Source organism: Ciconia boyciana, chromosome 3, assembly GCF_034638445.1.
Source record: "Ciconia boyciana chromosome 3, ASM3463844v1, whole genome shotgun sequence".
NCBI lineage: Eukaryota > Metazoa > Chordata > Aves > Ciconiiformes > Ciconiidae > Ciconia > Ciconia boyciana.
The window spans coordinates 100962201-101034289 of record NC_132936.1 but is presented as its reverse complement, the minus strand read 5'-3'; the positions used below and the strand labels follow the sequence as shown (position 1 = coordinate 101034289).

General features: G+C 38.3%; 1 protein-coding gene across 1 annotated transcript; it reads right to left on the bottom strand.

The window, feature by feature from the left end:
* Positions 1–35172: 35172 nt before the first annotated feature.
* Positions 35173–69892, bottom strand: HAAO (3-hydroxyanthranilate 3,4-dioxygenase). The gene is made up of 10 exons (XM_072858263.1): positions 69813–69892; positions 65464–65542; positions 57587–57670; positions 55824–55930; positions 52867–52956; positions 52134–52177; positions 40313–40458; positions 39100–39168; positions 37835–37917; positions 35173–35251 (listed from the first exon to the last, which is right to left on the bottom strand). The coding sequence occupies exons 1-10, from the start codon at positions 69890–69892 to the stop codon at positions 35173–35175; spliced, it is 861 nt and encodes a 286-aa protein (XP_072714364.1).
* Between the last annotated feature and the right edge of the window lie 2197 nt (positions 69893–72089).

Sequence of the window (72089 nt, the reverse complement as noted above, 5' to 3'; positions counted from 1 at the left end):
GACTTCAAAGCCCTGCTCTTTTTTCTGCCAGTGCTCCATCTGTTCACCTCTGCTCTCACTTTATTATCCTGTTTTCTGCTTCATACCCCAGTGCCTCTTCTGATATATGTCCTGTGCTTGGACCAGCCTTTCGTTTTGTATGTCAAGCATTTAAACTACATTATTGAAAGTGCTTCTCAAAACCTATTTCTTATACCTTGGTTTTCATCTCATACTTCTATTTCATAAATGAAATTCTGACTTAATTGGAGATAACTGCAAAACTCCCATTGGCTTCCTGAGAGACAGGTTTAATTTTCTGCATCTGGATTTGTCAAAGAAAGATTGAAAAGTATTTGGGATAGAGACAATTGGGTAGTTTTCCAGTTCCTACGGTGGTACACTGGAAAGATTTTTTAATTTTGTAGAGTGCTTAGCTCTTCTAAAAAGATTTTTCCACTCCTGTTAAATGATAGCTGAGTCCCTCTGAGACTGGGACTTCAGAGGTAATAACATCTACACACTTATTCACCCTACCTACTATTAGCAATTTAGCTGAGTCTCTGTATCAAGAATTGAGTCATGCTAGATTTCCTCTGTAATCAGTAGGTGGAGAGAAGCAGTCTAAGGAGACAGGTCTACTTCTCTACGATATGTATCACCCTCTGGATGTGCTGCTGTCTCTCCCTAGTGACTACAGTGGTGTTTGTGCTGACTAGACTCCAGGTCTGGGCAACTCAGATTTCATCTGAAATCTTAATGTCCCAGAAAATCAAACAAAGCATTAGCTGAATACATACAAAATTAAGTGAAGCCAATTCAAAACTCTGAGGCCACTTGACTTGGCCAAAGTTTTACCTGCTGGAAAAAGACTATAAATGTTAACCAAGGATTCCCTCATGCTCCTCTTTCTTGAAATGCTGGACCATGATGCCTTATTGTATCCAAATCACACATGTATCCATGATGCTGTATTGCATCCAAAACCCAAAAGCACCCTTTTAATTTAGTAAATAAAAATCAGGAGTAACAGAGGGATGCAAACACAATTCTGAAGTAATTCTTCTGTCATAACATTAATGCTTTGAGAGACTGCAGTCTTTGTTCTAGATTTCTTGCTGAACTCTCATTTTCTTCTGTTACAGGAGTCTCTCTAAATAGGTGTAGCTTTTTTTTCTTTTTTGCATCTGTTTATGAACTCTGGACGTTAAAAGCAATACATACTTGTTCAGGCACATTGTTTAGGTATGTAAAGGCAATTGATGCATGGAGTAAGGTGACTACAATACCAACAGTTTTTGCAATGCTTTCCGCAGTGCCAATCAGAACAAACGGAAGAAAAGGAAAGAAGCAGGCGATATATATAACAATGAACAAAGAACAATGCCTGTTAGCACTTTATAGCTCTTTGGACTGTGTTCCTTTCAGCCAACTGCTTCAGTTTGAAGATAATCCAGAAAATACTGAAGAAAATGCCTAAAAACTAGAAAAGAAATCAAGAACAAATTGAAGTTTTATGCCATACAACTGCTGCTTGTATCTTACTGGTCAGGTATGTAATTTTCACAAGATTTGTCATAATGAAAAGCTTTCATGACAACAACATGGAGGTTCAGCAGCACAGCAGTAATCCAGGCTGTAACTGCTATTTTTATAGCATAAAGTATTGATATTTTGTTCAACTGGTGGTGCAGATGAACCACTTTACATAACCAATCTAATGTGATGATACCAAGAAATACAATACTCCCTGCTCTGTTCAGTGGCAACATGAATAGATTAAAACTGCAGAGAATTTCTTCAGAAATCCAGTATTATCTTTTCAGGTTGTACTGCATGTGAAATGACAGACTAATCACCGGTAAGGAATCAGCAACAATTATGCTGAATAGATATATGGTGCTTGGTCTCCAGCTATTCCTATAAAAGCTCAAAAGATGCTCAAAGCAATTCCACTGCCAAGCACAGGGTCAAGAATTATCAAAACTGTATAATGTCTACTTGTCATTTTAATCATTGCTGCAGTTCTGGAGCTTTTCCTGGCTTCATCATCATTGTTGTTGTTGTTGTTGCTCAAAGCCTACTGCCCACAGTCAGTTGGTAAATTGAGCTGTTTTCTAGCCAAGAGCCTGTGAAGTGTGCTGCAGAGGAAGTACAGTGAAGTTTCAATATGCAGTATATTTATATGCAAATTATGAGTCATAGTGAGTATGATGGACTCTTTCAAACTGTTGAGAGAGGTGACGAGTGAAATATTTGCTCAGATAAAGCATTGCCATAGCATGCAAAACCTGGCTGTACTGTTTTTAGGTCTCCAGCAAAACCTCATGTAGATTAAACCATTAATTTTGTTCTTGCTTTTGTTCTGTCTCATTTAGTGAGAACTGGTCCAACACCAACAAGTTGTTTCCTTTATTCGGGATACTAAATCTGTAGATCAGTGTTCGTTAGTCAACAAGTACAGCATAATCATCGGAGTCACATTTGTCAAAGCATTTAGGCATCCAGCTTCCTTTTCAAGTACATTAATGTCCATTAGTCTTTGTATGACTGTTCAGTACTTTATTTCTAAAAGTGCCATGAACAGCTGTATCCCAAGGAAGGAACTCTGTAGCTAAGCCAGGCAAGAGAGGACTCCTTGTGCTCTCTCATCAGATGTACCGGACTGTTCCCTGAAACAAAATGTTTGATGTTGTAACATCTTTTTAAATTTTAAATTGTCACTAATTAAACTTACTTTTTTTTCCTTTTGTCCATTAAAATATTAGACTCCCAGGGAATCTTTCTAAGCTGTTGACTTTATTCTATTTGTTCTGTTGAGTAGCTGGCACTGTTTGCCTGGATATGGTCTTATCTCCAAATGGTTGAATTTAAGTACAAACTGGGGCATGGAATTCAGGTTTATAGGAAGTCTAGATATAGCTGAAGTTATCTAGCAGAAATGAGTTTTGTAGGCATGTCTGTACCTTGTAAAATAATGTACTCTTATGCATTAATTTCAGGTATGTTGTATTCTGGAATACCTCCTTGTTCTTGAGTTGTCAGAGGAAATAAATAAGAAAAGGATTCTTTATTTTCAAAGTATTTATCACAGTACTTCTTATTCATTTCATCTGTAATGTGAAGTATTACATTTTTTATTATTAATCACAGCTGTCAGAAAACCAGAAGAAATTCTTAAATAGAAACAAATCATTTTGAAATAGAAAAAAAATTTGACATGTTGATTTTTGTCATATAATGTGAATTAAGACCTTTGTTTTGAAGAAGAGAATAAAAAAATTATGATTTGACCTTTACAAAACCCTTCTACAGTTCTCTAGGATGTCTGAAACCCCCAAAGCCTGTTAGTTTGGTAGCTTAACAGCTATGAAAAGCTGGGGACAGAGGTTCCTAGGCTTCTTCATCCCAAGGGAGTACACCATGCTTTACCCTCCCTGCTGCCCATTCTGGATGTCCTGAGGGCCTGTATTGGCAGAGACCCATGAAGCTGCACATGAGATGAACAAGCAACATTCAGGCTATTGGCCAGATGTAAACAGCACTACGTCCATGTCACTTGGCTCTTGACCTCCAGAGCAACCTTCATGTGGGAAAGCAGCCATTAGAAGACAACAATTTGCCTGCCCTTTCTTTCTAGAGCTACATTTTTATTTGTGCTCTGGTCCATTTCATTTTGCATCTTCCACTCCAGTCAACTAATTAAGAATTGTGACATGGTTTTGTGAGGATCTTTCATTGGAACCCTTATAAATTACAGTCTTTTTCCTTTATAAATTACTGTCTTGCCTGTGATGCTTTGGAGGTGGGAATTTGCTCTGTTATCTTTGTTATGCAATGTTATGCATGCAGTCAGGGTCCATGCTGTGCCCCTAAGGTAGCTGGAACTCAGTGCTTCTGTATGGATTTAATTCTTGAGACATTTTTGAGATTCATCAAAAGGAAATTGCTCTGTAAATTTGAGTTAACGGTAGTATATTTGACATAACAGCAACAGAAAGATTAGACTGAATGGTTTCTTAGCATAACCCATGCCTAAAATGTACAGCAGCATTTGTCTTGGCACATTTCAGAACTGTTACAGAAGTTGTTTGCTAATAGAAAAGTTTGCATCACCTGGCAAAGGTTTATCAAGTTTAACAGGATGTTTTCATGTGCGGTGGTTCTGACTTTCTTTGAACTATTGTTATCTTATTATATTTTAGACAAAAAGTGCTATGGTAATTCTTCCACACATGCAAAAAAATTACAGCTTACACAAGATTTCTCAAACATGTAAAAAAAACTTCTTCCACTTACTCACAGCTATCTTTACATAACATCAGGCCAAATGAAGCACAATTACAATTCAGCTGAAACGTGTGATTGGCAAGCCATGATCCTGGATGTAGAAATGCAACCATAACTTCAGAACTAGGGTCAGCATATATTTATTTTTACTGCTCAACCATTTAAAATTAATCTTGGGAAAAGTATAGAAGCAAAATGCCATTCTTATGGGGTTTTTGTCAGTCATTGCAGAGGCATGCACGTGTTTGTTTATAAAATATATTAAAAAAATCTATGGGATGGCACCTAGAACATTTGTGCTCTACTACATTTGTGCCCTACTATATTCCTAATGTTCCTAATGTTCTTTCCAATATTGCTGTCTTGGAAGTAGTTGTGAAGAAATATATTACTCTGGAGTGTTAGGAAGAGCAAGTGTTAAGATGTGTAAAAAGCAGCCAATATTTCTATTCCCCTTCTTCCAGTATTGACAATAAAAGCGTGACCCTAATTAACACAGGAAGTGACAGAAGGGCCTGCATGGCACCAGTCAATAAGATTAATTTTGTGCACATAAATCCCAATGAAAGTTTTTGAATGTCAAATTGTCCTCTTAATTGGAATGTGTTTGGTTGTGAGAGAGAGATGGGGTGACAGTGACCCAAGTGACTTCTGTTGGTTTAAGTTTCATCACATGTGCTGCATGGTCGCAATGCATAAGGAAATTAAATGATAAAAATATAAATATAGAAAGCACATGATAATCGTTGGGTTTGGGCTCCTTCTTAAGCTTTTTTTTCTCCTTCTTCTTAGTACGTGCCTGGATGTGGAGGAGGACAGAGAGACAATCTTTTCTTTCCTGCCCTGGGAATCCTCTGAAGCAGTAAGCACCGTTTGTGGGCTGCAGTAAGGCTGCCTCCCACAGGCCCTAACTAAGCTCTTGTGGCTTCATGGGCTCTGGAAAGGGCGCCAGTGCCGAGCAGTGTGAAATTCACCCTGATGTTCTGGAGACTCTGCCTGCAGAACTGCCAGTGGAGGTGCTGGGAGACTTTGCCTCATGAGCCTGTTTGGCCTCTAAATTAGCAAAATGAGTTTAAGCTCCAATTTGATTGATGTTGTTATTAATCCTATGAGAGATACTGTAACTCTGGTTTTTGAGTTAAGGACCTAGTGAAGAGGGGCAGAAGCCATAGTGAGAAGTAAAAATAATACTCATGTCTTGCACTTCTATGGCATGGCTGATTTCTTGCTGTGTTTTCTGTTGAATGCTTTATTTTGGGCAACACAGAAATTGAGCAATGCCATTCCCAATCGTGTGAGCTTTATGATTTCATCCACTCTTTTAATGACAAGATTGCTTTTTTTCCTTCAATCATACCAACATAAGCCCATGTAAACTTAACTCCAAACCACATTGAGGGCTGTGAACACAAAGAACATTGTCCCTGTTTTGTTTTATTTTCGCATTTTAATTGCTTCTCTGCCTTGAATTAGTTTGTTTAGATGATGAATTGGAAAGATAAAGGCATCTTTTTTTTTTTAGACAACTACACTTTGCAACCAACAGCTAATATTTCTATTTTTGGGAAAAAAAAAATTATGGATAGCTTGAAATCTTCACAGATTTTACTTCTAGAAACCTCTTGCACTGTTCTGAACACCTTCTATGGCTGGGCCATGCAACGTGATAGATGTCTGACATGTCTGCTTGGTTAGCTGGGTTGTGTCTGGTACATTCTTCCTCCTGTGCTAATGCCCTGAGTAAAGTTGGGTTAGGTTTGAATTGATTTGTTTGCATGTATTTTGTGAAGAGAGGGCAAAGAGGAGCTTATGTTTTCCTTGGAGCTTTAGGGAGTGAGGGGTTTTTTTATCCTGAGTTCTTTAGTCTTGTGACATAGTTTCCTCTGGGACGTTTATGCCTCCCCTGATGTCCTATTTCAGAGCTCGCTCTGCAAGAGACCACAAAAGAAGAGGTCATTGCAGGAAGATCTGTCTCAGCTGAGTATGTCTAGAGAAGGAGAGAAATTCAGGAATGTGAATGAATGTGCAGAGGCAATGCCTGCCTCTCCTCTGTTTAGGGCCTGCCAGAAAAGGTTGGGCCCTTGCTGCAGTCTAAGACATCTGTACCTACCTGCTGCCAAAATGCACTGAATGCTTGTGGCAGCTAGATATTGCAAGAGTATAGGACACACAGCAGTGTTCAACTGCATTTCAACCACAATTGCCTCAGAGTGAAAGGTGGCTTTTTGTTCATATGTGTGTCTTTGGACTGCGGGTTTGGAGCCCGTGCTCTCCAAATGCAGTGACCGAGCACTTGCACATCCTGTCTCACTTTGCTACACCCTGAGCCCTCCCTGTCCAAGCAGACGCTGTGAGTACTTTGGGTTTTTTTATTAGGCTTTTGCTTGAGAAAGGAAACAGGATTATTGGACTGTGGCTTGGCTGTACGTAATCACTGTTTAGTTTTTGTTCCATTATTACAACTGTTTACGTTAACTGAATTTTTAATAAAAGCCCAAGCAATTCACACAGCAGGTGTTCTCTGAGGCTAGTCATAGTCTGAGGTCATCACGGCTTTCACAGGCAATTTTGCATTTTTTTTATTTGTTCCCTGCTGTTTTGTTTTGCTTTGTTTTCTATAGGTGCCCAAGAGAGAAATAATTGTGTGTTTTCTTCCTCATTTACTTTGTTTGTGGAGGGATTGTACACTCTTCTGATCATTTCAGTACTTCCTCGGTGAGTCTCTCCTCAGATCACTGTGGTGAAGGTAGTATAATGTGCTATTCTAACTGCTGGCTCGGTGATTGCTTGTTGTAGTCTATTTTCGTTTTCTGCTATTCATTCCACCCATAATTCCACTGATTTTTCTAGCTCCCCTTTCCAAATTAGAGTTTGGCTAATGCAGACTTCTCAAGCCTCTTTTCTTCTGCCCTGTGAGACTCTGAGCACTAATCAGTGTAAAAGACTTGACAGGTTCTTATTTCTTTTAAGTGCTCCTTCCTACCAGAGCATCACACAAAAGCCATTAAACAAAATGCCATATTCCCTTTTTTTCCCAATTTTGGGGGTAGAAACAAGAGTAAGGCATGGCGAGTATCTGAAATTCCCAGAATGCAAAGTGTTCCCTAGGGCACAGGACCCTTGCCAGCATTTGGCTCTGTGGGTTTGCACCCTACTGAGCAATGAGCACTGTGCACATCTCAAGGCTGCGGCTCGGACATTCCCACGTTTGTTTCTCTGCACAGAAACTCTCAGAGGATCTCTGGAAGTTCACCTTGATTCTTCCAAGGCCTTCAGCTGGTCTGGATCTGTCTGTGAGTTTCCCAGCCCTGTATATGACAGCAAACTATAGGGTGTCCCTGAGTTTGCTTTCCCATTATTTATTAGATGGTTAATTTTTAGTTACCCCTACGTCAGTTTCAGAAAGCTCAGTGTTACTACTTCAGTTTCCCTAAATATTTATATATTTAGCTGTGCTATGTTGTCTCTCTAGATACCAGCAGACTCCAAATCACATGCATCAGCATTTAAGCTGCCAAATACTGATAGATGGTGGGCAGGAAGATATTAGAGCACAATCTTGCAACAGTCCTTCTGATACTGACCGTATATAACCACTTACTGAAAATCATTATCTACCTGTAATAGTATCTTCACATATCAGTGAGACCTGAAGATGGCTTTCTTAAAGATGAGGTTGACTTTTAGGACCAAGATCTTCATGCAGGTGCATTTACTTCAATTTATTTTTCTAAAAAAAATTTAAATAACCACTGATGAGACTTCATAAGTACCATATAATGAAGGTTTGGTCTGCACACAGTTTTTCTCCTGGCACAAAAGTTCTTCCCAGTTATGACTTCTTTTAATCTTCTCTTCCAACTCAGTTATTCCTGGCAAAGCATTATCTGAATGAAATTGCACTGGTATAACTTAATTTGCTTCTCATATTGCAATTAGTCTACAATAGTGCTGTGATTGCATCAATACTAACAGATGTGCATAAAGAAATTTTTCTATGCACAGGCAAGCCCTAAAATATATATTTCCCCTACCATTTAATATCATTGAAGATCCTGCTAGTGTTTTGAGAATACACTAGAAGCTAGATTAATTATTTTATCTTAAAAATAGTCCTACTGTCTTTCCTTGTGTGCCATGAAAAAGGCCAGCTAATGTTAATAAAATCCTTCTATCTCAGCTTTTGAAATTACTTTTTTTTTCACTCTAAGTCCTGGCTATGTGAAAAACTTTTACCCCTCCAAAACCAAATTCCAGTTAATTCCACTCTAAAGGAACTGAGCCTCTTCAGTACTATAAAATAAAAAATAATATTATAGGGGTAGAAGTGAGTGAAATAATCTGAATTTTACAAATATACTGCAAACTCCCTATTTTCTGATTTAAAAAATATGTTTTTTAATGTCTTTATTTAGTGGGCTGTGTGCAGACAGAAGGGCTCATTAGAAATACATTTTCTGCACATCAAGGTTATGCCTGGACTACCTTTTCCGCATTTAAAAGCTGAGATTGCCGGTATTGTGACCTTGGTGTAACACTTTGACAACAGCAGTTTTTTAACAGAACTGACCATGAACTTAATTTATTATTGTTTAAAGAATAATTGAGACCTTTGGCTCTTGACTCTTTTTGAACACGCTAATTTGCATTCCTATCTCTACTCCCAGGATTTATGCCTCACAGAGCTCTTGCTTAATAGATACCCAATATTGTCTTCACAGTGTGAAGTGTGAGAACGGTACTCTTTAGTAGCCGACAAGACTGGGTAATGTTTAGCTGGTCACAAGATGTCTGTAGTGAAGATAGGAGAGGAAGTGGGCTCTTCTGATCTCCCTGAACATCATATTCTTGCTCATAAGAACCTTCTTTCCAAGGGACGCTGGCATCTGTGATATGGTTTAGCATGTTTGGATGTTCAATACAATACTAGACATTTGAATATTAGTGTTATGTATAACCATCCTGATAGCAAATCTGTGCAGAGTTTTGAAATAAAAGAAATATATTCTAATATACCACAGAGTAGGCAACTAGATAAGTCTGGTGGAAGGTCCTCATAGTTTCATGCAGATTCTTCCAGATGTGTCCTTATGATGATTTATAATTATATGGGGCCTGTATTTTCTTTGCTGCTAATGTATGCTTGATAGTGGTATGGTTTCAGCTGCTGCTTGAGGCAGCATGTAGATCTGTAGGTCTTACAACCCTAGCTACAGCTTCGCTTTCCATTTCTGTTGAATCAAGCACTTGAAGGGAGCTGTGGTTCAGAAAAACAGCACGTAGCCAAAAAAGAACTGTAGTGTAGGCTGGTCTTTTTTGTTTACTTACTTTTTTTTATCATTTTCAAATGCAGCTTTCAGTCACGTGCCTAATCTGTATCCTGATGTTGCACCTTGTGAGCTGAAAAGTCACCCCTGCACTCTTTCCCCTCCCACATACCTTTGCACTCCAGTTCCTCCATTGCTCCATCTGGCAATATTCCCTGTAATAAAAATTGGTAACTATCTAACATAAATGAGAAGGGAAAAATATCTTTCAGTGGAGATGGGCTATTGAATGTATAATGGTGTCATGAACTTTAAGTCTTTGAAGTTGGATTTTTGTGCCATATGGGAAAAGCAGCACAGCAACATAACTGCTACTCCTAATTATATAATATAAATGTCAAGCTTGTTCAAAATTCAGGGATTACACACTGCCAGAAGACACACACACTGTAGACTGAAGCTTTTTGGCAACAGGGTCTGAGGGAAGAAGCACTTACTGTCTGTGATCTCATCAGCCTATTTCTTAAACAGCAGGGAGATGGACAGAAAAAGGCATTTGTACAATGTCTCTGCCAAGGGACGAGATAATTTCTTGCTTTCAGCTCTGAAAAACTTCCAAGATACAAAAAATTTCAAGTATACACAAATCTTCATATTAAGATTAGAAAAGTTAACAAATATTGACTGGACATTTAAGCATTAACAATGTTATGAAGCACATTCATGGAAAATTCACAGATGGGTATAAACAGCTGACTTTTTGGTTGCAGCAGTGTAAAAAAAGACTTAGAAATTATTAGCTGAGCATTTAGCAAATGATTATAAATTATTGCTGAGAAGATCTAATAGGTATTATTTTTATAATTTTACTATAATTCCTACTGGAAGTAATAAGAAATACTATATAATGCCTATAGTAAAAGGCTATCAGTATCCAAGGACCTTATGAGCGTAAAAGCACGCAAAACAGTATGTTAGAAAGGAAATAGTCTTATCCCTATTGCACAGCAGAGAACTGAAAGTGAGGTTTATGCCAATGTTATAAGGAAAATCTTTGGCAAAGCTGATCACCTGTTAACTGAGGTCTTGGAGAACTTCAGAACTGCTTCTTGTAGAATGGGTCATACATGAAAAGCCAGGTAGGTGTTTGCCTTTATTCATATTGATTCTGAACAGCAGTTAAGTTATTCATAATCAACTTAATAGCTTCCAAAATGATTGTTTTATAAATAGTGACAAATCATCTGGATGTGTTAAGAAACCTGTTTTTTTTAATGAAACTGCAGATCAAAGCAGTGTAAGATAAGTTATTTTAAAAGGCTATTTCATACAGTTATGCATAATAAAATTACCTGCAAAAACACTTTACAGAAAAAAGTGACTTAAATGACATTTTTTCTTTATATATAAATGGTTAAGGAAATTCCTACAGGACCTTTTTATTTATTACTTAATATAGCTTGATTTAAAGCCAGAAAGGCATATAAGTCAAATTTCTGATTTGGCCAAGTGGCAGGGAACACACATATGATGTATTTAGAATTGGCAAAGGCTCATCTTGGTGAAGAGTGCTGTAAATTACTTTTGATTAAAAAAATCAGCAGAGGAAGTGAAAAATCATTACTACCAGAACAAGAACAATAAAACATTAATGCTCTGTGTAAAGATTGATGGGTAGTTGAGAAGTTGATTTGTAAAAGTCACCAGTACCACAGGGCATGAGTTTATTAAGAGTATGAAGGAGGCAGAGTAAAAAATGAGCTCATACTTTAATCAACAGAGATGGAAAATAAACAGCTCAATATCTGTAGGCTTCTTTCAGTGGAATTTTAGTTTGAGGGTAATTGCCTCCACAAAAACCCCCAAAGACTTTGACCACTTGAAAACCAATCTCCCCCAACCCTGATTTGTCCAAGGAACTGAGGACAGATAATAATGGGTGGAGAGACAGATGGGGAAGGTTGACACTTCATCTTCTTTCTGATAATTAAAATATATAAGGAAATACATGGAAAAATCTGTGCTTTTTGTTCTTCTCCTTCTTTTCCTATGTGTTCATACCTTTATGTATATTATATGTAGTACCTTACAGAGGTGGGATGAGCTACGACTCATGCAAACATAAACAGGAGAATTAGGGCCCTAGATTTGGAAGCTGTCGGTGGCTGGGATCATGCCTTCACATCTGTTTCTACACAGGCACCCTATAAATTGTGCTACCTTACTGGGGGTCCTGAGCACTCCTGTGTTATGCAAACTGATAATAGCTTTCTTTGCTCAGGAAAGAAGTAAAAGGCCCAACAACTTCAGTGAAAAGGATTGGCTAAAAGTTAGCGATCAGTTGACCGGACCTTCATGGTCTCAGAAACAGCCATCATATGTTTGACTCTAATTGTATTTGGCAGCCTAGCTGAAAATTCAGAGCAGAAAGTCCGAGGATCTCACCGGCATAAAATATCTTCTATTTTGGAGATGAGTCACTCAGATAGGAAAGTACAGAGATGCTGGTGACTATATGTATTTCTGTGTACTGCTTCCACTGTTGTTCTAGAATAGGAAACTTTCTTGATAAAAGTCCATGTACAAAATTATACTCTTGGAAGCTGCCAAACCAACGGTCTTCATACCACTGGCAGAGGTAACATGTTTCTTATTCTGTCTAGCCAGTATGCCTATATTTAACTCTGATCTAAAAGCACTGAAATACAGTATAAGGAAGATATTTTATCCTCTTGCTCATTTATGGTTTACTGCAAGATGCTGAGCTTTCCTGGGAGCTGGTGGGAGTCTTTAACTCCCACTAGTTTTGCTGAAAATTTGGCGTAAATATTTCACAAGAATGCCTTCCATTTTGTGGAGACAAACTCTGAGTCCTTCACCTGTCCTCTGAGGTTTTATGAAACACTTCACTACAAGCTGATCAAATACTTTGATGTAACTATCAAACAGAGGCTGCCAGGTATCTAATTGTTTAGTTAACTCCCCTCACAGTAAGCTTATTTCTGCGCCTTTGTGTTTGTGTGATTGGATTTCATCTAGAAGTAGGGCTAAATCTAAAAAAGACTTTCAGTGCCTGATAGGGAAAAAAAAAAACCACTTAGCCTTAGAAAAGCCTCAAATTCAGAAGCCAGTTCCCTCTTTGGCCTGAGAACAAGTAGAAATGATCACTCTTTTCTAAGAATGCATGACATGACTGTCTCTGCTGGTCATATATACGATAATTATATATGACTACTTCAGTTCATACTTCAATAACATTTACAGTTCTTATTAGTGGGGTTTTATGTGTTTATATTGAGGAGTATTCATTATTGTAATTTGTCTTCCAAGAGCCTTTATATTCAGTATACATCAGGCTTTTACATCTCGTGGATTATATGCTTCTCTTTCTAAAAAGCTAAGTATTTTAAAAATGTAAATGTGCGGTAAATGTCTCAACTTGAAAATAATGTAACAATCATGTTTATTAGACAGCAAAGCAAATAAAATGACACTTGGGGAGAAGAGGCACAGTGTTTTCCTACATTAGGGGTGCCCTTATGGGCTCTAGACTGTAGAAAGATAAGGAACAGATTAGCAGTAGCAAGGAACAAATTAGTGGTGTAAACTCTCCGGAAATTAGCTTTCTCTGTGTGTAGTAATTGAAACTTTGGTACCGTGGAGAAAACAACTACCACATGAGTATAAAGTTTTAAAACCCTTTAAACATTTGTGAAGATGTATAAGGAGTTAATCTGGTTCAATACAATGTTCTTATAAATATTAATGCACAACACTTTTTTGTTTCTTATAACAGTAGTTGTAAGATATAGTTGCTGTTGTAAATGTGACTGTCTGAAGATCCAGGAGAAACAAAGCTTGAAGGGAAGGGGATCTGTACAGCAGGTGGACAGGCAACAAAAATACATAAGGACCGACACTGCTCTGGTTATACACTGGTATATTGCCAGATTAAATAAAACAATGTGAATTGCATATGGGATTAATAATTTGTTCTTGACAGCTTCGCTCACCAGATTGCCAGCTGCAACACAATGGGGACTCCTGGTAACTTGCTTGATGGTTCCTCGTTCTTCAGCTCCCACCATGCTTGGGTCCAGCCACAATTTTTACTGGGATATTGCTTCCAGTTGACAATATTAATAACATTAAATTGACAGTTTTAAAATGTTCTTCTCATGGAAGGATCTAAGTCAAACTGGTTTCTGTCTACTTTTAACTTTTTTTTCCTAAGAAATCCCACATCTGTAATGCCTTGCTCCTCCTTTGCTGGATTATCACTTGTGCCTTTGTATCCCATCCATAGCAATCAGAGATCTGACTAAATTTGTATGTCTTTTTTCTTGATGTAGCAGGGGTAGATAAGAAAGAAAGAGAGACAATGTAGTACATCATCTGTTCTTTTAAACAAATGGTGTTACCTTGGTGTTACCAACAGCTGTAAATTGCTGTTTCCTTACAGGACCAGTGGATATCCCTGCAAAAATAGACGACGATGGGTATATCTACACTGTCATGTAGCATATCTTCCTGACCTGGTTCCTGGTTCCCTGATTATACAAACTTGTGGATATGTTAGTTCACTCCCCAGCTCTCTTCTGGAGGAAACTAATTAGTTCCCTTGGGCTCTGTCTACATTTGTAATTCAGCACACAGGAGTGGAACAGCAGATCAAAATGGATGGTGCTGAGGATCCTCATCTCTCTCTTATTTGCGTGCTACCAGCATTGTGAAGGATGTCATGGGCTGCTGCCCTCCTGTGATCAGCTACCTGGGATTCCTGATGACATGCAAGTTTGCCTATCTCTCATCTTGCACACCATCTTGTTATGGTGTGCTCTGCCTCTGATGTGCCATTAGAAGCAATGGCATGCCAGCATGGCCTCTACTGTTGCCCCCAATAAAATTATGTTCTAGGGTCACAAGCATATGACATGGGCCCCAGGCAAGAGGTATGCTTGGCACACCTGGTAGTTTATGAGCAAGACTAGTCAGATATAGAGGGAGAGGAATGTGGACTGAAGGAACTGAGAGAAGGACCCTATATGTAGTCTGAGAACAGGAAATCACTACCTTGAGTGGGAGACTTTGAAGAGTAAGCAGAGTTTATCTGTGTTGCTCTAATAAAAGATTTGCTCTCTTCCTATAAACTTTACTTCTCATTAAAAGGAAGGACATCTTTTATGGGATACCGTAAAACTGTCATGTATAGTAGGTAAGTCTGAAGGTTTATTTTTAAAGTCCTATTCTCAAGGTCGCTGGGTTTTTCCGAAATCTGGCTGTTTAAGCAGTCAGTCTTTTGCAAATTTGGGAATCTTATCTGTGGTGTACTCTTATCTCCTCTCAGCTGGTTTTACTCACTTAGGAGGGAACTCTTTCTGCCCACTGAGGAAGTACAGAGTGTCTTTACAGGACAGTATAGGAAATCCACTGCAGCACGTTGCATGCAAGTTAAAGTCCATTGGTAGTAATTCTTGCTGAAGGGACAGCTACTGTGTGCTTGGAATCCAGAACAGTAACTTCCAACATCTACAAAATATGCTCCACATGCTAAGATAACTTACAGTCTATGACACTGAGGGGAAAAGGAGTGTGGTGGTAAAAATATTATTTAAGATTGAGAGGTCTGTCTAAGAAGTTACCTTTACTAGAAGAACATTCCTTTTGACGAAAAGCTAACAGTCTGTGATTGTTTCCAACTCCCCACTTCTGAGCTAAGATAACATGGGGTGTGCCACTCCTATAGGCTCCACCAAAAGCCATCCCTCCATATTGTCATGTTATTTACTGTTTGATTCCTTAATGTGAGTGTGGCAGCTAGCAAGCTACTTAAAGAGTTCATCCCTCCCAGAGATGGATACCTGGCTTTGTTAATATTGAAACAATTGTTTTTCCTCACCTCTTTCATTTTTTCTGAAACGTTATATAGGTTGGATCTCTGCAAACACTTGGCAGTGAAACGGAGAGCAGTGGGAGAGATGCTGTCCCAGTGTTCGTAGTTAATAAAGTGTCTGTCTGACCTGTCCTAAATTGTACCTCCATTATTACACACTTGGAGTCCCCAGATTCTCTGACAGGAGGTAACTGTCACCTTCTGAGATGGCAAAATTTGAGTCAGGTTGCCTAAGATATAAAGTAGGGACTATACACACACACTTTTATGCAGGCACATACTAATGAGTGCTGCAAACATACAGTGTTTTCAGGAAGAAGCATTTTCAGAAATGATGTGGCCAGATATCCAGAATTTCTTTTCAGACATCAGCAGAAAGAAAAAGGCTGGAAGGATCTCAGGAAAGGAACTCATAGAGCAGACGGGGATTCTTTCAGGAGCATGCTTTTTTTCAAGCAGACACTTGGATGTTACAGAAGTCCTGGCATACCCACTATTCCCTGGACATTAGCAATAATGAAAGTCTTGCTATGAAAGCAGTGTCAGGTAGGACAATAGTACAAAATGTGAGCCTATCTGTCTGTGTGATTAATAGAATGAGTCCCTTCCAGAAAACAAATGGAGTTAAAGAGACCTTTGCAGAGCTTTGGAATGTGCCCAGTTTAGCATTACATAGAGATGCACAAAGGCTAAGAATTTGTGTAGCTGTTGATGTTACCTGGGAAATATCAATAGAAAGTGCTGGGTGATTGAACAGGAGATCTGACCCATGCACTTTTTTCATGAATAGAGCTAAAAGCCACAGAATCCACTAAGTCTAGCCTTGTCAAATTCTTTGTAGAGGAATGAGAGGGAAACAAATTAGTGCTAAACTATGTGATAAAGTTTTCTGTATGAAGTGTGAATCACTCATTTTCCAGTTAACTGATTTAATTACACAGAGTAAAAAAAAATTAACTTGCCTGGTCATCCATGAGGAAGCAGATGAGTAATTTTGTACTCATCATTGTCTCAAGTGATATTTATAACTTAATTGTACTCAGAAACTGGAGACCCTGCCCCACAAACCTCATTGTCTGCCATGACCATTCAACAACAGCTTACGCTAAAAACTGTTCGCACTTACAAATATGGGAAGATTCTTCATCTGTTTTAATCTGATCTTTGTTCAATGGTACTGAGATTCTTTCCCCAAAGACCTCCATGGGAATGAAGCACCTAGCTTTTTTTGGCCCTTTTCAAAAACTGTTTTGTTATGATGATAGAGACCACCACCAAGATGAAATCAGTGAGTTGTGTCAAATGATAATATTGATAAACCTCGTATCTGAAGCTCTCTTTCAGAGTGTAGGCCACATACTCTGGGGGCAAAGCATACCCATACTATTCTCCTCCAGGCTGAATCACAAGTTCTTGCTTTACCATTCCTTGCAGAACACAAGACACATTATCAAAAACAAAGTCTTTCATCACCCAAATCTGTGATCCTGAGCCACAGGTGAAATGCTGGATTTATTAGCATGTTTCTCTAGCACATGATGTTGAACAACGGTTTCTATGGCTTTAGGGGGACTCTTTAGTCTTAGACTATTTTAAAATAGCAGATATATTTGGCTGCATTTTGGTATCATGTTGTCATCTCAGTTTCTGAAGCTTCCCTAGAACACTGTAGAGGAAGTGTGTTCTCTATGATGCTGTTAATTTGGGTACATGCTGAATGTGGCTTCCAAAATACCACTGTCACTTACCTGCTAGGATGCCACTAGGGCATCCCACGCTAGAGTCTAGGGCTTGGAAACTTACATCTCTCTTAAACATTTAGCTGCACTTTTCAAGTTACTGGAAACAGAACATCTATTCATAGTTAGGGCAGTGTGATATTCTTCCATATTTACCAGTAATAATTGCTCTCTTCAGCGTTATGCCTTTCAACCCTGTAGGAACCAGTAGAAAAGCCTCTTCTGAGAGCCACTGTTATGGGGATTTCATTATTTTCAGTGGGGTTTTTTTGTCCCTCCTCCTTCATCAATGTTACCTTTTTTAATTCCCTTCTTCACACATTATCTTCAGTCTGTGCTTGTTCTTTTTCTTCTATTCAACCTTGATTATCATGAACTATTCCCACTGAAAATGTTTCTGGTTACCTTTCACAAATGAGTGACAAGCATGAACACAGGACTGTTGGGTGTAGTTCAGTGTCTTCTGTAGTCCTGTGAGGCAAGACCTGTCTCACACTGACCTCAGTGATCTCTTCTACTCTTCTGCCTGAGACCAAAGAGTGTTTGTGTGAGTTGAAGAAGCAGGTCTGTTGAGAGACGGCAGAGTTATTGTATTTAATTGGGGGAGGGGAAGAGTTTTGCCTTTAACATAAACTTAGAGTTGTTTTCAATTTCTTGCCTGGTTACAAATTTCCTATTTTCTTCCTTCCAGAGACTGCAGTCTTTTCCTGCCTGAAACGAAAAGCTAATTTGTGAAAGACAGGAGTAAAGTTGGAAAGCCTAACTCATCAGTGACAGCAAAAATGCTTTAAGATCTGGACAGCAGTGCTGGATATCTGTTGTTTCTGTGATAGTTCCTCATGACAGTATAGGAATTTTGGTCCAGTCTTGAAGGATGCCTAGTCAGTATTATGCTGTCTTTTATCAATAGAGACTGTGGTAACAAAAATATTATATGGTTATGAATTTTTTTTGAATGAAAGAGGAAACAATTGTCCCTCTAGAAATCCTGCAGAAGGCCTGTGTCATTTTGATGTCTTTTAAGGTTTGGTTTGAAAACTTCTGGCCCTCTACACAGTAATTACTTCCATTGAATAAGTGCACACATTCTGCTACTCACACTAATTACTGATAAGGAAAAGGCAGGAGAGCTCAATGATGAAACATGTTTCATGCACTTGTCTTTCTTTTACTAAGCCAAGTTCTGCAAAGCTGGCAGCAGTTATAGAGTGCCTTCTGTAATCATCCCCCCTCACTGCAATTTGAAAATTCCATCAAAAATAAAATGTAGTGGCTCATGTCTTGTCAAAATGGGCTTCACGTGCTATGTGTACTGAGTGGCAGGCAGGTAGTTAGGCAAGATGCAACACAGATGAGTAAAAAAAGGGAAAATTACCTCATTTCTTCAACTTTGCTACTCACTATGAAGATTGAGGGAACAGATGCTGTCATAAATACGAGGAAAGGGAAGGAGCAACAGCTTGGCTGGATTACGGTCTTGGACCCTAGACACCCAGTTTGTCGTCTTAATTCTGGTAACCAGGATTGGCAACTTCTCTTCAGTCATATAATCCTTGGCAGTGAGACAGTGAGTGAGTGAGGGAGCGATAAATCCCAGCATATTTCCTGCTTCCTAGATGCCTCTAGCTCTTGAGATCATGCTGTAAAGTTTGTAAATGAGATGAGTTAAACCTTAAAGTAGATGGGTAAAAATGGAAATCTTAAATACTTTTTTATTTTTACAAAATATTATTTTTAAATCTGTTTTGTGATTAGGATTTTTTTAATATCTGAAAGTAGCAATATTGACTGTTAAAGGGTAAACTCTTGAATTTTTGCAGAAGGCAACTGGTTCCATCTGAGATAACAGACATTGTACTAGATACAACAAAACATTTTAAAATGTGTCCTTTGTTTAGGAAATGTATTCTGATACAAGTTTCTGCTATTGACATCAGTACCAATTCCCCTAACTTTACTTGGTATTACTTTAGATTTACTTTAATAAAAACTTAGGCCAAATAGTGAGGCCAAAATTAGATAATTTACATCTTGCTGTATGTCAAAACAACAGGCCTAAAAATATTTAAAAATCTAGGCACCGTTAATATTTGCAGAGCAGTGGCCAAATGTGAAGACTCTTGTCTGGAGTTTACAAGGTTTTAGAATTCCTTTGAAAAGAAGGCTAAATTGCCCTCTGAGGAATGAAACAGTAATTTATGTCCTCTTGAGCTGCAATGCCAAAAGTAGAAAACTTTTACTGAGATTTGACTATAATTCAGCATTAACACTGGCTGTCCTTTGGCCACTTTGACGTCATTTTCATTTAAGATTCTTGACTTTTGCTTGGTAATGTTGGGTAGAAGCAGCTCTCTTCTTGTCTGTTATGACTTCCTTGGTATCTGCATCAGAGGATGAATAGGTCAAGTCTTTCTAATTTGAAGTCTCCATTTGAAGAATGACAAAAAGAATAAGCACTTCAGACAGAGACACTGCTTTACTAATCTCAGCCTTTCAGATTTTATCAGCCATACTTAAAATCAACATTCATGTGGAGAATTAGCCTGTGTCTAATTAATTATTTTTTTTCTCCCTCCAATACTGATACAGACAAGTTTTTGAAACCTGAAAATACAACTGTGGATTTAAAAAAAAGCATAAGATGTTCTGGGAATCTTTGGAAGGTGCTCTGCTTTGAGAAGTCTAACACATAACACATTTATATGAAGACTCATGAACAAGTATCTCTTCCATCTTAGTGGAGAAAGTATTCAGATGTTGCACATTAATCAAAAAACCTAGACTTTGACTTTTTTGCAGGGTGGTTGGGGGGGGATGGTGGTGTAACTATGTATTGCCTACCTCCCTTCTGAGATGTGGTACTCACAACTGGAAGCAAGACTTTACCTGCAGCCCTGTGAGTCCTCCATAGACTGGAAGGACTTCCTTCAGGAGTTTGTTTGTGCATCTCAATACAGTCTGTTCTTTCATTTCTAATGCCCTGCTGATGACTCATTGTCATCTTGTGATCCACAATAACCTCCAGATGTTTTCCAGGAGAACATTCGCATAGCAAGTTGTTGCCCATGTTTTTATGCAGTTGATTTGTTTGTGCTTATGTGCATTACAGTTGTCCCCACTGAATTTCACTCTGTTGTTTTTAGAACTTTCTACAAATGTATCAAGAAAGTTTTGAATTCTAAGCCTGCCCTCTAGGATACTGCAATTCTACCTGGTTTGGGATTGTATGTGTTTTAAATTCATATGCTGTCTATTGCATCATCCAGATTACTGTGACTATACAGCATTGAATGCAAGACCATTTTGCTAGTCAACAGCTAACAGTTCTCTGCAGTATTTTACTCAACTACTTTTAAGTATCGCTTGAAGTTCAACTGAGAGTATTTTCACCTAGACAGTACTTTCTTGTCTAGCTTCTCTTCTATGTGAGCCAGTGTCTAGGGCCTTAGTAGGGTCAAAATATGACAGGTACTATTTCTCCTTTATCTGCCTTGTTTCTAGAAGGAAATTAGATTGGCTTGACCCAATGTTAGTTGTTGTTAACCCGCTCAAGCAAATGTAGACTTACACATTATCTGTGTCTTTATAGAAAAATTACTGTTTTGGTACACTGTTCTATGCTGGGTAATGAGAAGACTAATAAGATATAAAAAGATTCTTTAAGAAAAAGAGAGATTTCCATATACCATACATAGCACCAGTTAGACCCAAATATCAAACAAAGTGGACTGTTCCTGGTCAAACTAGAGGGAAGTCAAAGATATTTATTAAAAATGTAAAACACCTGGATCATTTTCTTTGCTTCTACTGAAATATTATTTAGAATAGTTAATGAGTTCTAAACAAGAATTGGAAAGAAGATACTTTCAGGAAGCTCAGTGGAGGTTTTTCAAAATCACATAATATCTGGAAGTTGCAAATTTAAATTGTGGTGAAACAATCCCACATTTATTTAAGCAGATTCAGTAGCCAAGATTGGACTATAGAAGTGTTTTGATATAGTGTGATGTGAGAGGGGGAGGGCTCTAGATGCATATGTTCTGATTCTTATGTTTATATGGTTTATTAATTCTAGGAAAAAATAATATAAAGTACAGCTGAACAAATGCACAGAAAAAAAAGCGGGACAGCCAGTCATCCCTGGAGAAGACAGTAAGGTAAAATGATGTGATAGTGCTCTACTATAGAAAACTACTAGTTTTCTACTAGTGATGTGCAGTAGTCTACCACAGAAAAACTTAAATATCAACAAGTTTTCAAAAAGACTTTATAGTATAGCCATTTCTGTCAGATCTCAAAACAGGTATTGTTTTTCTGAATTCCAGCAGAAATGAACTGCTTAAAGAAATCAAAGCTTTTATTAAAAGGAGGGAAAAAAGTACTCTAGCCCTTGTCATTGTTGAGAAAAATGAAATGTAACCTTACTTCAGTAAGGCCTGAGAACTCAGGATAATAAAATGAAACTCTAAGAAACTGGCATACAAATCAAGATGGTGCTTGACCTACTAGTCTTTGCATGTATAGGGAGTTATAATACTGAAATGTACTGCTAAACCTAAACATATCATGCTAGGTTAGCAGTGCGAAGAAAGACCAGACCACAGAGAGCCAAATAGCAAACAGATGATATGTATAGAACGATTAAAGAGAAGGAAATGTGGTATTGATCACGAAAAAGGTTGTCCAATAAATCTAACTCCAACTCTCTTAGTAAAGGCATAAATATTAAGGGGAATAAAAATCTGGTGTATAAGGGTAACAGACCAAGAAGCAATAAGCAGCATGAGCTGATGATGGAGGAAAAATCATGTCAGATAAACTTGATTAATATTTTGGAGATTGAATTACAGATGGCTGCAATGGAACAGATGTAATTTGTATGGCTGTCAGATCCCGCAGGAGCTTGTGCCACATGTTTTATGGTCTGGGATGTGGTATGAGGGTATGCCAGGAGTGATGGAGAATGCAAGCCATGGTGGGGTAATTCCAGAGGATTGCACAGGCTGGAGGGAGACAAACCTATAACCTCATTCATCCTGCAGGGAGTGGTCCTTAGGAGTGCTCTTCCTTCAAAGTACTTCCTAATTTTGAAGGGCACTAGCTGGAATGCCCCAGAACAGAGCTGCGGGATGAGACTGGGTCTCATTTCCAGCACTTGCCTGTTCAGCAACAGAGGTGCATCCTGAATCACAGGGTAATCCAAGACAATTTACTGAATTAACTTGGGCCATGCTCACAGTTCCAAAATGTGAATAGTTTCCTTTTTGCAATAGGAATTGAGATCCTCTAGACAATGTCTAAACTGCTGATAAAGTACGTACTTGGATTATGAAGGGTATTAAGATGTGAGGTAGTGACAGGACAGTAATATTGCAGAAACTGATCTGAAAAAAGTAGAAATATGGGTAAAAAAAGAAAATTACTTTACATAAAAGTTATTTTTTAATGCTAAGAAATATTAGGATTATTTTGAAACTGGTTTGGATAATGCTGGATTTCAAATTCCCTGTAGCAGATTCCAGTGGAATGTGTGAGAGAGCCATCAGTGTATAAACACAGGTCCTGAAGTAACATTTTGGCTCACTGACTCCCATGTTACTGCCGCCAGCCATGGCATACAGTTCTCTCTATAAAATGGAAACACAAGTACTGATAAGCTTCAAAGTTATGAAGTTAGTATAAAGGGATAGAATAATTGGAATTTAATAGTGTCTACAGCATAGGGATATTTTTAAGTATACTCAATGCGCAGCATGCCAAATACTGAGGAAAATACAGTAGGACAGGAGAGCACATAGTTGTTGCTATATAGCTGGAAGGAATTATTTGATTGCTGTGTTACTGCTCACCCTGAGAATATTGCTGATTTGATACTTAAACATCAAGAGGTAATGACTTGGTACAAAAGCAATTAAAGTAGCAGGAATCTTTTTCTTAGTCATCTCTGCTCTGCTCTAGATGTCCTTTTCTCAGTTGGGCACCTGAATTTTCACAACATAGAGTGATTAGAGAAGCAAAGTTTTAACACAGTAACTCTTTAACTCAGAGGGCTACGCAGTCTTTGTTCGCTCACTGCTGGATACTTAGGATAAGTACTGAGCGTACAGACCTTCAGAAATGCCAGCTCTGAGAAGAAACAAACATATGCTGTGGGTAAAGGAAATGGAGGGCTAATGAGGCTTTTGTCAGATGCCTTTCTCTGCTTGTTGTGTAGCACCCTTTCTCTAGCTTGCTATTTAGCCTACAAGCCTCAGGGAAACAGATTGTCCCAATCTAAGTTTTTACAGTGCCTTGCTGAGCATGGGAGCCTTACAGCATAGAGTACTTGCTTTATTGATCACTCAAATATAGTGGGATTTGCTTTCTGTGCAGCTTTTCTTTTCTGTCTCCAGCAACAGCACAAGCCTCAGCAGAGAGAGGTTAGCTTTGTCCTAGAGAATAGGGAATCCTCTGAGCATGCAGCAATAGCAATGTCTATCCAAGCCACACGGGACCACACTATGTCTTATCCACATGCTTGTAGCTGTATGTGTAGTGAATGGAGTAAAAAATCTACACATAGCATGTTCAGAAACTCAGTATTTTCATCCCTGGTAAGAAAAGTACTTAATGAACTTAGTGGGAACAAATAAAGACAAGGAGGACATGCCATTCTCCAGTGCCCACGCTGAGAGGCAGTGACATCAGCTGTGGAGGGCAGCGAGAATAAATATCCCCTCACCACTCAGCTCTGTTAACGGAGTTGTTTCTGTGCCCAGTCCCTGCTTTCAGGACATTAGCTGATGAGTGGGTGTAGGAATTTGTGCATTAACTCTGCCTTTGTTCTTCTCTAGCTCAGCTCCTCCTTTCCTTTGTCCCATTTGAAGGGCACCCATAGCAAAGGCTCTGTTGCCTATCACTGCAATCCCAGGACATGTCCCTTTAAATCTTGCCATCTTCCTTTTTTCCAAGAGAGTAGAAGTTAAAGTATTTTTCAGTGCTAAAAATAGGCAGAGTAGAATTGTTCAGGGAGTTCATGTGCAGCCTGGATGTATGCGGCTTCCTCCAGCTGACGTGGCTGTCGACAGTCTGACTCATTGCTCTTCCTTGATACGTTTCTCCACCACCATTATGTCTTTCATGAATGAGTCCTTAAATGTCCTTTAAAATGAACACTACGGTTTTGTCATTGTTTGACCAGTCAGAGGATAAGAAGATGAGATGGTATATCACAGAGAACATTTATTTCCAGGCACTTTTACTGTAAGAAACTGCCTCTTTGAGCATAGCTCTGATAATAACCCTTATAGGAAAAAAAGGACATCTGTTCAGGCCTTTCATGACGTGACAGTAATATCAACTTAATGGAGAAAACTTCCAACAGGAGACTATTAAGCTTTCCTGAACAAATTAATGTTATGCAGTTTTAATGGAGGTCTGAAATAGATGTGAGAATTAAAGAGAATACAAAAACTAGGTATTCTGCAGAGCTTTACTTGAGTTGGTATAAAAAATTCTCTTTCAGATGATTGCATAAAAGTAAACTGTATTTTTCAAGCTGGCTTTAATGATCTATATCAACTGCACTGTATTGCAGATGGAGAGCTTTTAAAGTATGACTTTAGCTGATGAGTAAAGGTATCAGCCATCAGCTCTGTGAGATGAATACATTCAGCTGGATCAAGCAATCACCACGAAGACCAGGGCTGAGAAGAGTTAGTTGGGGCCAAGTGGTTTTAGGACTTGTTTCCTATCAGCCCCATCCCATTATAAATTAACCTTGGATTGCATCTGGTTATGATCTCTATGCTGGCTAGTTGTGATCTCTAAAGAGTGCAGGTTGGGATTGCCAGAACGTGCTTAATTCCTGTCCCTAACTCATGCCTGGTAAAATCAAGACCACACCTGGAGGAAGGGAAACAGGTATAAAGGATCTGGCTGCTCCACTTTTGTGTTTGCTAAGGTGGGTATCAGATTGGTTATTTCCTCTTCTTCTTCACTCTGGAGCAATGCTTATTAATTTAGGTTCCCCTTTTTACTGCTATATCATGCTAGAACTTCAATTTGTTGTAGCAGCTTCAATAGACTTGTGAGTACTTATTTTTTAAATATTTTAATGACCATTGAGCACTTGTCATCTGTTTGGAATCTCTTTACAGGTGAATTTCAATAGACTTGGAAATGTTCCACAAAATCTGTTTTTGTGCCTCTTTGAGTTGACTCTGGTATAATTTTCTTCATGTAGACTTCTATAGGCTACCTGATGTACTGTATACTAGGTAATTTAAGGAACTCATTATTTCAGCTATATATGTAAATGCACTATCATTTCTTGTAAAAAATTTGATAGAAAACGTAAGTTTTTTTTTTAATTTAGTGAATGATTCTGAAGTTGCTTCCCATAGAGGAAAAGGAAAGTTAGTTTACTTGGCCCTGAACAAAAGATCTCTGTTTAGGTGGTTTATGTGGTATTATTACTGTAGCTAATCATATCCCTGGGCTCTCAATTTAAAAAATGAACACTTATGTCACTTTAAGTAGTTGCCATGGAAATCCTCACAGCATGAACCTCCTCAGTGAAGACCTTATGGCAGATAACTTATGTCTATTATTTCCTTAAACACATCAGGCACTAAAGTGAAAGGTGTTTTGTAGGCCTTTAAAACACATGCACAAGAAGTACTACTACTTGCTTGTTCTAGCATATGTTTCCTAACCTTACTTCTTCAAATCAGATAAATGAATGTCAGATTCTAATAGTGTGCATTTATTTGAGAAAGCAATACAATGAATTGAAGAAATCTCTTTTAGCTCCTAGTCCCCTAAAATATTTTTAGATGAACTTTTTTTTTTTTTAAGACTTCTGTATGCTGAGCTTTTAGGAATACAAATATGGGAGACATTACTAGCATTTGAATGCTTGCCATTGCTCTACTGTAGAGTCTGCTCTGAGCAGGTGTAATCTTTGCTAGGGCAGGGCCAAATCTAAAACATGGAAAATATGAATGGTATTTCAGTATAAATTTATAACTCTTTTTTTGTTTAGATGATTAATAAGCTAATTTTAGAGATTGCTTTGGACTACACTTAATTTTTAGTTGAATTCCAAAATAATGAGAAAGAAGTTAGTTAACTGATTTTTTGTTTTGTTTGGGGTTTTTGGTTTTTTTTTTTTGAGATGTTCTCATTGCTCTCCAGTACTGTCTTTTCCATGTATCTAGATGTTAATATTGACATCTGGAAGCTGTTCCTTTTCAACAGAATGCAGCTAATAATGTCTGGTTTTCTAGCATTTCTGTAAAGACTAACTCAGCTGTAATAAGGGTGTTAAAGCACCAAATGTTTTGTTCTTTTATCTGGAATAAGGTACGCTATTAGAGTGAAGTTAGAACCTGCAGATTAGAAATGTCATATTGGAGTGTACCTTGTGTTAAGCAGCCTTCATGTGCTGATGCAGTTCCATCACTGTGTCAGGCTTTAGCTATAATGCCTATGTAGATAGAGAGCCAACTTGTCCTCTGTTGCAGTGCTGTGAGATCAGGGTACTTCCATTAGCTACATATTTACACAAATACAGCTGAAAAAAGCATTTGTCCCAATATGAACACATGAGGAAATTAATAGAATGGGTTCAATGCAAAATGTTAAGAAATAATTATGGAAAATAACAGTTTAATGACAAAATACACAGGCTGTATAAAATAATCAGTAACACAGGTTTTCAAAATATATTCTACTGTTTCTATATGTCTTGTTTTTAAGAAAGATGAATATTAGTACCTTTCACAAAGAGTATTTTTAATAGTCCTGCAGGGCAAGGAACTTGAAGATGACTGTTCGTGTGATCATACAAACTGTGTTTATATCTGTCCAGCTCCCACTGCACTGATGTTGATGTCATGGAAATAGCATCTGTGACTAACTTGGTGCCAGCTGCAGCAAAGGCCAGCCTCAAATACGAGTGGAGATGGCACTAATGGCGGGTTAAAGCACACAGATGAGCAAGAAGAGAAAAGAAGTTTGCTTTGCCACTTAACAGCTCCCCCCATAGTAGATGAAAGGAGGACTTCATTCTCCTGAGCTTTCAGTCTGTCTCTCCATTCACTATACTCCCTTTTAAAATTGAGTCTGTTTAGCTTCCCCTGCCAGACACTCTGGCACAGTTCCTCAGGCACTTAAATATCATTGCGGATTTGGGCTTCTGAGCCTACATCTTATTTCCCTCTGAGGGGGAGGAAGCTTTGCAAGTAAAGTTAATTTTGCTATAGAGGAAATAAATGCCATGAAACCTTTCTATTAGATTAAAACTGATAATAAAAAACAACCTTTGGCCCTCCATGAGGAATGTCTGTGAGCTGCACAGCCCCACTGCCTGGGATGCTGTGAAAAGGCTGGGTTAAGTGGAGCATTTAGTGTAGTTGGCTTCCAATGAAGCCCAGGATAGTTCTTCCCTCTTGTATGATCTGCTTTTTCTGTCCTCCAGCAGTATGTATGGAGTGGATCCAACCTATAGAGAGCACAGATGTAGCTGTTCCATAAAAGCTTCTGAAACATCCCGTGTCTGACATAAATAAAAATGACCTTTAGTATCGACCTCTATCTCTCTGACTGCCAATAATGGGCTAGTCGTGTTACAAAACGCCAAGCACACACGGTATGCTTGGCACAAATTTCACCAGTATGGGCAAGACACAACTAATTACTGCATAAAAATACTCAGAAGGCATATATAGGTGTGTTTGTATATATATGTGTGTGTGTATATAATATAAAGAAACTCTATGCAACTATGCAATGGTATTTTGAGGGATGCAGAACACAACAAAGCAACATTTGCATTATTGTGGTGTAGCACCCTGATTCTGTTAACGTACTGGCATAAATCAGGGCAGCTGCATCTAAAAGGGCAAAGATATAAGTAGTGGCAAATTGCTTTCAGTGAAGAATTGGGTGTAAATTGCCTAGCTTGTATCCAAAAGATGGAATAAATAGCTTTAGACAACTGAACATTGTCATCCATATTGGAAATAGAGCCAGAGTTGGTTAATTTTCATTTTAAACTCTAAGTCTGATGGGATAAGGCAATCTGATTCCTGATTGCAGTGCGGGCATACAGTTTCCTATCTTGGTTTAAAAGTAAAGCTAGTCTAGTAGTTTTTGGTGGATAAAAAAAATGAAATGAATTCTTGTCATTCTGTGAAGCTTTTACTCGTTTTCATTCAGTGTTTACCATTCTCCTCCTGAAGAGAATAACAAGATATCATCTGATGAAGGGACCTGCACATTGAATGTTTATTTGCCACTCAGTAACAAAGCATATAGAGTTTGCACCGTGTGGGTTGTTAGTCACCAGTATCAGGAAGCAATCAGTAACTGTTAACATTTTTCTCAGGTTGTCATAAACAAAGCTGATCTATTTGTGGTTCGACAATCTGCTGATGATTTTTTCCCAAATCAAAATGTGTTGTTCACCTTTGTTTTGTAATGTATGCCAAGATGCTATAGACAGCTCAGATCACAAATGTGTTCAGGCAAATAACTGCCACTGGAACAATGGCTTTTGTAATGATATGTGCTTTCTGTCAGTACTTGCTTTTATTTTATAGAGTAATGTTTTCTGCAACTCTGTTTGGGGAGTAGGAATTATCTTCTAGCTTGCTAGCAACACTGTGTTGCTTCCTGCATGGCTCAGTTGATCTTGCTGCAATAGTGTGGAGCTGTACCAAGAGGGGGTGGAAATGCCCCAACAGCAGAGCCTGTGATTGGGATGTTCCTGCAGGACAACGAAGACTTGAGTTTGGCTTCCTTCTCCTGTGCAGAGATGGGAGCTGTTCGTGGGGCTTCCGCTTCTTGCGAGACTGCCCTTTTCCTGGGATTATTGGGTAAAATGAGGTTATAAATCTCTGGCTGTGATTTGCAAGAAGAGAATGAACTTTGCTCAGCTCTTGGAAAAAGTAGAGTACAGGGTCCTGTGGCTCCTCGATGGAGGTGGTGCTCTGCAGCACCCTGAGAGCAGAGCATGACAGGGTGGCATTTAGATGACCCTCCAGGCATTTCCTTGTGGTTCAGCCGTGGACAGCTGTGTGTTGTGTGTGCAGTTCTCTGCTAAGCACAGCAGTTATTGCAGAGCCTATCTGAGGTCCCCAAATCTGCCTTCTGCATGGAGTTCAGACACTGCCCTGGGGTTGTGGAGGAAGGGAGAGATACCAGAAAGCTAGGTAAGGTGCAATGACTGTATTTCAGGATCACACCCCAGTAGTGTTTGGGAATTGTATGCTGACACTTTGAAGCTTCACTTCTACACATTGGCACATGTTTAGTTGCTTTATTCAATTGGATTGTCAAATTTATTTTCAAAACATAAAGCATATGGTTTGAACTTATGGCCAACTTCTCATATAGAAGAGTTTAAGTCTTCTATGAGTGAAGTACAAGCTTCATCACCTACATGCTTCAGTATTGCCTTCTAAGCAAACTAGTTTCCTTCAAGGGAAAAAACATTAAAACATCTTTAATATTTTTTGCTATGGTTGTACAGCACTGCAGAAGTCCTATTTTTCTCTGACATTATAAAGATGTACCCAGATTCCTCACTGAAGCTCCAAATGTGCTTATGCTTAGTTTACTTTGTCATAGCCATGACATCTTTCTCAGTGGCTTATGAGATTATTATAATATAGTATTTTAGAACCCAAATAAATTATGCTGAAGTTCGGGCAAAACTATGTCCCAAACCAGGGACATAATTTTTTATTTAGCTGTGTAATGGCCATGTACATGCACCTATTTAGCAACTCTAAAAATACAAAGTAGTGTTCAGATCTTCCAGCATGTGGTTCTGATGCAATTTACAATGAATTACCAGGCCAAAGATCTTGGAGATGTAGTTAACCTAGAGCAACAGCACTTTAGAAAGAATTGTTCTATGATTTGCAGACCCCAAACTGGACAGCTGTCTGCAGAAGGGAATGTGATGTGTGCATTGGGATAGATTTACCTAACGACTTCACGATTTCAGGGCTTGTTTCTGGAAAGGTGCTGAATACAGTCTGACTTCATGTGTGTGTATATATATTACCCTATCTTTCAAGCTTCAATCAAAATTCCAGTAACATAAAAGGGAGAGTTTTTGTGCACTTCCACACTTTCTGGACAATCACTGAAAATATTGCTGACTGGATCCAGCATCAGATCTTTCTGTACCAGATAGTGCTAGGACCTGTAGGTCAGGTATTTACTCTGAGCTGCAAGGCAGATAGTAGTCTTCATTATTACTTTATAAGAAGGTAGCCTTCATTATTACTTTAAAATCAACAGTTTTACTTTGGGTCCAACCAGATGATATTCTGCATACTTTAATATTGAAAAGTAGCTCTACAAGTACTTGTGTATTCAATCAGAAACAGACGAGGAGGTGATGACCTTCATTAGTGTGAAGTGTTCATTCAAGTGTACTCTGGATTATTAACTGAAAATAAAATAAATAAAAAGAAACCGCAAAGCCCTGAAAGGTCTGCATTATGAACACAAGCTGTTTTGGTAGGAATTTTTTAAATAGCTTAAGTAAATTTTCTTCCTTTACTTATATGCAATGATGGTGGGAGGGTTGCTTTCTGTGCATCTGTTCTATAAAATAAATGTATCTGGAGAGCTGAAATCAGAGTACAATGAATGTTTTTAACAGCAGAATTAAAGCATTTGTAATCTTCATGCAACAAGATGATAAGATTGGTTTACAGGTTTGAGTAAATCCTGTGTGGGTTTGAGGAAAGAGTTTACTACAACACACCTGATTTTACCAGTTTACTGATCCACCTAGTCTAGTTTTCTGCCTTGGGTAGGGTTTGTTACTTCAAAGGAACAAGCAAGATCTAAAAATAAAGCAAGCATGGAGGAAGAGGAGTTCCTCTCTTGACTTTTACAAGCTGTCAATTTATGCATTGCAAGATAAAATGTAGTTAGCATTAGATCATTATCTTGCCTTAACTGTTCTGTGTTATTTTTTAAAAAGAAAATTGGACAGTCTTCAGCTCTGCTGTTGATCTGTGATATGTTTACTACATGGTCTGTGAGGGTCGTTGTTTTCCTCTTGTTGTTCTCTCAGAAACACAAACATATGTGTTTTACATAAAGTTGCTTCTTATTGATCTTATTTCAATATTATAGAAACAGCTGGTGAAGACTAAAGCTTTATTTACTGTACCAGGATTATTTCTTTTTTTAAGTATTATGATTACTTCAAGCAATACTAGTTGTTTTGAACTGGTGCTGATGTATAATGTAACCTTGTTAATCAACATATTTTTGTTATTGCCACATATTTAAGCACTTAGTAAGGAGGAATATAGTGAGACACTATTGATTTATTTCCATAATTCATGTAAGTCAGCATAGCTTAAAATAAGAACATAAGTACCCTATCAGGTCAGACCTGTCTAGCCTAGCAACAATAGGAGACACTAATTACTTTAAATATTTTTTTATCTATATTGCTAATTTACATGAACTGAAAAACTGACAGTAAGATGTAAGTTACTTGCTCAATTTGAAGTACTATAATAATGCTTATATTGCTCGTTATACCATTTAAATCCTAAAATAATAGAAATCAAAATATATCAATAACTAAAAAGGAGTGTTTTATCTTTCTCTTCACAAAATTTACATTTTCTCATTGGGATTAAACATTTTAAAGGCACTGAACAACCACAGCCTCTCTTGATAGTTTACTCAACTGGCAGGATTGGATTGCATCATCTTTTCCCATTTGAAGTGAAGGGGAAAGCTCCTGATGACTTCCAGGATAAGTGAGATTCAGGCTTGGAATAACTCTCTGTGGGTGCCTGTAGGTAGACTCAAACTCCTTTGTGTGTATTTCTAAGGTTTCAAGTCAATTCCAGCTTATGATTCCAGACAATCCTGCATGTGTTTAAGGTAATAATTCATTTATGAAGCATGGTGCAGGTATGGCTTCTGGTCTGAGTAGGCTTTATTGTAATACTGCTTAGAATATATATTTGTATAAAGACTTTGCTTTTGAGTCTCGGAGAAACAGTGAGCAACATATGGACTGTCTGTGCAAGACTAATAATGAGGTTAGCACAATCCTGCCAAAATGTAGTAAGTTTATTAAGTATGAGGTGACACAGTATCTGTATGATTCAGATGGAAAATGGGTGCCCAAATCAGGGTGCAGGTGCACCTCGTATAGAAAGAGCTATAAAGAAAGTCATGTATATGCATAGGACATGGTTTTGTGCTGGTGTGTGGTCATGGACATGCATGTCAACACGAGTGTATTAGGGCACTTTGCAGACAACATACCTAACTAAGCCTTTGCCTGAGCCTGAAATCCTTCATGAGGTAAGATTAGCACTGGAGTCCCCAGACTGCGATCCCAACAACTCTGGTGCCAAAGTATCTACAGAGCTGACCACACATACACACAAACAGCGCCTAACAGCTAAAAGGACTCCAGGAACCAAACTTGCATCTGGCCAACTTCCTCATAGGCAAAGGAGCATGGGTGCATCTAATTATAAAAGTACCATTGTTGGGACAGTTTACAATATATATAATATGGAGGAAGAATAAAGCACCTGAAAAAGATTTGCTGACTGATCAGGAGCCTCCTGGAACTATTTGAAGACTTGGAAAAAGAGAAGTTGCAGGTTTCTAAATCACAGTGGTTAAGCACCTTGGAAGGAGTCAATGACAAGTTCTCTCTGTGCTCTCATTTGTGCTCTGGCTACCAAATAATTATTGAAGGGGGGGGGGGGGGGGGAGGAACAGAACAACTGAAACAATTCTCAAAAAAGACACTAGAACATTAAATTCTCTTCTCCCAGTACTTGGTATCTAGGCCTTTTTATAAATCTTCTCATAGTGGTTTGATCCAGATTCTTAGGCATAGTTATGGGACTGGACACCTCTTACCTTACCTTAATTTTTAGATGACAGCAGCTCCTCAAAAGAAGTTAACTGACTACCTGCTCAGCCCTGGTTTCTGAGCATGGGCAGCAGCAGAACTGCAGGTGACTGAGCTCTGGCTTAATGCTCCTGGTCTGGTTCTTGCTCTGATTTGAGGCATCTAGCACAGGACTTTTGTAGAATTCAGGTGTTCAAGCACAAATTGTCATAATAGGACTTCATCACAAATATGGAGCCTTTATTTTAAATCCTTAAGTTTCTAAAGCTGGGAGGTATCTAATCCAGAGGTGCCTTAATTTTTATTCTGAAATTTCTGTGGCTCACAGTGCCTCTGGATGGATGAAGAGCTGTGGATTATTCTGGACATTGTTCTATGTGTTGCTATGCTTTATCCACTTATCATTCAGTGTGAAATATAGAAGCATTTCTGTGATATAAAGTAAATCCTTAAGTAGCACTGCAGTGGTTAGCCCTGAACTGCTGGACTAAAAATATAACACTTTGGTACCCTAGATCCCTCAACCATATATGTTCACTCAGGGAGTAGGCAATTCTACAGACACACCAATACCACTGATAATTAGGTAAATGACTCCCTTGTTCAAAGGGAGTGTTATAGCTCCTTTTCATGTGTGATAACCTACACCCATAAAAGCCTTAAGGACTGGGCTCAATTTCTCAAATTACGTCCCCTGTTATTAGGAGGATGTAGCAAAGTTCTGCTGTATGCTTTACTAGAAAAGCTAGTGAACTTAAATACAAGGTGTAGATTAAAGCCAAGCCATCTGAGTCTTTCTCATCAGAAGAATGAACACTTGAATAAAACACATGACATCTCAGGTTAATGAGTTTTGTAGGTGATAGATATATTAAAGAAATATTTTCTGAACTTAGAATTAAAAAAAATAAATCAAGAAATGGTAACTTTTTGCTTTCTCAAACACATAATTGATAATACCTGCAAACATTTAAGCAACCTGTTTTCTGATGTTAATAATGTGAAGGACAACCATGTATTTAAAAACCTAAAACAAACAAAAAACCCTCCACCCAAACAAAACAAACAAAAAAACCCATCTGGAGAGTTCCTGGAATAAAACCAGGAAAAAGATAATTTCACATTTGCTATTTCTGTAAGAAACCTCATTGTTCAAAGAGAAGCAGCATTTAGTAGAAACTATTTAGTAGAAGCAGCTCCCTTGTCTCCTAACACACTTCTTAGGCTACTTTAACTTGAGACTTCTGCTGCACAGGAACATCCATGTCCTGGATGCTCCTGTGTTAGTCATATTGCTATGCTATGTTCTTGATAGTGTAGTGCGTAGGCAGCATCCAGCACAGTATGTGTGGCATGTTACTGATAACTGTGATTGATACTGCATTTTTCTATTTTGTAAACTGATGATAAGTTACCTGAAGCAAGTACAGTGGTGATCTAAGTAATGCTTGATGTTGTTGCAGGTACTGCTTCCCCCTTACTAATGCACAGTCCTCTCTTTCACAAAGCACTGAGATCCCTGAGCAATGCAGCAGATACTTTATTTTGTTTCTTAAAGGGTGTGTTAGCCAAAGATCTTAGAAGATCTGTGAGGTACTGCTGATTAAAGATCCCCTATTGTGGGCTGGGTAACTAACATTACACCCAATTTATTACAAATGACAAAACTGAGACAAAGAAATGAAGACTGTTACCTAAGTAGGCATATCAGTATCTGTCCTATCTCCCTTTCTACATTTCGCTGCAGAGACTTGCATTTGAAAAGCCTTTAACTTATTCTAGATAGTATCATATCTATTATTATATAAGTAATCCTGCTACTTGGATCTGTTTTCATTTCCTTTCAGATAAGAACTTTTGTTCTGTTTGTTTTTAAAAAAATTACTGATTGTAGATTTTGCTGAAACTTTAACTACTCTGGGAAAAAAGTTTCAACTGGGCACAGGACTTGACTCCGCTTAATTCAGTGTAATCTTTGTTAGATTATTCAAATATGTGTTAGACTAATCAAACTTCCAGGCATTCCAACTAAAAGATCATTAAGATAAGACAAGTAGGTTAAAACTTAGTTATCATCAAAGTCAACTGGCACAGGAGCTAGGTATAAGGCTGCTTGCGTTGTGGATCCTGAGCAATGCAGAGAGCAACACATTCTTCTACTCTCTTCCAGCAGTACCTGGAAAAATAGAAAGAGAGATGATCCGATGTGTATGGGGGGGAACCGCACACTCAAACCAACTAAAACATTGACACTACTGAAAAGCAGGGGAAAACAAACAAGTTCTGTTCTGATTACACTTGTTCTCTTTCCATATTGGTATATCTTGTGATATTTCAGGAATTACTCTTCACCATCACCATCAAACATCATGACATGGTGGGGAAGAATGTATATCTACTTATGGATTAACCAAGGGGGAAGGCATCTATTCTGATCTCAGTGACAGGACTGGAACAGAATCACCTCAGTAGAGATATTATTTTAATGAAACAAGTATCTACAAATTCAATAGTATTTTTCTTGTGGTTGTCACTTTTGTATTAGTTGTTTCTGTGCCAGTTGCAGAGATCATAGAATGGTTTGGGTTGGAAGGGACCTTAAAGATCATCTAGTTCCAAGCCCCCTGCCATGCGCAGGGACACCTTCCACTAGACCAGGTTGCTCAAAGGCCCATCCAGCCTGGCCTTGAACACTTCCAGGGATGGGGCATCCACAGCTTCTCTGGGCAACCTGTTCCAGTGCCCCACCACCCTCAGAGTGAAGAATGTCTTCCTTCTGTCTCATTTAAATCTACCGTCTTTCAGATTAAAGCCATTACCCCTTGTCCTGTCACTACATGCCCTTGCACAAAGTCCCTCTCCAGCTTTCTTGTAGGCCACCTTCAGGTACTGGAAAGGCTGCTAGAAGGTCTCCCTGGAGCCTTCTCTTCTCCGGGCTGAACAACCCCAACTCTCTCAGCCTGTCTTCATAGGAGAGGTGCTCCAGCCCTCGGATCATCTTCGTGGCCCTTCTCTGGACTTGCTCCAACAGGTCCATGTCCTTCATATGTTTGGGGCCCCACAGCTGGACGCAGTACTGCAGGTGGGGTCTCACGAGAGCGGAGTAGAGGGGGAGAATCACCTCCCTCGACCTCCTGGTCACACTCCTTTTGATGCAGCCCAGGATACAGTTGGCTTTCTGGGCTGCAAGTGGACATTGCCGGGTCATGTTGAGCTGCTCATCAACCAACACCTCCAAGTCCTTCTCCTCAGGGCTGCTCTCAATCCATTCTCCGCCCAGCCTGTATTTGTGCTTGGGATTTCCCTGCCCCATGTGCAGGACCTTGCACTTGGCCTTGCTGAACTTAATGATGTTCTCATGGGCCTGCATTTCAAGCCTGTCAATGTCCCTCTGGATGGCATCCCTTCCCTCCAGCGTGCTGATGGCACCACACAGCTTAGTGTTGTCGGCAAACCTGCTGAGGGTGCACTCAATCCCGCTGTCCATGTTGCCGACAAAGATGTTAAACAGCACCAGTCGCAATACTGACCCCTGAGAAATGCCGCTTGTCACTGGACTCCACTTGGATATTGACCTGTTGACTGCAATAATTTGAGTGAGACCATCCAGCCAATTCCTTATCCACCGAGTGGTCCATCCATCAAATCCATGTCTCTCCAATTTGGAGACAAGGATGTCGTGTGGGACAGTGTCAAATGCTTTGCACAAGTCCAGGTAGATAACATCAGTTGCTCTTCCCTTATCCACCAAATGGATGGCCAGAGATCAATCAGTGTGCAAGTGATGCATACGATAAAATGTGCTTGCTGTACAGGTCTGATAAATGTCTTAATCTAATATGAACTGTGCTGGAAGATCTCTGCGTGTGCATCATACCATGATTTTGAAAACACATGCTCATTGATTGGGCTGCAGGACTGGGAATTAATTTAAGACAAGTGATTTCACAGAAGTGGTGGAAGTAATGGTGAAGGGAGGAGGTGGCTATGTGTTGGAATCACAGGTGCAGAGGACAGTTCTGTGCACAACTGGATGGTTTCAGCTCTTTCAGCAAATGTTTCCAGTGCTGTACAAAAGGTGCAAATGTCAGCACTACTACTTATTAGATTTTTTTCCTGTAGGAAAGAAGGCCATTTTTATCATCTGCCTATAATCTACTGCATTGCATTGCCGGTGAGTATACATCATCCTTCAGCTTCTTCACAGTGGGCACTTTATCAGCTTATGGCACTCTTCACAAGAGCTGGCAAGTACTTTCCCTTTCCGTTCTCGCTGGAAACGATTTTCACTCTTTTTTCCTTTACGTATATCACGTGTGTCATGATTATGAAACAGCCGTATGCATCCTACTCCAGGAAGAGAGCTGTGTTCTTAGTCTGAACCCTAAATCTTGCTGCACTGATGTTGATTAAGCCTGGTCTGAAGCTCAGAGAATCTGCTGTGATTGCCGATTGGTGTATTCGTGCCATCTACCTTTAGGCATGGTCTTTTGCATGCTGCTTTTTCTTGGTAGTGTTTATCTTTTTTATTTACCCCACCTTTAATTGTAAGAGGTGAACTAGAATGAATGTCTGGCTTTGTTTCCTCCTGAAGACACTTCTGCCCTGAGGAATAACAGAGGCTATTGCAAATCCTGCATTCACAAACGCTGTGTTTCTGCACCAGCTGATGCCCAGCCTTGTGTGGACCAAATACACAGAATTTATTTTGTCAGAAGCTGGGAAATCATGCATTAAACCACTGTTCATCTCTACTCACGTAGACTGGGCACGGACAAGCAGGCTGTCACCAGCAGATAGAGTCAGGGTTTTGCCAACCATGGTAACAGTAGATGCGCCCTCCTGAAGGGAAAGAACAGATAACCAGCTTTACATTTTCCATGTCCTGTCACTAGCAGAAAGAAAATGCTACAGGTTAAGTATGGAAATCATTCCCACTGAAAGAGGACTTCAAACCTGCTCTGTTTCATGAGGCCTAGCTAAATATTCAGCTGATCTTCCCTGTCTGATATTATTAGCATCAATAAAAACATGCTTCATGGTTCATTGTTCACCATCATAAAGCAGCAACCCATTGCCTAACTCTTGGGGGTACACTGCTACCAATCTAACTTAGCAGCCTGCAAGTTGGTACAGCTCTGGAAATTACAGAAATAACCTCCTGGAGTACTTCAGGCTCCTCTTCTACTTTTCTGATTCATAATATCTTTTTAAGTCTTAAAAACCAGTTCACAAGTCAGCAGGGAGCTGACAGAAATCGCTAATAGGAGTCCATCCACACTGGAATGGACTCATCATTATCTTGTCAAGCAGAGGAGCCAGGCTCTTGCTAGCAAGCAGGGGCTTGATTGCATAGGCTGTTGTAAGCTGCAGTATAAACAAATGTCTTTCAAGATTATTATGTCTTTAATTAGTATTTGATAGTCCCCATGAATTTCAACGGAACAGGAACTGATAGAAATATCTGCCTCCCAAGCTAGGTGACTTGTGTAAATGAAGACTAGCTTTTCTCTGTTTGTTTTTTTTCCCTTGGGCTGCAAGTGTTTCCTAGAAGCCAGTTGAATGAAGGGCATCTGGACTACCTACCACTGTGCTTTAGTATAAACAAGTTCTCAGTTAGATTTTTATTGGCTTAGTCTACCTGATTCCAGTTCGACTTCAGTATGAGGACAAATGCTTCAAGGCAGAAGTAATACGTGATGCTTTTTTATCACGCAGAGGCATGCTGATGTATTTACAGGCTATACCCTAGGTAGGGTACATTAAAATCCCCACCAAGACCTGATGAAGGATGTCAGTATCTCTGTCCTCAACATACAAGATAAGACTCTTTTTAGAGTGGCAGTAGTTTACAGTTATTTTTCATCGCAGTTTAAAGCTGAAGGGTGGTGCCTGTTGATGATCTTTTCTATGAGAAGGAAGGTAATAATTTTAATTTCTGTTGCTAGAAGGCTTTACTACTGTTCAGTCTGCTCTGAACTGACATATGAACTCATCGGTTAACAAGTGTGAATTGTCACGTACCAGCTGCCATATCCAGATATCTGAATTCTTTTTACTTTTCTCAGTAGTTCCTGGTCCATAAGCTATAACCTTTGGAGAAAAAAAAAAAAAAAACAACAAAAAACCAGGGAAGAAAAGTAACGGATTCATCCCATTGACCAAAGTGTACATATTCATCTTCCTACAGCATTTAAAACATTCTATTTTTACAGAAAAATGTTCATAGAAGATGACGTTATTTTTACAGACATTAAAATTCACATTACGTTTGGTATTCTCATATTGATTCCTACTGATAAAAAGGGAACTGATCACACCTGCCACTCCTTATGCTCCTCTGCATCCTCACTTATCTATTCCTTCTGCCTCCTCCCACTCTCAGCTTTGCATCTATATCCTTCCTGCTTCTGTTCTTGGAACAGGCACTTCCTCATGAACTCTGGGCCCTGTCAAGAGCCTGTTGAAGTAGAAAAGATTCTGCCATTAACATTAAAAAAGCTGCAGACTGGACCTTATTTTTCTCATTATCTGCCCTTTCTGTGTTCTTCCTGACAGTCCCACACTCTCTGTCACTTTGCTGTCAAATGTATTGGATTCTTCAGAGTGTGACTCCAACTAACCCAGGGAAAGAATATGTTTTGTAAACTATCTTGCATGCAGCACATATATCGAATGGTGACAGTTTCATTTACACCCAAACTAGACTGTGTTTGACTAAACTGAGAAGTGCAATGCTTTAGCAAAGCCCGGGCTCTCTGGTGCTGTCCAGTTTTCCTTGTTTCCACTTTGTGTAGATTGAGGGGGAGGAAAAGAAAGTGTATTTACACACCCAGATTAGACTTGGCACCAAGAATGCTGTTCAAACACACTTGTGAGTAGTATTTACATCACGCTGGTGTTTCTGATTTGGGAAATATAGGAGGGTAGCGGGGTGGAGAGAGTGAGCTGTTTTAATCCCAAAGGAAATGAATGGAAATAAGTTCAGGTTGATTCTGTGAACAGAAGTATCCGAGCTAGCAAGCCCCTGCCCTAAGCTAGTCAAATCAATGGACAAAGACAGGCACTTCCAAAGGGCAGGACAGGCTAAGACTGAGTTGTTCTGTAGGGGTGCGTAACTTTCTCTGCTGACTACGTATTGTTCCCAGGGCTGGATTCACTCAGTCTGAACAGTAGGCACCTATTATCTGTACCTTTAAAAATATCTCTCTCTCTCAGAAAAATTAGACCTCCTTACCTCTGTTTCAAAGTTATCTCCAAACATACTCAAGGATTTCTTCTGTTTTATTTCACCACGATGATCATTTAACCAGCCTTGGAAGGAAAATGGCTCCATAACAGAAGTGGAATTTAGTGGGAAAGGTGTTTCTTTCAGGAGTTCATCTGTAAGGAAGGCAGAGGGCTATCAGTGACACTTGCTTCCCTTGATCTTTGCAAACATGTTACTGTAGTTTACAGCTTTGATGGGTTCAATTTACAGATATTATCTAGTCAAAAGTCAGTTGTAACAGCGAACAGTGCTATGGTCATTATCAGGACTTCTTACTTGAGGTTGTAAGATGCATGTATTATTTGGGTATCTTTATGGAGTTGCTTCTTTGAAGCTGTTGTCAGAACTGTTGTGCACCCACGCTTGTTAAAAATGCATTCAAACGGTATGCAATAGACTACCTAGTTCTTGCTGGCATATTCTTCATTCTCTTTCAGACCAGCTTTTGCACTGGTAAAATCTGATGTATCATCTCTGAGCCTTTGCTGAGTCACCCCTTATAAGTGGAGTGATATCCCCATATCCCCATATAAGTGGAATTAGGCCCATAGAACCAGCTTACTCTACATCTTTCATGTAGTTAGTACTGGTTTTTATGTTTCTTCTCCCCTACGTGTTTTTAGATACACTGACCACTGTGGAGCAAACTGGTTATCACAGCCCTAAATTTAACAAAATGCCTTTTTTGTGGTGTTCCTGGAGTTGTAGCTGGATTTAATTTCCAGTAATTCTCCTTCATAACGGATTTGATTTAAAATAGCTGGAGGACCGAATGCAGTTTCAGTGCAGCTGGTGAAATTCAAGATTTGTGCTGTGTGTTGCTGGTATATGAAATTAGCTTTAGTTATTTATCAGCTCACAGTGAAGTGCAGATACAGCACAATTGCCTTGGTGATCTTAAGTAGTTTGTTCTGAGATGCTATGGGGGAACACCCATAGAGTAATTTCAAGTAATAATGCCAACTAGACGCAGGAAAAACTCACTAGATGGCTGTCTCCCAAATGCATTGAGGTAATAAACTCGCAGCCAAATCTTAGTTTCGGTACTAGTAATAGAGTAGGTCTTTTTAAAGTATTAGTGTATTCATTATGCGGTTTCTTCTGGTTCTTTTCTAAAGCTGCATTTCACTGCTCTGCAGTGTTTTGAATGTATCATTTCAGTTTTTCATGGAAGACCATTTTGTATGCAGTCTTTGAACAATATGTGAGAAGGTTAGTGTATCCAAGGGATAGCAGTGTACTGAATAAGCTACTGCTGTTATGTAGATACTACCAAGTATCTACATCCATCTCCAGACAATCTGGATGGGATGCTAACCCTTTTATTGTAGAAACAGGTTTTGCCATTCAAATTTCTTCTCCATTATATTAAATTATATGGAAGAAGACAACATGTTTCTTGAAATTATTTGTCTCAGCAATGCCTCTTTCAGGAAATACTGAAAGCAATCTGAAGAAATCTGCAGCAAAAGAAGGAATTTTTGTTTGAAAGCTTTTTGCCTTCAAGCTTTTAAAAGAAAAAAAATCCTACCTTTACATTATTTAACTCAAATACTTGACACACTTTTATTGAAAAGCAGACTCCTCCAGAGAAATTAAGAAGCACCAGAAGGAAAAAGAAAATCTTTACATTAGATCTATTCTAATCTGGGTCTGGAAACACTAACAAGATCTAGTATAAACATTCGATATTTTATTGTTTGATAACACTAAAAAGTAGTGTTAAGGTCACTGGTGATTTATTTTCACACTGCAATATGTCTGATCCCCCCCACCTTAATTTTCACAGGTTCATCAAACTTGCTTTGGAGGTCATTAGGAATATTTACACACTTTGTCCTTAAATTATGGATATGCTCAACTATAGCTGTATTGGAAAGTTGGTTTTTGGCTAGGGCAAGATACAAAATAAGGGTCTAAAATATTATGATATATATTCACACACAGCAGAGGAGAAGAAAGACATTTTGTCAGAAGGTACTCAGTGCAATTAGTATTCCAATAGATGTTTAAATATTTTTTTTCATGAATAGTAGCAATCTTTACCTTCTAAAGTAATATGAAGATGATAGAGGTTTATTCTGTTATTAGAATAAAACAGGTCAGTCTTGAATTTAGAAAAGCCTTTTGGAATACAAGGAGAGTTACCCATTAGTAAGGCTTTCTACTAAAATGCATGTCCTAGTTGAGATAGTTTAAAAAACAAACAAACAACAAAACAAACATCCACCCCCACCCCCCAAAAAAAAAGGTATATAGCACCCAGTAGGGTAAGAGACACATAGCGCTAAGCCATGGGTATCCTGCTCACCTCAAGGGGATACATCTTCTCCACAGGTTAAGAATTCCAGCATCAAGCTAACAAGTAAGTTCAGACTTCATATGTTGGAAAATGGATAGCAAAAAGCTGACTCTCTAGGGTGGGCACTGTGATGTTTTGGGCAAGCAGAACTATGAATGCTCCCCATGAGTTTCAAGGAATTCAGGGTACAAAAAAGCCAAAGTACTTGCTTGTGTTCTGACCAAGAAGCAACACAAATCTAACAATGAAAAGTAATTATAAACTTCTAAGTTTGTAGCTTAACTTCTGTCACTTACTCCCCGTAAACATAATTTCGCTAGTTTTCCTCTTTCTAGTGATCTCTGACTCCAGCTGTCCTGATCAACAGGGACAACACACACAGGACAACAGTAAACAGTGACCTATGCATACTTAGGGCCAAAGTAAAGTGTAATACATCCTACACTTACTATGGAGCACTGTCCTTTCTTGCTTGTGATGTACAGGCACTTTCTAACAGTTTCATTTACTTCCAAGTAAAGGTGGACTTTTTTTTTAATTTAGACTTTAAGTTCTTAAGGACAAGAGCTGTCTTTTGACACTTGTCTTGTCAGCGGGCCCTGGTCTGTGATGGGGTTTTAGCTTATTACTAATTTTGATGTGAATGACACTTGCCCATGGACAACATAATGGCCTTTGAAAACTGAGTCTGCACGAAAAGAAGCTTTAGCGTGATCCAGTACGATGATTTGATTACCTGGTACTGCAGAACAAATGAGAGAGCACTGTGCTGATGAAGTACATGACATATGTCTGACATTATTAATAGCCTACTTGACTGAGTCCTCATTTAACCCTAATACTTATCCCTTGCATGATGCTGAAGGCTGCAGGTGCCCTACCACTTGTGAACTTGAGCTAACAAGCTATGATTAGGAAGATACAATATTTTGTGATCCCACACACATCAGAGTCGAAGCCTCGTGCTTCCAAAGGAACTGAGTGCTTCTTATCAGGCTAATGGCTTATATTTAGATATTGTTGCATATACTTCTGCTTAGCCTGTACATCAGCTTTCAACAGTATCTCAGGAAGTGTGAGTTGGTGTGTTTCCGGAGTTCTTATGGTCTAGTAATGCTGTGAGACAAGGACGCAACGTGTTTAATGATGGTAAAGGTTGCATTATGCCAGCAAAATGCAAGAAGATGGCAATTCTAAGCTAGTCAGCTAAAAGTCTTGTGTATGTATCTCCAAGTAATATATCACTAAGTGGAACATCAAATCTAATATTTTCTTACATGTTCAGGAGATCCATTTAAATAGTAAAAATATTTCAATATAGTTCAATAGTAAAGTCAATTTTTGTAGATCATTGCTATTAAATATTCATATCATAGCAATGTGTTCTTTGTGGGTTTTATAGCTCTCTTCAGCTTTAAATTAGAATGTGATGACATCATGTTAAGCTGAAAAATACATCATGTTTACTGAATGAGTTTGTAAATATTTAACAAAGGAAATTACAGGTTTTAGAGGAAGTTGATTTCAGTTAAACAATAGAGACTGTACTGAGACTGAGAATATGAAGCTGCGCAAAAATGGAGAACAGCTTGCAAGAAAACAACCAGCGAATGTACAGGTAGTTACAGTCTCAACAGAGACCATCTAAGGAAGAGTTTGAACTTGCTGGGAGTACTGTACTTCTGATAGCAATAAAGAGGACAGGTAAAAGGACTGCCACTGGCCTACCAGGTTTATGCGGGTGTATTTGCTTACCCCAAACTCTCATGTTACGTGGAAGCTCCCCCTTCCCTACCCCAGTGACATGCCTAAGCTTTCTTGTCAAGAAATCAGACCTTCTCATTCTCCCAGTGTTTCTTGAGCCCTACTATCCCCAAGCTCTTCCCATAGCTCTCTTGCAAACCTTGTTTCTTTGAGATTTGTTGCAAAGGAAAAGAGCAATAAAGCACATGAAATACAATATATTGAAATAGTGTCAACTATCAAACTGATTACATGTTGGCTTTATGAAAAACTGTATTTTTCAGTGACGTGCCATCCTTCACTTCTAGGCAGCACATTCTAGACAGAACAATCTTCAAATCTTTAAATCACCGTCTATGTTCTTACTAATTATGAAAGCCCCTCCATTCTAAGTCACTGTGCTGCCTCAAATGTCCCTGCATGCTGTGGCCCCATCTCCACGCAAGGACGTGAGAAAGCCCCTTACAAGTGGTGTCTCCCTCTGTAAAAGCAGAAGACATCCTTATCCAAAGTAAAGCAGTTAGATCCTCTTTGTTTTGTTACCCTTTAACTGAGCCTAAAATGGTCCAGACTAGGGATAAGGAGCTCAGAAGTTATTTTAGAATTATGTATTCATATATTTCTGTCCACTTTCTAATTATCCCTTCCATCTCTTAAAGAATACTATATCATAATGAATAGTTCTGATGTGACAGTTTTGCAGCATTTCACATCTAATTGCCAATGCCAGCAATAATATATACCCTAGGATGTTTTTCCCGTATGTGCCTACCTAATTCCTATGAAAAGTCTGCTTTATTCTCAATGTTAACAGAAATGTCAGTGAGACTAGTAGGAGTTTAATATCTCTGCAAATAAAATGTGTGGACTGAGGGACGTAATTTCGGGCATCTGGGTTTGAAAAAACAAGTTGTTAGCTCATTCCATATAAAAATCCAGAGTGAAAACACTGATGGTGACTGATTACTTTGGGGGTAGTTGGTTCATTTCACTGTTGTTGAGTATAGATGCAGAAACATTTAGCTGAAAATACAGCACTCACTTGGTGTAATCATACATTTCCCTGTGTAACTGTATTTGGTTTTGTAGCATGCCCTGAGAATTGGCATGACTGCTAATTTATGACTTGTCCCTGTAATTATTTCTAGGCACATTTTTCTTTGTGTCATTAAATCTATGCTGGAAACTAAACAACACATTTTTTTTCCCTAATTGAAACGAAGAAGTTTGAGGAAAGCTTTGAAAAATATTTTTGTAATAAGGAAATACAGCCTCTTCAAAAGGAGATATCACCAGCCAGAAGGAAGGGAATAAATTAGAACAACAAAATTGCAAGATTTAGGCCATAATTCTGTTTAAAGGCTCTTCATGATACAGCCAGGTCACTGTAATTAAGAGAAATACTGACCACTGTTCCAATCTTAAAATCAGGAATCTTCATTTTTGTTTCTGAATCTGCATTTTATATGACTGTGGGCATTTCATTAATTGCCTTTGTGCATAACTTCTGCTTCCATAGAAGAGGAATAGGATATTTCATTGCAACAAGCGTTGAGACCTCACTACATTTGTGAGACAAGGATTTGTACAGCACGTGTGAGCTATTACTACTAAATAGCCTTAGAAACACTAGTGAAAATGTCAGACTGACTCCATTAGTGATTTTTCTGTTTCAGATGTTGCTGTCTTGGGAGCATTTAAGAGCGTAAGGAAGAAAAGCTACCTTATTAGAGAAGACATAACTGCTGTGAAACTGTTCTGAGCTTTAGAGCTCTTAAAAATATTAGATTTTTTTCACTGAAGTCTGAACAGAAAGGAAAACAACTTTATAGTGCATTTCTTCCAATTTCCCTGGTAGGTTTATTATATACATTATGTACTAAAGGTCAGTGGTGACTTGGTTCCCATGGTGAAACATTAGGAGAGCTCCTGGAGATTACAGTTTATGTTCCGCCTCTCTTTGAGGAGGCTCAGCTGAGAATATTGTGGGAGAAGCAGGCTTCTTCCTGGAGACGTTTTTGGTTTTTGTTTGGTGACTGTTGTCATTAGCAGTTCTGGGCTCTGGGAGCCTAATGAACTTCTCGAAGTGTTCCTGGCTCCAGAGAATGTGCAGCCTGCAGTCCTGGGTTTGGATGATTCGTTGTAGTTTGGAATTAAAAAGTTTAGTAGAAGTTTTCATATGGCAAATTATAGCAGCCATACTCCAGACATCATAATTCTACTTTATTTGTGTATTAAATGTTGCTGACTTAGGTTGGTTCATCTGAGCTCTTCATCTCCAGTACTGGCTATATACTCATTGGGGACTGGAGTAGTGTGGAAAGTTGTTAAATATGAAGGGAGGGGAAATGGATGAAGCCAGTGAGAGGTTGCATGGTTATACAGGATTGGAGGTGTATGTTAGATGATTCTATTCCTTCTTCCACCTACATACCCTTTGCAGTTCAGGTGGGCTTCAGGAGAGATATGAACATGACTTGGAAGTTACTTAAAGCATTTAGGTATGACAGGATAAAGATGAACAGTGTATTTATGTGGGCATCTTTGACAGAATAGAGACAATGAGGATGATATGAAAAAGGAGTAGATTCAAGTTGTTGATAAAAGTTATAGACACAGTGTCTCAGAGAACTGTACAATTATGGTGGGTCTAGACAGTTTAAAATGATTGACTCTCTGTATCGGTTTGAATACTGTTCTGTCCTAGAGACCTCCTGGTGGCTGTTTGCAAAATAAATTCCCTAGAGGAACACTCCTTAATATTTAAATGCTCATATGCTGTTTCTTTTAATACAAGTACTCAAAGTAGAAAGAAGTAACATATTATAGAAGAGAAGGAGCAATCTATCTAGATATGTCAGAAGAACTTAAAAGATGAGAGAAAAGAGAATCAAATATTCAGTTCTCTAAACAGCTTCATAGCAAATAAAACTTATTTCCAAAATCATCATTCTTATTAAAAAAAAAAAAGTGATAATATCTTTAGAATTATTTCAACATACCTACAACAGAAAGGCACAAATATTTATAGTTACTTTAAGTTCAAAAGAATGCCCCTATATTTGCTCCAGTGCAAATGAAGACAGAATTTATTTTTTCCTGAGGTAGTTTTAATTGAATTAATATTGCCCACTAGCCAGTTATCTTTATTCTTTAGCTTTTTCTTATTTTCAGTTATTAACACTCTTCTCTCTTGATCTGCTTGTTTTTATACACCAGTGAAACAAGACTGAGCAGCACATACTGTCTGCAGAGGTTGCACTGGATTAGCTACAGAGGATGACAGTATGGAAGCTGATTTTTATAGAGCTGAGCTCAACCTTATAACTTGCTTAATAGCACTACTGAAACCAGAAAACATTTGTGTATAGACCATGCCCTAGGCTGTACGGTACTCCTACTCCAACTGACTGAAGAAAGCACCTTTTTTTCATACTCCTTCAGATCCTTAGGTGTTGTCTGCTCTGAATCACAAGCATAGAACTGTGCTGTATTCTAACAATACTAACCAGATTTTAAGTCCAGACTGTAAATTACCCCAGATACACCTAGAATCGATGAAAGTTTTGCTAGTGAAATCACTACAGGACTGGTTTTTGTATTATATATCTGTATGTCCACTGACAATAAAGCTCTTATGGGAATTAAAATTTCATTGATAATTAGACTAATTAATTTGGATAAACAAAAACCTGACATTCCACCTATGGCATTAATGTTCTTAAAGATAATTTTTAAACAAGCCTAACTTAGGAAAAATCTTTTCTTGCACTTTTCCCCATCAAATTTCACATAAAAGAAGCCTGGGTTATTTCAGTAAGCATGGCAGGATAAACTTTTGAACTTCTGGACACTTTTGTGAACAATATTCAGCCATCACTGTTTATTAGAACTGGGGTTTGTCTGTCTGAAGTGTCTCTTGTCCTCTTGACTATAAAATTGGGATGAAATGGAAACCTTGAGAGAATCTTGCTTCCAGTCTGATTCAACTGAAAGCAGCAAGAGTTGTTTTGATAGCTCTGATTCCTCATGTCAAAAATTGTGTAAAGTAAACCAAACCAACCTATCTTGAGTGTTCCATGATTAGACTATATCCCAAATATATTCACCCTTATTGATAAAAGGAGGGGAGAGTTTTCTCAGGCTTTATTTCTACACGTGGTAACAAAAGAGGGTAGTAATTCAGTGCAAAACAGTTCCAGGGAAGATGCCTCAAGTAAGGATTGCATGCAATACATGTTTCTGATTGTATTTCAGCTGATGGTACTTGAGTCCCTCTTCTAAAAATATATCTTTTAATAGCTACTGCTCTCTCTTCATATATTCTGAGTACTCTGCTTTCAGAGGGACTTCCCCTACCGTTGGCTGAGCCAGAAACCATAAATAAATCAAGAAGTCTGGACTTAGGTATTTTTTTTGGTGTGGTGGTTTTTTTAAAGCAATTGGAGCTTGATTGGTTCCATTTATAGCTTTCCTCTATGAGTGAGCTGCAATCAAGGGTTTCTTGCAAGATGGTTTTCTTCAGTTTTATTCCATTTCTCTCTAAAAAGGGGAGGCACTAGTTCAGGCTTATGTAGAGATGAACCTGAGAGTGCGTCAGCTGGCACTTTTAAACTGAGGGGATTCTGGATTTTCAGAAGAGAAACTGAAAGAAGAGGCTGCAACCCAGCCCTCTGCATAGGCCAGCTCAGATCTTGTTAAAATATGTCTTGAGTGAAACATTGTGAGAAACTGGTGGTAGCTTGTTATATGTTACAAGTGTCATGCTGGTTGTTGAATTCTACTTCTTAAGAAAAAAGAAAAGAGCTGCTGAGGAAATAAATAAAAAGCATTATTTCTCTATCAGTTGGGTATGCCTCCAGAATGAACATATTACCAGCTTACTCATATCGCAGTCAAACTTTGTTTGATTTTTTTTTTTTTTTTAATACACAAGTCTCACTGACAATTACAGAAGCTGCTAGCTAAAACTTCTGTAACTAAAAATCTGGGGTATTTTCCTCATGTATAAGACATCACTGAGACTTTGAGCTTCTTATTGTCCATAAGAACTGAAAATTGGAAAAATGGAGCTGTTCCCCAGGCAGAAAGCCTGCCATGTAACTTTGTTGACTGCTTTTTGCTTATAGCAAGAGTTAAGGCAAGAGCATTTCAAATACTTGTTGTCTCGACTTAGTGGCTAATCCAAGAGGAGAATCCATTCAGGGGAAAAAGATGTACTGAGCTCTGAGCAAAATAACTACGTTTACTTGCTTCCTTTTTTTTTATCTTGAAAAAACCTTTTTTCAGCTTTAATGGAAGTCCCTCAGGCCTTTTGGCCTTTTTACAGCTTTTGAATAAACTACCAGGAAAGAGCTTCTGTATCGGATTTATCAATAACAACTTCTCATAGTTCTGTGTTTAAAAAAAAAAAAATTGTCAATATGCATCATAGCTTCTGATTGATTGTCAAGTCTTTAGCTCTAATCTTCTGCAAAAATATTAACAATATAAATCTTTAATGTTCTTTTTTTCTGCACCGATATAATTAATTTGTTACTGACATATAAGCTCTTAGCTCAGACTGGTGAGGGATGCTTATTGGAAATCACTGTATTGAACAAGGATAGTATGTGTGAGATGATATTTTTTTTATTACAGCAGCATCTAGAGGCTTCATCTGAAATTTTCTTTCCTCTGCTAGACACTGTATGAACATACAGTGAGAGACAGTACTTGCCTTACCTACACCCCCTCCACAAAAAAACCCCAACAACAAAACAACAAAAAACCAAACCATCAACACCCAAACACATCACACAGGTGTCATGCTCAAATTAAAATAAACACATTTTGATGGTGCCTATAAAGAAAAGCAAGATCTTAGAGATGACAACACTTTGTTTGTAAGAAACACAGAGCCTTTTTCCGAGAAGTACGTTTCCTAGTCAAAGAACCAATGCCAAAAGCTGGTTCAGCTGCAAGTCTTTCAGGCAGGGGTTTCTCACTGGCTTACCATTTCGTAATTGCAAGGGCTCGTAAGGTTGCTATCCCATATGTAGGACTCTTCTGTGAAGTTTTCATTTTGGTGATGATGATTTAGTCAACTATTTTTAAGAAAGGTGATGTTCATGCAAAAAACATGGTTCCCCAATTTTAGGATTTGAGTAAGAACTTTGTTCCATTAATGATTGAGACAGCAGGCAGTGACATTTTTATGGTGACTATCAAGCTGAGAAATAGGATAGATGTGGAAATAATGTTTCACTAGAACTTTTGTCCTAATAGAGTAATTCATAAAAATCATCTTACTTAAGACATTTGGGAATGAATATGGAGATTAAGGACAACTGGCTCCAAAAACTTCTTAGAGAGGGGAACTAAAATTTATCTTTAACTTGTGGCAAGAGCTATGGAATTTAAGTTATGGGTGTGACCGAAGGATGACATTCAAGTTCGTCATGTAGTTGTAAGAGTAGCATAGCTGCCTATTGCAGCTGTCCATGTGTGCACTTGCAGTGCACCTGAGCCATAAATTTCCTGGTTGGTGCAGGATGTTCCCCAGTCGGTCATCTGCATAGATGAGACAATAGACTGATTTGAAACAACAAACCTAGTCGAGCAATGGGGTTGACTGAACTGGTGGCCTTCACAACAGCATTTGGGTAACTGGTGCAGGAACTCTCCAGGTGGGAATCTCAGGCTGTCCTGGAGATCCCACAGGCAGCTCCTGCTGTGCTTATGCTGATTTGTACTTTTCCATGTGTCAATTAAGAACCTGGCAATGTCATGGAGGCTCTCCAGGTAGTGCCTGCAGCAGAACTTACCAGGTTGCATCCAACTAAAACACTGCAAATAGTCCAGAGAAACTGTTCCTGAAGGTGCAGAAATGGTCACATAGTGTAGTCTTTTGTACATAGTTAAGACAGGTGGGTGGTATTTTGCACGTAGGTTGTGTTAATCAGTAGCAATGGATCATACACATGCTGGTTGTTCATGCAGAGCTGTGGGCCAACAGGACTGTAAGATTTCAGCAAAACAAGTTTCCCGCTGAAGGTGCTGTTGCAAGTATCCTTGCAATAGACTTTGATTGCCATACAGAAAGCAACCATCATGTTTGAGAGATCTGATTCCTAAAGATACTAATAAATTAGTTTTCTTTAACAGTCACTCTCTCTATGTCCTGTCACTGTCCAACAGACTGAAGAGTGGAGTTACGACTGGAGTATCTGCTCCAGTGTGGAAGCTGCAATCACTATCCACAAACAGAGGCAAAACAAAAAAGAGGGCAAGACAGCATGGAAATAAAATGTTAAATGGATCAGACCCTACGTGAACTAAAAGTATCTGTCTTTCTCTAGGTGTCCTTATTTCCCAAGAGCAGATCACAGTGTATAGTTATAGGTAAAGGAGTACAAGTAGGTATAGAGTGTGTAGATTCAACTCACAAAAATCTAATTCTGCGCAGTCAGAAATGGAATTTTGTTAGTATAAGATTTGAATGGCATGCAAGAATAGAGATGTTGAGATTTCGCACTGTACAGTTACCTGATAGGTCATTACGATGGCATCACATGAACAACCAGGATGCTGTTGGTAATCATGTATATGGATTTTATTTGTGGTTGGGGTAATGCAAGGAATTACTTCCCAAAGATAAGTTACTCCCAATCAGAAAGAAAAACAGAAACTTTATGGGGAGAGAATCATTGCAATACATTGCGATATAATAATTGTTCTAATTCTGAAATTCATTTCCATTACCTGGATTTGGTTTTCCAGTTTGATATTGTCTTGAATTGAAAAACCTGGAATAATAAACATTTAAACACCAGTAAAAAGCCATGTTCTGTAGGTTAACAAAGACTAGGTAGTAATACTGGTCATTAAGCTTTGTGCTGAGAATGGATGTGCCAGATCCTCAGCTTCTATCACATGTATTCAACAGGGCTATACCTATTTTATTGACAGAGATAAATTTAATGTCACTGAACAATTTCCTTGTTCACCTCTAGCTGTTTAACAAATTGATTAGTTAATTGATGACATTCACACATTTCCTAGAAAGCAGCTCTCTACCAAATTTGCCAGTCCTGATAATTCATGAATAATATCGATTAAATGTACTTAGATTAAAGCAAGACTGAAAGAAGCCCTAAGGCAATTTAGTATTTTACCTAGTTAACCCAGCATCAATTCAGTGTTAATTTTTCATTCAATTCTTTTTGCACTTAGCAGCAGTGTGTTTTTACTTGTTCAAAAAGTATTTTCCAGATAGATGTGAAGAACACTTGATTGTCATAGTTTTTTAAATCTGATTTAATGAGTTTGGGGTATACAAGATACAATTAAAAATTTGTAGAGCAGCAATTAACTTTTAACAAGTCTATATAAAATGCAGCAGAAATAGAAAATTAACTATGTAAGTCACAGACTGATTAAGATCTAGTAGGTCATTTTAACCATTCTTTTAAAATTTACACAGAAAAAAGCTTACTCTTGAATTATTGGTATAAGTTGAGTGCCGAGATCTTCACAGTGAAACCATTTTTCAAAGAGGACATTAGTTGATTCTCCAACATAGTATCTGACAAAGTAAAAACATTAGTCAATCCTTTTACTAACTGATCAGGCAGTTTCAGTCTTTTAATGAAAATAGCTACTTGATGTTGTGTAAGAGCATGTTATTCTCAAGCCTGGTGTACTTTATTCTGAAGAATGGTTATTTAGGGAAGCTTTCTGTTTCCCTGGTTAGCTGACTTGGTGGGTGGGGTGCTCAAACTTCTGTTGAGGGCCTTGTAGTTCTGCTGATCAACCACAGATAAGTCACCAAATTCCTTTAGCAAACTTTCCAGATTTAATCCTGGAAATGATTGGTGCCGTAGTCCCTTGGAACCAATAACTCTCACTTTGGATGTAGTTACTGCAAAAATAAATGGCCTCAAATACCATTTCCAGTAACTGCTTCCAAGCAGCTATGAGATAAATGCTCATATTTAAGAAAGTCAGCTTGCTTATTGCCCATGCATGGACTGATAAGAAAGCAAGGTGGCGGATGGACTTGTTTGCAAAAAATAGATGTTTGTCCGCTGTGTAAATTTGGGAAGTGTTGTTTAGCTCACCCCTCTGAAGAGGAACTTAGTGCTTCAATTGCATTATTTTATGTCTTAAAAAATACATAAATTGTGCTGAGATCACCAGGTCAAAGTTGGTGTAATCTATGGAATCGCAAATATAGAATTTACCTCCAGATTTAAAAAAGACTGCATGACTGGCAAGGGAGTGATGCTCCAGTACGGTCACTCATCTTGCAACTGATTGTAAATAGGTCCTATGTGTTAGGTTAAAGTCACTGGAATGTATGTTTGAAGAGGGAAACAAGGCTTATATAATGATACTGTGCATATTTGTGTATTCATGTCTGTCTTATGTATCTATATACACATTGTCCAGAAACTTCCTAAGAGCTCCCCGGCTCCTCAAGTTCTGCAAAAACAGGGTACTCAGAGTAATGTTATTAATGCCTCCGATATGGAAAAAGCTGTGCTACGAGCGCAAATTCTGAACACGGAGAATCTACAGACAAGAGAGATGTTACAGCTGTCTCAGTTGGGAAAAGGTTTTGCACCTGGAAAGGACTTTGCACCTTACTAGGTGTTAAAGAACCCAACTACAGAACTAACATCAAACTTAGTTGTTCCTGTACTTGTTTGCCATAGGATTAAGATTAGCTAGTGCATGTTTCTTATAGTATAAAGCATGTAACTGTTACTTAGGCTGAAACACTGGGGCAGGCTACTTATTCTTCACTTGTACAATAATCAGCATGCTGGGGGCTCTGACTTATGACTGAGGCTTGTAGGCTTGATAAATAATGGAACAGTAACATAATATTAGACCTTGAGTCAGCATACTTCAAAGTTTATTGTGACTTCCTCTCATACAGTCTTTGCTGCAGGTGGCTGGGAATGAAAAAAGTTTGAGAATATTAGAGATTCTGGTTGTAAATCCCTATCTCTCCCAGGAGCACACAGAGAGACAATGTAGGTTCAAAAGTATGACAAGATTGTTCACTTCCAGAACTTCAGGTGTCTTTGTTCATCATGACAGTGTGAAAACAAGGGCTCTAAAAACCTGTAAGTGATTTATTTTCAGGCACCTGATTAGATATTTTCAATTAAGAGTGTGTTTTGTTAATCCAATTATTTTTTCCACCTGCAAACCATATGGTAGCTTTTAGTTTAATTTCTCCACAACAGCATGATTATATTGGAGTGCAAATCTCTAGATCTACCTGGGATCCCTAAAAAGGCATTCAGCATCTCTTTAACTTGTACCATTCACAGACTTCATGTATAAGGTAGGTTATTTACTTAAAGTTACCTAAAGCTACTTATGTTCCTTTATTAAAAATAAACATTGTTATCTGAATCACTTGGCCAGTTTTTTCTAGCTCAAAATATCTTTTTAATAATGTAAGTGCTCACAATCCACAGACCTGCAATGAAAGGAAAAAAAGGGACAAGTGCATAGATGAACAATGTTTTAAATGAACTGGATTTGTCTTCAGCTTGGAATCCAATCAGGTGGTTTTTTTGAATGGTCCCTTTCTTAGTTTCTTATTTCTCTCTTTAGCCTTTTTTATTTGAATGAAAAAGTATATCTTTCTAGCTCTGCATATTCTCAGTCTTCCTGCTGTGACGCTGCCTGTGCAACAATCAAAACTGTAGGTAAAGGACAGAAACAGTACATTACAGATATTACCGCAGTTTTAAATCTTTATAAATTACATGAATAGCTGTAAACTCTCTTTGGTCAGTTGTATCTGCTTAATATCAAAACAGCTTTTCTAACTTGGCTAATATTACTGCTGTGACTTGCCTTCTTAGATTTATGAATTCTGTACGACCACAGGACAAGGCTTAGTGCTGCTCCCACTAGAGTACAAATAAAGCTCTCATTTATTTGAAGAAGTTGTTCTCACAAGGCAATAAAAGGTAGGCAGAGGTGTGTACCATGTAGAGGGGTTAGTGTTAAGAAAACTGACTTTTGTTTCCAGCTTCCCACACACTTGCCAAGAAAGCTCTTTATCTTTTTGCTTTCAGCACTTACAAATGAAGTAATGTTCTGCTTGCTAGAATTGATAAAAAAATATTTTTTGATTTGTGTTGTTACAGAGCTCTGAGATTTTAAAACTGAAGGCGATAGTAGTAGGCTATAACCACAACATGCATTTAAGACATTTCAACATGTTCCTTGTTTAACTAAACCAAATGCTAAATGAGATCTCTGTTTATGTGTGTATAGATAAATAGATGTGTGGATAAAACTAGTACAAAATTGCCAGGGTGAATCTGATAAATTATCAGGAAAGTAAAATACAGTATTGTATTGACATGAGAAATTAATTTATATTACGAATCCTAACAGATTTTCCAACAGTTTATACTTCACCTGAGCCCATCGATTTCTGTCTTTAATCTTTCCCTCTCAATCACAAGACCCACAGTGTTTGCATATCTCTGAGGAGAATGAGGTATCCTAGCAGGTAGGAGGAACATCTGTTCAAATAAATGGGAAAGCATCAGTGTCAGGAAGTCTTTGTTCTTTGTGTTGTCCTTCTCCTGCCCCCCAAGCTGCAAAATCCTCTGCTCATTGCCCCACTTTTCCCCTACTCTTTGTTGATCCTGTGTCGCTCCTCTGCAGCTGCACCCACTTTGGTACCAACAGCCCAGCAGATAGTGTTTCTTGCTTTCTCAGTGAATGATGACCATTGACTCTCTAATCAGCACTGCCTTTATAGCAGTCAGGTGCTCTCCTCCCGGTTTGATCATCAGTGCTAGACACAACTGAAATGAAAATCTAACCAGTTACTCGTCTGGAATGTACAAATTTACTGCAATTTCTGAGTAGCAGAAATGGAAATAAAAAGCAAGTTTGTTGTCAGCTCAAGAAAATGTCTAAACTAATCAACCCCATGTATGCCTCCAACACAGTTAGCACCTGTAACTGCATGATGAGGAATGTTATTCTCTCCAGAAATAATTAACAAATATGAGGGGCTACTTACTCATGCAAGTGACAAACTGAATAGGCAACATTTGGTTGGGAGAAGTCTATTACTGAAGTTTGAGAAGAAACCTTTTTCTAGCAGCTACCTGACTATGTAGGAAAGGTGATAAGCCTGTACTGTTCTTCAGTGCTATGGATTTCTTAGCCAAGTTTGGCCAAGTCATTACAATTTCTCTGTCTGCAAAGCAGAGCTAATGATAGTGCCTCCCCAGGACTAGTGTCAGTCTTCCCACTAAGGATATTGTGTGCTTCTTTTCATTAATGCTTCTGGTACATGCCAAGATCTCAGCTGGATGTACTTCTCCAAGGTGAAGTGTATTACCAGAATCTCACCATCTATACATTTGGAAACGTAGATCTGTTTCTTCATTGAAAATGTCGTAGTACTTTTAATGACATCAAGCTATTGGGTCTAGTATATGTCTTCCATTTTAAAGGCTGGCCCCACTAGATCTAATAATGCTTTCAAAGACCGACTGCAGTTCAAGCTTGTGACAATAATAATGACTGGCAGTTGTAGCACATCCAAGAACTCATAGTAACACCAAGTAAAATATCTAGTCACACTCTCATTAAGAGCACTGCAATCTATCCTTTAGCAAGTCCATGACTATGAGGAAAAACAACTGAGTGCAGCTGGATACATTTTATCCATAAATTGCTCTTTTAAAACTGTTCTTGTATTGTGATGGTTGCAAAGGCTAGCTGTGAGGACTAAAGAAGGCTGAAAATAGCTGAATCTCTTAACTTTTTGAGTTCTAGGCAGTTCGCTTAATAGCGTGTTTGGGTGGGTGGACAGTATGTACCTGACAATATGTAAATAAAAGACTGAGCCACTTGAATTCACATGGCAGATTCCATGCCATGTAGGGGAATAAGAACTCCTCTCAGTATATTCCCAACTATCTAAATGGGCATCCCAAATGCTCAGAGAGATATTTACCTGTTATTGAAATCATGAAATGTTGAACACAGTGTATTGTAGTTTGCTGTTAATTATATGCAATTTGCTGTACTGCATTCAATATTTTTTTTTTATCCTGATGATATCTCTTGCACAGCAGGGATAAATTGATTTTTAAATACTTCATAAAATATTCATGTAACATACGTACAACAATAACAGAAAAACAATCCTATTTTACCTCCCCTTCTCGGATGACAATGTCTTTTTGTGTCCCATTTTCAATTATCTTCAAACACATATCTCCTTTAACCTGGTAAAAAAGCTGAAGGAATAGGAAAATAACATTAAGGCAACTACTCCAAAACATTCTGTACTTCATATCCTGTATATAAAGGATACATGTACAAATACATTCAATCTGTAATTGCAAATATTTACAGATTTTTTTCTAACACTGAATAACAGACTTCCAACCTTTGTTGCTTTTGAAAATGTTACTAAATATGTATTATTTCTATTATCTTACATACATTTGACAATCTAAGAGGTCTGTAACTGTTTATAGAGCTGTTCTGTGAACCCAATGGAATTCCATTGCGCTGCCTTACTCCTGGGAATTACTCTTTGTAGGACTGGGACGTTATGGTTCAGACATCCATTAATTACACTGTATATAAAGCTTTATTTCAGATGTAGCAGGGTCTTCACTATTATATTCAGTCAAATTAAATGTCACTTTTCCAAATAAGCTCCAAATATGCATGCACAGGTTTTTTGGGTGTGTTTTTTCATTTTTAATGGAGATTTCTCGTATGGGAATAATTGCCCCTTTGGAAGCTGTTCTGCTTTATTTCTGTGGATACCCTCGAAGCCCAGCAACAGCTGCTCCTCTTCCTACTGTGTATGTAAAAGGATTACATTCAAAGCGTGTATAAGGACAGAACCACTGAACCCATAATTCTGTCTTCAGTGACCTTCCCACAGCTCTGTTTTCAGAGTAGCTTTGCGGGGGCTCTGAGGTGCTCAGACCTAGCCTCATGTTTCATGGCAGAACTGTGCTATGATCTGTAAGCAGGTCCCTCTTTGACCTGGAATAATGGGCACATTTTTCCTCATTTTATATAATACAGAGCAATAATACTTCAAAAAGTCAACTTTAATATTCTGCCACCCTCTGCCAAGCTTCTATATGCTTTCCATGTTCCATTTGTCATATCTAGAAACCAAACAGATTAACTCATATAATTGCTGAAGTGCAGCTGAAATTGTCTGAAACCTGATTAAAAGTTAGAACTATAATGAAAATTATTTTTTTATAGTAATTCACTACAATTTTAACAAAATGGAAAATAAATAGGTGAAAGAAGAAACCACCAAAGTATATAAAAACCCTGAACTTGACCTTTTCCAACATTAGAAAAGCTTAATCAATTTTTTGAATCAGGATTATTTCCAAAAGAGTTTTGAAATATTGATACATGCCTCTGAGAATTCAAGAAACACCTTTATGAACATGAGAAAGAATAAATAGGAATGAAACAAGGGAAGAAGGGAATGAAACAGTAGAGAGAATGGAAGATGTACTGGAAAAGAGCTCATGTTGAGAGCTCTTACACAAGTGAAAAGTTCACCTTGTGCCAGGGACATCACCATGGATAAATTATAAAACTCCTGTTTAGACGGCCAGTGCCAGGCTACTTATCCTCCTTGCACTCCATTTCCCCATGTTCTTTTCCTGTCATTTTCTCTGGTGTTACTGAATGACCATATAAAATGCTATAATAGCCCTCATTACAGAGCACATCGGGCAAGGCTGACTGCTCATTCTACAATATAAAGTGATTTGAGGGGGGAAATGATCTCTCCTTCATTTCAAAAAAGACACATCTAAGACTTGAAGATCCTGAGGGATCATCACAGAGGCCATTGGTAATATGGCACTGGTAATGCTGAAATTGAAAGGTCCCTTTTGAAACACTGAGCTTTGGAGTGTTATCTTGCCTATAACTACCGAGGGAGCTATTACTGAACACATGTACAGGACATGTAGAAGAGGGAAAGGACAACAGAGGCAGAGGCTTATTCTGCTTGTGACCATGAATCACATGGCTAAGCAACTTTCTGGTAATGAGAGACTGGGGAGGTGAAAGGGGCCATCCAGTTTGACAGCCAAGTATCACAGCCATAAGGAAAGATTCTGAACACTGGATTTTGAATTAAAAGAATTGTTTTGCAATGGGAAAGGAGGAATGAGGTGGGTTACACGTTGTCAATAAAAGTGTTTTTCTGACTGAATTTAAATAGTACCTTTCACTATAAATTATGGTCTATTCTTCAAAACTCTTTTTTGAAAAAATGTCTGCATGCTTCAGTCATCCATAGATCATTTGATGCAACTGTGATTAATACAAGTGGCAGTAATTATTGATTCTACTCCTGTGCTTATATTGTACCCTGAACTTTTACCAAGAAAACTGTCAACTGTTTTCTCAGTGAGTTACAGTCCATGCCCATTTCACAGGTTTGGCAATACAGTATTGTACTGTCTTTTTGCTGGAATGTTATTTTTTCTAAATGCTGGCTGAGCTTTGCATTCTGGGCAAATCTAACCTCTTCCTAAGTATCTCCTGGAAAAATCAAGGCCTGAGTAAGGAAGTATTGGTGTGTGTGGGTGCGTACACACATGTATGCATATACACAAATACGTACGCACATATAGATAGGGAGTAAGTCAGTAGAGTTCAAGCCACCTGAAAATACAAGCTTTCCTAGTTGGTCTGGTTTTACTGGGATAATCTGGTATCCATTCTCCACAGTAGTACTGAAAACTGAGGAAACGTGTAACATTTTCACTGTTACCATCTTATTAATGACAAAGTCTCTTGTTACATGTAAAATATATATATATATCTCCTTGCAAAAAAGCCTAGATTTGTACATTGCTACTGCATAACGGGTCAAAATTGGACATGGGTTTGTCTTTCTGGGTGAATAATGTGGCTCAAGGAAGAAAGAAAGGTTGTTCACCATTACTTTTATCCCTTTTATTACTAAATGTGCTTATTTGGGTTTTTTTATTTTATTGTTTTTATACCTCCTTCTTTTCTTCCTTTCATTTTTCCAGACTTTTGCTTGTCATTTAGCTTTCCCGCTTACTATGTGGCATCTTCTCGTTATGATTACACTAAAAACACCTCCTCTTATTAATTTTCACCTTACCTCTAGAAGTTGAGCCACCTGGAAGTCATTCTTTACCCTAAGCATAACATTTTTTCATAACATTGCTCAATATGATCATTAAAACTGCAGTTATACCTATGAAAACTAAACTGAAAGCCCCTTAAGATTGAGAGTTTATTTTTTGACTCATTTAATTTTCCTTAAATTCTTTTTACTGTAGGAGAATTACATCCTCCTTCCTTAGTCTGCTTCTTGATCATGCTTCAGACCTGATAGTATTGTGTTAAGCTGCAGTGAAAGGCAGCATGACCAGTGCTGAATCATTGTCAAGTCTGTAAAGGGGTACTTCACTCAGTCGTGCAGACTCGTAAAATAAATTATGCAGGCATTTCTGGAGAAAATAGGTGGAGATACAGAGAGGTGGGAGTTCACTGTTCCCTTCAGTGGAAGCATCACTGAGGCTACTTGTCTCAGTAGAAATTAATTTCAACAGGGTAGTAGAAAGTGTGGATACTACCTTAAAAAGAGCACTATCATCCCCACCATATTAACGTGGTAAGAATTGTATTACTCTTTCATCCAGGTATGTGTGTCCTAACAGAGTAAAGAAGGAAGCATGTAGTAAGGGAAGAACACAGTATTTCTAATTGGTGTACATAGGCCAATTAAAAAACAAGTCTATTTTATTTTATGTACAGCAATGTATGTAATTTAATTTAGATCCACCTTTAATATCGAACTCTGCCTAGATGTAGGAGCCCAGAGCTCTGTGAGGGCTTTGGTGGCTGAGAGCTTATTCACGGACCTCTAAAGATACCTGCAATTTGCAGTGTCCTTTGAGTACTGACTGCTTCTGAGAGTGGAATTTGGGATTGCTCAACCACTTCTGGGATCAGGCTCTGACTTGGCATATCCTGGCTTGTATTGCTTGTCAGATTGCTAAGTACTAAATTAATTTGCAGAGCAAATTAATGTGGGAGTAGAACTGATGTGGGAGTAGAGCCTGGGTGTTCTCCAGACTTCAGTGGTGATTGATCTATTTGAGCACAGAAAAACAATTTTCTCCCTCTCTCATCACAAGGTTTTTCAGCCATCAGAAGTCTGGGAGGCAAACAGATGAGGAAGGTAGAGAAAACTATGTTGTGGTTTTGTTTTGTTTTGTTTTTTTTCCCCCTCTGCTCATTTACATGTCATCTGTGAAGCCTGAACGCTAGCCAAGATTCATCCCAACGATTCTATGCAGCAACCTTAAGGCTGCCACAGAAGCTTTCGGTGGTCTCATCAAGTTGACTACACAAGAATTGTAGTCACTAGTCCATGTAATCCAAAGCTCTCTTGACAAGTGAGGTACACTGGAATAATGATGCCTATGAAAACTCACAAAACTAGCTATATAGCACCAAACACTTTCTTTTTAGTGCATATTAATAAAGTTTTCTCTATATAGCTATATAAGTGCATTCTCACAGCAGGTTTTTTTCCATGTTTCAACAGAAGATGCATTTCCCAAAGCAATTCAGTTTCATTTTGAGAATGAGTCTGATTTAGAGGCACAGAACATCCGAGTAGATGTTTGTTGACTCTATCTCTGTTCTGATGGAGAAGGGAGCAAGGGGGAACTTAACACTTACAAATAGGTAAAAGAATGAATATGACATAGTGGTAAAGTCCAGCCGAAGAATGTGAATGGTTTATCTCTTCTAAGGTGCAGCTTGATTTGGCTCCTTATAAAACCTGTCCAATGGAAAACAATGTCTCAGGTATGAGGCAGTACTTCTGTGCAGAAGGGTGGCAAATAAGTAGTGCACAGAAAATTAAGAAGGAAGTGAAGTAGTACAGAGAAAACTAAGAAGGAAGAAAATGTCAAGTTATGTATTTAGGAAACTCCTGCTTGCTGAGAGGAGGAAAAAAATTGTGCGAGACTAGCTGCTGTTTTAGCCTAAAGAAATGTTCAGGAGACAATCCTGAAAGGCTTTGAAGAGAGTCCAAATCAAGCCTCCAGTTTTTCTCATAATTAGCCAGTCACAACTGATCTTCCCGATACACCTGCACGTTAACAGCGCCAGCAGAGAACAGCTCGGCAGCAGGAGGATGCTCCTAAGCCCTCATCGCTGTGTGTGAACCCCTTGCTGCTGTGAACTGCAGGCTGAGAAGCGCAAGTTGTGCCACAGGACACGCTATAAGCTGTGCGATAACAGGCATAAAATAATGAGTGGACAGATATAAACAATCCTAAATTTAACTTTCTTTTCTAAACCAACACTTCTTTGCTATCAGAATAATACTAGCAGAATAGCATCAGCTAAATTTGCATAAAGGATTTGTGGGTTTTTGCATTCATGATTTGGCCTGTTAATGGTATGCCTATACAGTCTGTCTTCCAAATTAACACTCAAAACTGTCAATGACCTTTTACCTGCCAAAATAATGAGCTGAACATTGTTTTGAATGTTTGTTTTGTTTTTTTTTAATCCCACATCTAATTTAGGAATATGCCCTTTTACTAGGATACTCTCTGACTCATAATTCTTCTCTAATGAAAAACATGGATCTAAAGGCTTCATTAAATCCCAGGAAGGTGCAAATGTGTCTGATAAAAAGCTATGGTAAAATGCAATGTATGACTATATTGTACTTCCATAACAGCGGACAAAATTGGCCTGTAAGTTAAACTGATATGTAACTGATAATGCTTCTGATGTGTATGCCAGTTTTCCTGATAGGAATTTTATGTTTCCATTTTTGGTTGCTGAGTAACTGTGGTAAATTTGCTATGTAAATGAGGATGTATTGATACCTAAAAAATCTTGTGTCCAGTTGAATTAGCAATAATTTACTATACCGCAGCATACCGATATAAATTATGCCTTTATAGATACGGCTAACTCTTTATACTGTTGGAAAGTCATATAATGGGTTTAGGCTTATTAAAGGTAGGCCAAATTCTTTTCAAACACAGGAACATCTTGCAAAATAAAAAAAAAAAAATCTAACTTTCATTTTAAGGGATAGGGAGGAGGAGATAAATTTAAAAAAATGAAACAGCACAGGAATGGGTCGGGGACTAAGGATAATCCAGGGAGATGCAGGGAGAGACAAGATCATAAAGAAAAGAAAAAAAACCCCCAATATATCTAATATTGTAGTGCAGGCTATTGTACCAGTTAAACTTCAGCTTGTCTTTGTGTGTTCCTCTCCTAGTGTATAGCTCTAATGTATTCTTCAGAGCAAGAAAATAAATTAAATGTATAAAATCAAAAAGTTTAAGCTGCAGAAAAAATTATTTGGAATCATTAACTTCCATACGTACCTTCACGTACCTTCATTTTATGCTTTGCCAAACCTTGATGTCCTTGACCTTGACAACAAAATTCACTCACTCTTTTTTAATCTAACATATAATACTTAACAATATGCCATAACAGCAGTGGACAGATTAGATATTCTTCTCAGTGCTTTCTGAGCAGGCATAGCACAGATGTGATTGCTCCTTTCCCCAGGACATAATCATGTTGACGAAACCACATTTTGTTTTCCCCAGCTAAGTATCTCTGGAATTTCCTTGTAAATATATGATGGATGCTAAATTCTTCTGGTTAGCAACAGTCACTTCACATGCACCGCCCTGAGACCTGGCTTGTCTCCTTCCCTGCCCAAGCAACCTGCCGGCATGGTCCCGGGTGTTGCCAGAGCTCCCTCTGCACAGCTGATGAGAAGGGACATAATTGAGCATGTTGGGTAACCTGGTACCTGACCGGAGATGCCTGTGCCCACAGCCACGGGTGGGCTGTGAGACTGTGGCAGTAATGCAAAGCAGGCAGGAGTTGGACAGTGATAAGGTAGCAACAGCTTTTTCAGAGTGGTACGGTTATAATGACTATAAACACCTGCACAGCACAATTATAACAGAAAATTAATGAAGGCTGTTCTGACATGGTTGGGTTGGTTTTGTAAGAAATGATTCAATGAAAATAAACACAAATTTTTGTTTCTTTTTAAAAGGATTTATTGAACTTGACTCACTTCTGCCTTGAACTACATAGGTACTTAGGCTTGGGTTTCCAAAGGTACTTAAAATTAGGTGGCCAAATTTTATTGGAATTATGTGAAATTAAATTACTCTGCTGGGAAGGCAGGCAAACTGTCTCCCATCCTGAAATCCTTACTGCCAGGCCTCTAGTGTCTCCTTTCCCTTAGGGTTCCTTCAGAGCCACTTGTGATACCTCTGACTCGGAGGAGTCCTCAGGCCAAGCAGACGATTCCATGAAAAAGGCAGTAAACAAAGTAGATGTAAATTGTTACAATTTTGATAGGTTTCTACTTTTTCTTCCTATATTCTGCATTTGGCACAATGGCTACTCACAACTCAAAGCAGTGGGACAGCTTTCTTTTGATACAGAAGATGTGCGGTGAAGGGGACTGATTTGAAAAATATTTAGAGACGCTATTCTTTAACCTTCTAAACCTGAATGAAAGCTGAAAATGCTGATATTTTTCACAAAGTCCAGAAAAATATAATTTCAAGCCAATCAAAATATTTAGTTTTGATTTTTTAATTTCAAAGTTACTTTTGAAATATAGATCGATCTTCTGCAACAAAATACCACTTTAAAAATATCATTACCTTTCCAAAGTTTTGTTCCAAAATGTTGAAATGAGACATTTTGATGTGTCAGTCAGAACACCTTCTCTAGTTTCCTGTTGGAAATGAATTATAGCAAAATAGATCTGATCTCATGTGCGTGTTTCAAAGGAAATGCACAGATGGTGTATGGTTCTGGTGAATGATTCTGTTTAAGTATTTGGATAGATCTAATAAATACGACATCACTGAGTCCTGGCATTGCTAATCTGTAGCTGTAGCTTCAAAAGTAGCTGCATTTTAATCATTATAGATCAATTAAAACAGCAAAATATAAACAACCTATAGGTTACCTCTTCTCCTTCTTCAATATGATAATCCTTCCTTTCATTTGGCCCTCCAACAAACATCACATTCAATTGATGGCGATGCCTAGAAAAGAAAGTGACACTATAAAGCTACCTCTGCTCACGGCATTCCTTATTTCATGTAAGTTTTTTTTAATTCTTTGAGGACAGTGAGTCAACGAACCAATACTGAGTGACAAGCAACAGCCAGAACGAGAACTCAAGAGACCTTGGATGCATCTGCCCGCTCTGCCACTGTCCTGCCTGGTGACCAGCGACCTCCCTCCTGCTGTTTCAGTGCCTCCAGCTATGAAAAGGGGACAACGATAGTTACCAACTGTGGAAAGAGCTTTGAACTGTAAAGATTGTTACATAAGAGACAGGAACGACCGGAAAATGTCTTTTCAACATGAGCTGACTAGATCAGGATTCTGTAAAGGTAAAACACTTTTTAAGGTTAAAAAGGTAAACACATACTTTTCCCCGTTGGTAGAATTTACTAGAGATACTGATGGTAGGAATTATCAGCTAATTTCTCTTCTATTTATACTGGTTTTGCTAAGGTGGAACAACATTACAGTGGTTTCGTTGTGGTTGATTCAGAAAAGGCGATTCAGGCCCTTTATCTTAACTCTGCCCCTTTTAAGAGCCCCAGTGAGCATTTCTCTCAGCTGGCACAAAGAATAGATATCATCCCAATTATCTATCAGTCCACTTACACTAATAAAGAGGTAAGGTAGCAGGTTTTCATTTGCTAAAAAACCCCATAAATCAAGCCTGTTAGCTGTGATTCAAAATTTGTCCTTAAGCTCTTTTTGACATGTGAACTGGGGGGTGTTGACCTCTACTTTTCAGCAAGAAGTTTCTGGGCAATACTTGGGCTAACAGGAGATCCTGGTAACAGAACCAGCAGAGCCACGCTCCCCTGCCACACAGGGAAGAAAAATGTGCCTCTGTGTCAGCACCTCGTAAGCCTTAATTGAGAGAAGCTATTCTGAACTGCTGTACGTATACATTTGTTCTGCTACTATTATCATGTTTACTTTGAAGAGTATTTAAATGATAATGAACAACAGTAGGGACTAATAAAGCAGAAATAACAAGTACCAGCAACAAATTCCTTGGTCAAATAAAAGTCTAAAGAATTAAATTAGATTACAATTGTTAAATTGACTATTTTCACCACAGGAAGCTGTATGCATTATAGCACTTGGCTTCATGCCCGTATCCTAAAATAAGGAATTGAAATCAGAACTGTTTGTACCATGCAGATTTAATTTTCATTTTCAAGAACGCACTGTAATACTTCTGCATTAATGAACCCTTCTACTAAAGAAGGGCAGGAAGACCAAAACAGTAAGAACACAGCTAATAATTAATGAAATAAATTAAAATCAACCCTGGAGAATAAAATAAGAGAAAGACAATCTATGGGTATCTTGTAGCCTACTTTTAAGATGGGTTAATTTTTTACAGAAACGCATACAGTTTCGTTATTAGTTCAATAACTAGAAGTGAAAATATTGCTCTAAAAATCATTGTTGCTTAACTTCTTGTTTGGCAAATCTACCATTAATTCTGTCACCCGATGGATTTAGCCAGGTTTTACATAATAAACAGGTAACCATGGGATAATCATTAACAATTATATAATGACACCATCAAAAAATTCCAGCTATCAAATACAAACAGGAACTCAAATAGGTTTGTTTGTCCATACTGCTAAATAAAGTTGTCTGGTTAATATAGTTGCATTAAGAAGAAAAATAATAAGGAAGGAAAGCAGTTTCAGTTAAGACTGCCAAAATGCAGTTAAGAGTATCATGAAGGTTTCAGGGATGTGAAAATTACTTGATTGCACTATTGTTAGAATGAGGTGCTAATCAGTGGCCTATTAAATTTTACATACTCTTATATTTCTCTTCTTAATCATATAAAGAAAATGATACCAGCAGGACTTTTTAAAACCTTTTAAAAAGTCTCAAGACCATGAAGAATCAGATAGCCCATGACCACAGTTAGGTCTCCTTATGGTAAGTATCATATTCTGAACTCAAAGAAGAGCTTTAAAAGTGCCATAGCTACCCTGTAAAAATCAGCTATGTCAAGGGTTCTGATTTTGCACTAATTGCTCATTGTTAAGGTCAAAAAGCATTTAAACTTGCAAAATAGTGTAATTAAAACACATGTAATTAAATTGCAGCTCTTACCTTGTATCCTTTTCTTGACTCTGGTAAAACTCGAAAGAGGTGGTGATTCAGGAATTTAGGTTTTGTTTTGAAATCCCAAATAGGTATTTAAAACTTTTGATCCTCTCAAGTGTATGGAACACAACCGAATAAAAGCTTGACAGCCATAATAAATTTAGACACCAAAAGTCCTACTGATCTGCTGTAAGACCTAGATTTTAACTGTTAATTCTCTCTTGAAACACAGGATCATCAGTTACTTAAATGTTTTTGAGGTGGTTGCCTTCCAGTGATGTAGAAGGAAGTGAGAAAATTGCTTTGTACATCTCTACTCAGCACATAAAGGATTGAAGCCTTTGGAAAAATATTGGAAGTCTATTAGTCACTTCTTGGAAAATCGCCTAAAACCTTTTTGGAAAATCCTGAAAACATTTAGGTAACACCAGAAGCAGGTGGTGAGAGACTCAGAATCCCTATAGTGGATGGCTTTCTTCTTCTTTACAGGCTGAAGCTATGTTGGAAAATGGATTTTTTTTTTTAATCTATGCAATTTTTATCACAAAAAGTGTTCTGTATTTCACTGCGGCTTCTTGCAACGTTCATGGGGAAGACTTGTCAACACTGAGTATTTAGGGATCTACGTGACTCTCTGACCTCTGATAGATGTCATGTTCCAGAGTTACTTCAGGATTACACAGAACAGCTGGTATGGAGTACAGAACAGTGCAGTAATGACAAAAAGGTTCATCTTACTGATGAAGAAAGAAAACCATGAATATTCCACAAACTGTAAAATACTAAAATTTTACCACCATCATTGGTAAGCTTTAGAAATGGCTATGCCAGAAAGAAATGGCTATGCCAAAGAAACGGCTATTTTGTAAAAATGCTTCCTAAAGCCATTTTGAAAATGAAAGAAATGAAAACACTTATAAGAAGACACTTTCCTCATTCTCTCCCACTGTGAAACTATTGTAGTGATTCAAGTTTCATAATTTCTCAGTTAAACATACAACTGTAGTTTCAACACAATCATCTCAGTAAGGATGTACCCTTTACCTTATTTTTGTCTTGCAATCATTGCTTTGAAAAGTAACCCTTGAACCTGTGAATGGAATTTAATATCACTGCTACAGTACTGCCCATTCAGCTTTTGATTAGAGGTAGCACTTCAGGCTAGGGCAAGAGACACGTTCTTTGGTGCTTTTTAATGATTAAAGTTGTAAAACAAGACTTAAAAAAAAAAAGTAAAAACAAGAAAAATGCTCGTTATTTTCTTTATAAAACCTGGGTTTATATCACTCTTTACAGAGAATCCTTTCTTATGAAAGCCTTCTGTGTATAGAGTTTTGGACAAAATATGTTGTCCTCAGTTTCACTGACCAAAGAAATCCTTGCTAATGCTGTGACTAGCAGGTGCCACATGTTGGACCATTTACACTGGAATTTGCTCATGAGTTTTGGCACTGAGAATATGCATGCTACACAACTGCATAAAGCCCACACTTTTTTCTTATATTAGCTGTCTCATTCAGAATATGGTTCGTAGCTCTAAGGCACCAGTCAGTGCTCTGAGACACTGCCTCTTCAGCCTCCTGCTGACCAGAGGGTTCTACCCTGCCTTGACAGCTCTGGAAATGCCCTGGAAACCTGCTCCTCCAGTGCCCCTGCCCTTCCTTTCTCCTTATCTTTCAGTGATATGTCCCACTGGTTTTGGTTGCTCCTGCACCTTTGGCTCCTCTGCAATGTTGGAATGACTCTCAGCAGCTATCGCAGCTGTCTGAGGTTGTAATTTGGTAGTACTAATCTGTTAGCTAATTCTTATCATTTGTTGATGTGATGCCGTCTCCCCTGATTTCTATGAGTTTATTGCCACAGGGCCTGACACAAATTCCCTTAACTCAGTCTAACTGCCTTCAAGAGATTTTGAATTCAGGCAAATATCTTGTATTCAAGTTGATCTTTACAGGTTCTGCAGAGTTACTGCAGAACAGATTTCAGTCACTTTCTGTTCTTCAAAACAGCACTCTGACTGACTGCAGTCTGAGAGGAATTACAGTTCCTTACTAATCTTTACCACGTATGCATTTTAGCAGCTTCCTCTTATAGCTAGGAATATTTTTATATCTAAGAACTGAATAAAAAAATAAATCTCCATTTACTTACATAAGCTTATTACACACAGGTGGCAAAAAGGCAGCTTTGTTTTCTTCTATCCATTTTCTTACATTTACCAGAAGCTCCATGGTCCACCAGCCATGAAACTTTTGACAGAGATACTAGAGTTTGCAGAGGGCTCTGTCTGTGAGCAAACTGCGTGTGACTCCGTCCCCAGAGCTCAGGGGATTGGTTGGTAGAAGAGGTGTCTTCAGGCTTGAGTGTCAAAGGGGACAGGTCTATCAGCCAAAGGTTACTTCATAAAGAGTACTAATGCTCTAGCAGCTTAGCTAATAATTGACTAGTGTTTTTAAAATATATTTTTTCATCGGAGACTCATTCTGCCCACAGGAGGTTTCTTAATTCTCTTTACTGCATCAACTGGAGTGTGTATCTTACCTCTCTATAGAAATTGCCTTGTTACATAGACAAACTGAGAGTTAGGAAAACGGGCAAGGCTTGGGCATACAGACCCTTCAAGTCTAATATAGAAACAGGTTTCAAAGCTAAATGCAAGTTGAGAGCAGCTGCTCAAATTTTAGTTACATATAATATATATAAAAAGCCTTTTTATACATGCGTAACTATATATAGGTGTTTCAGGCTTGATAATAGAGCCCCATTTCCTTTTCCCACCTCCCCTCAACCTTGTTAGGCTGAATGTTTGGGGGGGTGGGGTGTTTGAAAATATTGGGATCTTCTTCTGCTAGATAACAAAAATAAAGATGTCTCTTGCATTTGTAAGACCAAAAGCAGTTGTCCATAAATGCGCATTTTAATTTTATCCACTCTTTGCCAGTGTTATAGCAGAGCTTGTTGGAGAGCTGAATGTGGTTCTGTGAAGCCCTTTGGGAAAGTGCAGCATATTGTCATCAAATTCTCAAGCAAACAAGAAACTGAGAACGACCAGGCATTCCAGATTTGTATTAGTCTATTCCCTCACTAGTTTCTGTTCAACATCTACATAGTTCCTACAGGATTGCTCACTCTGTTCCCTGCCACCCCCATTTTTTAGTCAGAAAATGTATAAACATTGATTTTTCAGACTTGAAATACATGAAATGGGTGGTAAACAAAAAACCCTAAGAAATTACAAAATTTTAGCATTTTTCGGTTGCTCTTGACATAGCTTAGTCTTCTGATTATATCTACACTGTGCTTAGTGGGTGAATGTGTATGGGTATAAGGTTATAATATGATTTGTTTAAAAGTGAGTGGTACATCCTCGTGGCTTGCACGCATGAGCAGTGCAGCTGCTGGACTGAAGAGTCAGTATGCTGGGACAGTACGCATTTGGGAGTTCTTTAGCTTATACTGTTATAATTTTGCAATGGAAAAAAGCAATGGAGTGTGAATTTGAATTAATACCATGCTTTTATTCTGGTATGTGTAAGGATGACTCTGTTTTACCTTCATCTCTATCACTTCTTTGCAGTTTAAACTAAACTAATGACATAATTGATTAAAAAAAATCCATTTATTTTGGGATAAAAAGATCCACATGTAGATTACAGTTCCGCTATATTAGTACAATCACAATGGGACTGGCAATAATTTCCTCTGAAATAAGCCCAAAGTAATTATTATTTCACTCAAATAATGTGGGGGTTTTTTAATAATTATTTAGCACACAAAATTTCTACCATCAGAATGGCTGTGGTGAGACCCTAGCACATAGCAAAGTCATTAGGCCTGTTTTTGGACCTACAGACAGGACCATTTCAGTGCTTTTTGTACGGTAGGCTGCTGGCATGCTCTTTAGCTGTGAAGGAAAGAGATCTTCTACTTAAAATGCACTTTCACTTAGGGGATTGTGGCCCAGCCTGGTGGGACCAGAAGAACTTGAAGACACTCTATTTTAATGACCGTGGTTTTGTAAAGCTCTACCTCATCATTACTAACGTGTTGCAGAGCAGGACTCCATTCGTCGGGCATGAAAACCAAGAGATTGTACAAAGCCACAGCAGGAAAAAACACAGATCCTGCAATTGATAGAGCCAAGCCTTGTTCTCCACAGTATTAATGTGCCAGTTTTAACTGCAGGGCTATTGTTCGCAACCCCTACTCTAATCCCTAGTCTCCACTTTTTTCCACTAGGCAGAATACAAGGTACTATTACCTGCAAAGAAAACTATCTCAGTCGGAGGCTGATAAATCCATTTTGTGGCTAGAGTGAGGTATGAAAACCCGATAGCTGGACCTACTTGGGGAGGAAACAAATGAAGTTCACTTATAAAATTCACCATTAGTATGAAGCTGAGGTTACTATCACAGTGTAGCATTTTC

Bases quoted from the DNA above. Each gene is read 5' to 3' on its own strand.
- HAAO (XM_072858263.1), bottom strand. From the start codon at position 69,892: ATGGAGCTTCTGGTAAATGTAAGAAAATGGATAGAAGAAAACAAAGCT. The intron at 52,178-52,866 runs GTAAGCTTTTTT...TTATTATTCCAG, and splicing joins CTTATACCAATAATTCAAGA to GTTTTTCAATTCAAGACAAT. The intron at 35,252-37,834 runs GTGAGTAGAGAT...CTATTTTTCCAG, and splicing joins CTTGTCCGTGCCCAGTCTAC to GTACTGCTGGAAGAGAGTAG.